The sequence below is a fragment of the Taudactylus pleione genome, unplaced genomic scaffold (genome assembly GCF_031769625.1).
Source record: "Taudactylus pleione unplaced genomic scaffold, aTauple2 ptg000209l, whole genome shotgun sequence".
NCBI classification, from domain to species: Eukaryota; Metazoa; Chordata; class Amphibia; order Anura; family Myobatrachidae; genus Taudactylus; species Taudactylus pleione.
Genome location: NW_028284611.1, coordinates 3,133,328 through 3,204,523, shown reverse-complemented (window position 1 = coordinate 3,204,523; position 71,196 = coordinate 3,133,328). Strand labels below are relative to the sequence as shown.

General features: G+C 42.9%; 1 protein-coding gene across 1 annotated transcript; it reads left to right on the top strand.

Moving 5' to 3' along the window:
* Positions 1–15,044: 15,044 nt before the first annotated feature.
* Positions 15,045–69,428, top strand: LOC148517821 (guanylate-binding protein 3-like). Its single transcript, XM_088478185.1, has 12 exons — positions 15,045–15,185; positions 21,895–22,025; positions 22,105–22,214; positions 23,623–23,822; positions 23,990–24,238; positions 27,337–27,614; positions 32,367–32,579; positions 37,501–37,582; positions 37,701–38,036; positions 38,321–38,444; positions 41,588–41,661; positions 68,950–69,428. Exons 2-12 carry the CDS (start codon positions 21,945–21,947, stop codon positions 69,231–69,233), a joined length of 2,031 nt encoding a protein of 676 aa, XP_088334311.1. The 5' UTR covers positions 15,045–15,185; positions 21,895–21,944; the 3' UTR covers positions 69,234–69,428.
* The last annotated feature ends 1,768 nt before the right edge of the window (positions 69,429–71,196 follow it).

The following is a 71,196-nucleotide window of genomic DNA, read 5'->3' as shown; positions in this document are numbered from 1 at the left end:
GTAAGATATTTGCCTGCTGTTCAGAAAAAAACATCGGTAAACATTTGATACTCTTTGGGAATTGCTGATGGTTTTAATGAGACTGTTTTCCTTACAGGTCGTATCTTAGGAAGACAGGATTTCTGACAGTCAGCTCCCCATGAAAGGATTTGCATTGAGCACCAATCTATCCTCGGATTGTGCTGGCGTAACCAGGGTAGCCCTAAAATGATGTCTTGGGAGGTTTCAGGAATCACTAGGAATCTCAGACACTCAGAATGCAGTGCCCCAATGCGGACCAATACTGGCTGAGTTTCCTTGGTGACAACTCCATTAGTCAGAGGCCGTCCATCTACAGCGGTCAAGGAACTTGAGTGATCGAGGAGAGGCTAGGTTTAATACGAAATCTATACAGGTTGGGGATGGACTCATTACTCCTAACTTGATGTCCCCAGGGTCAGTTAGGAACGGGCATTTCCCGATTTATTGGAACAGGAGGCCACTAGGTGACCAGCGTCTCCACAGTATAGGCAGAGGTTTTTTAATATTCTTCTTTGGCATTCCTCTCTGGAGAGATGGGTATGATTCACCTGCATAGGCTCTTCATCTGTAGAATGAGGTGATGGATGGGTAGTAGAGGGTGGAAAAATGACCTTTGCTGATGAGTTCTATGCTTTTCAGCTTGACATTCTCTGAAGCGTAGATCGATCTTGTTACAGAGAGAAATCATATCGTCCAGATTAGTGGGTAGCTCACGGGTGACTAGATCATCTTTCAGTCGATCAGAAAGCCCATGCCAGAAGGCTGAGGTGAGGGCTTTCGCATTCCACTTGAGTTCTGATGATAAAATCTGAAACTGTACGGCATACTGCCTGACAGGATGGGTTCCTTGTTTAAGTGTCATGATACTGGATGAGGCTGATACGGTACGCCCAGGCTCATCAAAAATCCTCCTGAATGATGACACAAAGTTGGTATAGTTGTCCAGCAAAGAATCTGAATGCTCCCAGAGTGGGGAAGCCCAATTCAAGGCTGAGCCAGACAACAGTGACATAATGTAGGCCACTTTAGTTCATGCAGTGGAAAAATTATCAGGCTGTAAGGAGAAATGTATATCACACTGATTCAGGAACACCCGACACAACTTGGGGTTACCATCAAATTTACTTGCCATAGGAAGGTGTAACCTGGGGGATACCCTGTACCCCGTATTTTCAGACACTGAATCAGGAGTAAATACTGTTACATTAGGGATAGGTAGAGAGGTTTGCAAGTCATCCTGTCGTTTAGTCATATCTTGCAGGAACTGAGCCATTTGGTGCTGCATAGCTTCCAGGGTTTCCAAACGGCCTGCGATGCACTGGAATAAATCTGCTCCAGACTCCTGTCCAGTGGCCGAGTCCATTGGGCCAGTGCAAACTGTGAGGTTCTGGTTTTGTTGTGGACCCGGGGTGGTAATAGGAGCAGACACTGAAGCAGATTTAAAAATAAATATGGAGTTTTTTATGAGTGGCTTAACAGACACGAATGTGGTAAAACAAAAAGTCCGGGTATAGCACTAAAGTGCACTTGGGAACTGTAATGAGGCAATGGGAAAAAGTCCAGGTAGCGATAACGGAAGGCAGTCCAGTATTCCAGGTTTTGTGAGGCTGAAATGAATTGCAGGCTGTAGAAATAAAGTCCAGAGGAAATGCAAGTGGAGGCAAGGTGCAGGGTAACAGCTGACACAGGTACTCAGGCAATGGGAAAGGCAATAGGAGAAGGCAGTGGGAGTCCAGCAGGGTAAGGAGCAGGTTAGGTGAAGAAGGCTTAGGCAGAGATCCAACAGGCAGGCGGACAAGCTCAGGAACTCTCTCTCAGCTTGCTCTGAGAAACACGTTGCACTGACAATGCAAAGGAGCTCTGAACTCCCTTTTATACCCAGCGCCCAGCCGTGAGTGGTCAGAGAGTGAGCATGTGACACACCAGGATTGGGGAACTAGGTCACATGGCTGAAAGCAAGATGGTAGCGCCCATGCCGGAGCGGAACGGAAGCACCGCCAAGCCTAACCAGCACAGAGTGACAATATGCCCATACAGGACTGCGCACAGCCAATGCTCCCTGCCAGGCACCAGCACCATTGCCAGACGCCCCCCGCCATAATGTCCTCACAGGTAACACCAGGTGACCACCATGCCGAGAAACCCTGGTCATGACAGGTGCCCGTTGTAATGTTCCTTATGATGCTTTCTCTAACACATTGTCTAATAAACCATGACACTATCACAGGGGTTATATTATGTGTGCGGACATAGGGCTTATAAATGGTTATGGGTGAATTATTTTGGAATAGGTCTTATAAGAACTTGGCTACCCGATGCAGTGGAAATACAATATGAAGATCTAAAAGAAACATATATGAAAGAATTTATCCTGAAAAAAGTATGAAGGATAATAAAAAAGATACAAATGGTACATGAGAAGTACAAGCACCTTTATTACACTGTCCCAAGGTTACAATATTGGTTTGGGATTTGGGAACTTAATAACATTTGGTACATGGGGTCTACCTGCAAATCAAGGAATGATACAGGAATTGGGAGATTTAATAAATACTATCACGGACATATATAAGACAGTATTTTTAGATTTGTGGTAAGAGAGCTTCCAGTGATAATACCTAAATGATTGCAGCACAGACTACCTTACAGCTGCAACCTCAGGATATTGTGTTACTTTGCAAATGGCAGATGGGTTAAAGTGTTGTACATACATCACAAATTCTTCAGATGCTGAAGAAATAATAAAAGAAAGGTTGAATGTAATTACTTGAGTTAAAAATTAATTTGCTGAATGAAATAGATGTGATGGTGTGATTACCGGCAGCTGGTTCACCTAATTGAACCCTAGTACCTGGTTCGAATGGGTCAGAAATTGGTTGGTCAACATTATGCACACATTGGGAAGTTAATATTTTTTGCCATGATAATGTTGATTTTCTATATTATAGTGAAATGCTTCAAGAATGTTTTCCAATACATTAAGAAGAAATCAAACTATGCAATTTATGAGAGATATGAACTTTCTTCAGAGTTATGAAGAATGTTTAGAGGATGGAACTGATAAAACAGGAATATGTGGACGTACATATTAATTCAGCAATTTAGAAATATATTCATGCTTATGTTACCTTTTCTGTACTGCAATTTAGGGCATATACAACATTTTTGAGAATTTATATATAGCTGTGCTAGTTGCAATAGACCACACCTGTCGAATGGCCTTAGGCCTAGGGAGCATGAGGCCTTCCCTTTCCTCTCTAAAAGTAGGCAGGTGTGTGTCTGATGCAGCAGCCATTTTGTTTTCTATCTTAGCTAAAAGCATGGTAAATGATGTATTAAAAAGTGTGTAGAGATTAGTGTTTTATTTCTCTGCAGGTGTGCTTAACTGCGGAGATATGTATAGGTTGAACTGCTAAATAAATTGTTCTAGCAATAAGAGTAATAGGTTTAAATTGTATACATTTTAGCATGCACAGAACAGCTGACAGTAGCAGGGTCTCAGTTTTTATATAAACAAATTAGATAACTGAGATAGCATGTAACTGCAACAATCAGAAATGAAGGCTAAAAGGCATTCATGTCAGATTTCTACATGGGAACAAAAAGATAACACGCAATTATGTCATTATTATGTCTAAGACATAGAAAACCAATAAAGACAAAGGGGTATATTTACTAAGGTGCAGGTTTTTAGAAGTGGTTTTGTTGCCCATAGCAACCAATCAGATTCTAGCTATTACCTTCTAGAAGGTGCTAGATAAATGTTAAGTAGAATCTGATTGGTTGCTATGGGCAACAAAAACACTTCTAAAAACCCGCACCTTAGTAAATAAACCCCTTAAGGGTGATTTAAGGGTTGATTTTCATCTTGCAAATTTACTAAAGGTAAAGTCGGGTGAGATAGAGAGAGATTTCTCTCTTCTCACTCGTAAAGCTCGGGGGAGATAGCTAACTCGAATCAACTCACCATCGGGAAAAACAGAAGTACTTTTCACCTAAAATATACATCTCTCAAATTTACCAAGAATCAGGATGACAAGCTCGGGCGAGATGACAGCAAACTCTCTGCCCAAATCACTTTTCAAACTCAGTAAGCCTAAAATATACACAAAATTATTGTGATTTGTGTATGTTTCTGCCTTTAATTAGTTAAAAACTGAGAAAATTATTTACAAAAAAATTGACGTGAGGTCCCCCCCCAAAAGCCTAACCCGCCCTGGACTTGTCAGCCTGTATTGGTAATTATTGTGAACAAAATGAATAGGGTTCCACCGTAATTTAGGTACCAGCACTAAGTTGCCGGGCCAGTCCTGGTTTTAAGTATAGGGGGAAAAAATTGCGTAGGACTCCCCCTATATATAAAACCAGCACCAGACCTAAAATGACCGGGGTGTAATGCCACAGCCCAGAGACCATATTACCGGGTCTCCAGGTCCAAAGCACCCCAAGCCACTCAGGGCAAGCCAGGGATCTCAGGAGAGGCGGGGACCAACCAGAAACCCCAGGCCTGGTCTCATGAAACCAGAGGGCCTGGTCTGAAGCCAGGGGCTCTTCCCCACACCCCTGGGCAGTGGGTACAGGGGTAATAAAGTGTAAAATAGATGGAAACTGTTGTATTTTACAGTTGAACTACAGGTGCCAACATGCCTGCCCTTTAGCACTTGTGGAACTAAAAGTGCCAGCAGGGGCCAGCACACATACCCCCACTGTAAAATAAATATTTAAATAAAAACAATACACACACACCGTACTTAGTAGAAGTTTATTACACACATACCTCACTCATACATACTTACCTGCTGCCAGATGATTCTGTCCCCTTGTCCCCATAGAATCCAATGTGAGTACCTGAAAAAAAGATCCTATACTGCTTCACCTTTGGCCAACTCGATTTGCCTCAAATCGCCTGTTGGTTAATTTGAGAGCTAAAAAGTGATTAAATCACCTGAGTTTTGTTGAGTTTCGGCAAGATTAATCTCAGTGAAAATCTTGACCATCTTGAATCTTAGTAAATTTACCCCTTAGTGCGTACAAATATTAATTAGATTAACTGGACTAAATGGATTAATTAGAATTATAAACAAAAAAAGGTATAAATATGAGCAGAGAAAGAGGGAGGGGGAGCAGTCAGAGAACAGGGGAGAGAGCGCAGAATGAGGGTCGGGGTTGCCGTTACAAATGTATGAAGTATTGACTGACTGCTATCCTGTTATTCTGTACTGGGTATCACAATTTCGTTTAGAGGTATTCCCTGCTGCTGTTGGTATAACCTATGTTTTTGTTGTAAGTCTGCATTGGCAAAATATATGTATGATTAAGCTGTCTTTAAGTAAAAGCATTGTCATTTATTTTAGAATCTGTATTTGTGTGGAATTATTTCAGTGCTCTATATTACAAGTAAGGTTTGTAAGTAATCCAGAACTATCAGCGCTATCAGATGTGATTAACAACCTGCTACTATCAGCCTTCTAAGATTAACCAGTTATCCCCTCTCCATTCCAGATAAGATGACTGAACTCTCACAAAGATGCAGACTGACTCACATCCAATCATATCTGCTTCCATCACCATATCACTCCTAAACAATGTCTCATTTGTATCAGAAATAATGCAGGTTATAGGTTACAGTTCATAAACTTACAAGTAATCAGTTCTAGGGCTGGACTTCTCTAGGACAATACAGCTGAAATTCCATGACGTGATAGCAATGCATGACTGTACAGTGGGACACACTGTTGATGTGTGAGAGACACTGGAAAGTCGGGAACAGTCTATAGAATTGACACATTGACGCAGGAGTATTGTATGTGCTTTACACAATAACATATAAAAGCATTCATATTAGATGAAGCTGCACAAAGGCCCTACCAGTTCCTATAGACTGAAGAAGCAGCAATTAGAATTTAATTATTTCACCCTCCACTACTGGTGCTGAAATTCACTGATATAGTATCTCTTCAGATGACCTTTTGGCATCAGATTTTTCTTTCTTGATCAAGTTTGGACTCTACACCAGTTTGGATGGATGGGTGGATGGAGGGAGGCAGGGAGGGATGGGTGGACATAGAGGATGGATGATGGATAGGTTGATGGGTAGATAGGTGAATGGATGAATGGGCAGGCAGTGGATAGATTGGTTGATGGTTGTTTGGGTGGGTGAATGGAAAGATGGATGGATGAATGAGTGGGTGGATGATGGATGGGTGAATAGAAGAATTGGTGGATGGATGATGTATGGGGGATGGAAGGATAGGTGGATAGATGAGTGGATGGATGAGATAGAAGGATGGATAGAGATGTTGATGGATGTATGGGAGGAGAGAAGAATAGATGGGTAGATGGTTGGTTGGATGGGTGAGTAGATGGATGGATTCATGAGTGTATGGATGGATGGGTAGATGGATGGATGAGTGGGTGGATGCAGGATAGGTGTATGGATGAATGGGTGGAAGTGTGAATGCATAGATGGGTGGATGGATAATTGGTTGGATGAATGAATGTGTGGCTGGATGGATGAGATGTATAGATAAATTAATGGGTGGATAGATGATGGACAGGTGAGTAGATGTTGGGATGGATACGATGGAGGAATGGGTGGATGGATGGAAGAATGGACGGATGAATGGATGGATTGAAAGATTGGTTGGTGGATGGATAGATAGGTGATAAATAGATAGATGAGTGGATATATGTATGGATGTATGGATGGAAGTATCAGTGTATGGGTTGGTGAATGGATTTATGGATGGGTGGATGTATGGATAGATATATGATGGATGGATAGATGAGTGGATGGGTAGATGAGATGGATGGGAGACATGAATGGGTGGATGGATGAGGGGATTGATGGATGAATGAATTACATGAATGGGTGGATGGATGATGGATGGATGGATGGATGGGTGGGTGGATTCAAATGTGTGGATGGATAAGTGGATGATGGATGCGTAAATGGGTGGGTGCATGGGTAGATGATTGGATGAATGAGTGGGTAGATGGATAGGTGGATGGGTGGGAGAATGTAGATGGATGATAAATGGGTGGATGAATTTGTGGATGGATAAATGGGTAGATTAGTATGGAAGGGTAGATGTATATATGTATGGTTAGATAAATAGATGGTGGGTGAATGGATAGATTGAAGATATTTGCTGTGATATCACATCCATTGTTTGATTACAACAATATTAGAAAACATTGAGCAATACATAATTAATATATATAAAGGTAACTTCAAAAAGTAATCAGTGTTTTATTATTAGGAATAATAAATAGTTACGATGTAGTGCAAATACTTTTATTTCCTGTTACAGTAGCAACATGGCTAAAAGTGAATAGCACATTTATATCAGTCAACTTTTAGGTTGGCTTAAAATAAATGAGATATAAGATATATATTAGACAAATAAACACAAATACATTATTAATTAATACATAGTTAGTAAAGCAGTCCTAAATTGGTAAAGCAGTCCTAAATTGGTATTGCAGTCTTCTAACCATACTTTCTTAATGACAAACCTTTTTGGTAAAGGGTGGGCAGGAACTTGCTCCATTATCTTGCAAAACCAGCTAGCACAAGCAATATTCACAAAACAGAGGTATTCCAGTGATACATTATCTCTAGTGACATGACTGCAGTGCTCCAGTGATACATTATCTTTAGTGACATGGCTGCAGTGCTTCAGTAATACAATGACTCTAGTCACAGGGAAGTGGTGCACCAATGACACATTATCTCTAGTCATATATCAGCAGTGCTCTAGTGATAGATTATCTCTAGTCACATAGCAGCAGTGCTCTAGTGATAGATTATCTCTAGTCACAGGGCAGTGGTGCACCAATGACACATTATCTCTAGTCACACAGCAGCAGTGCTCCAGTGATAGATTATCTCTAGTCATATAGCAGTAGTGCTGCAGTGATAGATTATCTCTAGTCACATAGCAGCAGTGCTCCAGTGATAGATTATCTCTAGTCACGTAGCAGCAGTGCTCCAGTGTTACATTATCTCTAGTCACATAGCAGCAGTGCTCCAGTGATACATTATCTCTAGTCACATAGCAGCAGTGCTCCAGTGATAGATTATCTCTAGTCACATAGAGGCAGAATTCTGGTGATATATTATCTCTAGTCACAGAGCAGTGGTTCTCCATTGATAGATTATCTCTAGTCACAGGGCAGTGGTGCTTCAATGACACTATCTCTAGTCACAGATCAGCGGTGCTCCATTGATAGATTATCTCTAGTCACACAGCTGCCGTGCTCCAGTGATAGATTATCTCTAGTGACATAGCTGCAGTGCTCCAGTGATACATTATCTCTAGTCACAGAGCAGTGGTGTTCCATTGATAGATTATCTCTAGTCACAGGGCAGTGGTGCACCAATGACACATTATCTCTAGTCACATATCAGCAGTGCTCTAGTGACAGATTATTTCTAATCAAATAGCGGCAGTGCTCCAGTGATAGATTATCTCTAGTCACATAGCAGCAGTGCTCCAGTGATAGATTATCTCTAGTCACATAGCAGCAGTGCTCCAGTGATAGATTATCTCTTGTCACATAGCAGCAGTGCTCCAGTGATAGATTATCTCTAGTCACATAGCAGCAGTGCTCCAGTGATAGATTATCTCTAGTCACATAGCAGCAGTGCTCCAGTGATAGATTATCTCTAGTCACATAGTAGCAGTGCTCCAGTGATAGATTATCTCTAGTCACATAGCAGCAGTGCTCCAGTGATAGATTATCTCTAGTCACATAGCAGCAGTGCTCCAGTGATAGATTATCTCTAATCACACAGCAGCAGTGCTCCAGTGATAGATTATCTCTAGTCACATAGCAGTAGTGCTCCAGTGATAGATTATCTCTAGTCAAGTAGCAGCAGTCCTCCAATGATAGATTATCTCTAGTCACATAGCAGCAGTGCTCCAGTGAAAGATTATCTCTAGTCTCATAGCAGCAGTGCTCCAGTGAGATATTACATCTAGATACAGAGCAGAGGTGTTCCAGTGATAGATTATCTCTAGTCCAAGGGCTGCAGTGTTCCAGTGATATATTATATCTAGTCACATAGCAGCAGTGCTCCAGTGATATATTATATCTAGTCACATAGCAGCAGTGCTCCAGTGATAGATTATCTCTAGTCACATAGAGCCAGTGCTCTGGTGATAGATATTCTCTAGTCACATAGCAGCAGTGCTCCAGTAATATATTATATCTAGTCACAAAGCAGCAGTGCTCCAGTGATATATTATATCTAGTCACATAGCAGCAGTGCTCCAGTGATAGATTTTCTCTAGACACATAGCAGCAGTGCTCCAGTGATAGATTTTCTCTAGTCACATAGCAGCAGTGCTCCAGTGATAGATTATCTCTAGACACTTAGCAGCAGTGCTCTAGTGATAGAATATCTCTAGTCACATAGCAGCAGTATTCCAGTGATAGATTACCTTTAGTCCCAGGGCAGTGGTGCTCCAATTACACTATCTCTAGTCACAGATCAGCGGTGCTCCATTGATAGATTATCTCTAATCACACAGCTGCCGTGCTCCAGTGATAGATTATCTCTAGTGACATAGCTGCAGTGCTCCAGTGATACATTATCTCTAGTCACAGAGCAGCGGTGTTCCATTGATAGATTATCTCTAGTCACAGGGCAGTGGTGCACCAATGACACATTATCTCTAGTCACATTTCAGCAGTGCTCTAGTGACAGATTATTTCTAATCAAATAGCAGCAGTGCTCCAGTGATAGATTATCTCTAGTCACATAGCAGCAGTGCTCCAGTGATAGATTATCTCTAGTCACATAGCAGCAGTGCTCCAGTGATAGATTATCTCTAGTCACATAGCAGCAGTGTTCCAGTGATAGATTATCTCTAGTCACATAGCAGTAGTGCTCCAGTGATAGATTATCTCTAGTCACATAGCAGCAGTGCTCCAGTGATAGATTATCTCTAGTCACATTGCAGCAGTGCTCCAGTGATAGATTATCTCTAGTCACATAGCAGCAGTGCTCCAGTGATAGATTATCTCTAGTCACATAGCAGCAGTGCTCCAGTGATAGATTATCTCTAGTCACATAGCAGTAGTGCTCCATTGATAGATTATCTCTAGTCACATAGCAGCAGTGCTCCAGTGATAGATTATCTCTTGTCACATTGCAGCAGTGCTCCAGTGATAGATTATCTCTAGTCACATAGCAGCAGTGCTCCAGTGATAGATTATCTCTAGTCACATAGCAGCAATGCTCCAGTGATAGATTATCTCTAATCACACAGCAGCAGTGCTCCAGTGATAGATTATCTCTAGTCACATAGCAGTAGTGCTCCAGTGATAGATTATCTCTAGTCAAGTAGCAGCAGTCCTCCAATGATAGATTATCTCTAGTCACATAGCAGCAGTGCTCCAGTGAAAGATTATCTCTAGTCACATAGCAGCAGTGCTCCAGTGATAGATTATCTCTAGTCACAGGGCAGTGGTGCACCAATGACACATTATCTCTAGTCACATATCCGCAGTGCTCTGGTGACAGATTATTTCTAATTACATAGTAGCAGTGCTCCAGTGATAGATTATCTCTTGTCACATAGCAGCAGAGCTCCAGTGATAGATTATCTCTAGTCACATAGCAGCAGTGCTCCATTGATAGATTATCTCTAGTCACATAGCAGCAGTGCTCCAGTGATAGATTATCTCTAGTCACATAGCTGCAGTGCTCCAGTGATAGATTATCTCTAGTCACATAGCAGCAGTGCTCCAGTGATAGATTATCTCTAGTCACATAGCAGCAGTGCTCCAGTGATAGATTATCTCTAGTCACATAGCAGCAGTGCTCCAGTGATAGATTATCTCTAGTCACATAGCAGTAGTGCTCCAGTGATACATTATCTATAGTCACATAGCAGTAGTGCTCCAGTGATAGATTATCTCTAGTCAAGTAGCAGCAGTCCTCCAATGATAGATTATCTCTAGTCACATAGCAGCAGTGCTCCAGTGAAAGATTATCTCTAGTCACATAGCAGCAGTGCTCCAGTGATAGATTATCTCTAGTCACAGGGCAGTGGTGCACCAATGACACATTATCTCTAGTCACATATCAGCAGTGCTCTGGTGACAGATTATCTCTAGTCACATAGCAGCAGTGCTCCAGTGATAGATTATCTCTTGTCACATAGCAGCAGTGCTCCAGTGATAGATTATCTCTAGTCACATAGCAGCAGTGCTCCAGTGATAGATTATCTCTAGTCACATAGTAGCAGTGCTCCAGTGATAGATTATCTCTAGTCACATAGCAGCAGTGCTCCAGTGATAAATTATCTCTAGTCACATAGCAGCAGTGCTCCAGTGATAGATTATCTCTAATCACACAGCAGCAGTGCTCCAGTGATAGATTATCTCCAGTCACATAGCAGTAGTGCTCCAGTGAAAGATTATCTCTAGTCAAGTAGCAGCAGTCCTCCAATGATAGATTATCTCTAGTCACATAGCAGCAGTGCTCCAGTGAAAGATTATCTCTAGTCTCATAGCAGCAGTGCTCCAGTGAGATATTACATCTAGATACAGAGCAGAGGTGTTCCAGTGATAGATTATCTCTAGTCCAAGGGCTGCAGTGTTCCAGTGATATATTATATCTAGTCACATAGCAGCAGTGCTCCAGTGATATATTATATCTAGTCACATAGCAGCAGTGCTCCAGTGATAGATTATCTCTAGTCACATAGCAGCGGTGCTCCAGTGATATATTATATCTAGTCACATAGCAGCAGTGCTCCAGTGATATATTATATCTAGTCACATAGCAGCAGTGCTCCAGTGATATATTATATCTAGTCACATAGCAGCAGTGCTCCAGTGATATATTATATCTAGTCACATAGCAGCAGTGCTCCAGTGATAGATTTTCTCTAGTCACATAGCAGCAGTGCTCCAGTGATAGATTTTCTCTAGTCACATAGCAGCAGTGCTCCAGTGATAGATTATCTCTAGTCACATAGCAGCAGTGCTCTAGTGATAGAATATCTCTAGTCACATAGCAGCAGTATTCCAGTGATAGATTATCTCTAGTCACACAGCAGCAGTGCTCCAGTGATAGATTATCTCTAGTCACATATCAGCAGTGCTCCAGTGATAGATTATCTCTAGTCACATAGCAGCAGTGCTCCAGTGATAGATTATCTCTAGTCACATAGTACAGATCATCATGGCACTGCACCCCACTATACAGTTCTGATATTGCAGGCGTTGTAAAGCAGGGGGCGATGTTATGATGACACATTGGAACATCCACTTTGCTTAGTAAGTGGTTATCTGTGTGGGGCGGTCAACTACAGGGGGTTGTGGGCAGGTGGTGGCTAACTCCAGGAGACTTGCCTACTATTCCTGGTGGAGGTAATTATGTTACATATAGTATATAAAACTTATTACAATCACATATTTGTGAACAGTAATATTTTCATGGAAAGTACTTTTCTCATTTGTAAGTTTGAATTTGTTATAAAGTTATAATCACAAAGAAAAACAATAACACTATAGTACTTCGGCAATCATGTCTAAATCATCATATACAATACAATACCAGGATTACATACCTTATATTTATACATTTATCTATTTAATATTTTGAAATCCATTTATTTTTCCCAACAATATATTTGAATTGTAAATAATGTCATCTAATTTATTTTCCCCGTGATCATAAACTGACGTCTGTGAAGTAATTTTTTATTATCTAAAATATTTAATTATTTGTGAAAGCTTTTATGACTGTAAAGATGTGACACTAATGCACCTTAGACTTACTTTACTTGTACCATTTAATAATTAACTGGGACTGGTACAAGGAGACCTAATTATAAAGACAAGATTGTGTTATTAGTCCTCTGTACTTTTTCCTTTCACTTTCACTTTCCGAGAACTACGCTGCATTCTATGTAACAGGGTGGAAGTGACTGTAAGTCGGTGAGAGGCTGTGACACAGACAGGCGGCATTACAGTAACACTGACAGCAGAGCCTGAGACACAGAGAGCGCTCATAGATCTGACAGGAGACAGGTAAGAACTAACCAGATCATTTCCTTTACTATATAATGCAAAACTGGGCCCCCAGCAGCTGTACAATGTATACAGGTATAATATCCGGCCTGTTTATGCATGAAACCTTATCTTTTCAAAGTTTATCCATACTTGCCTACTTTCTGGCTACCCCCTCCTCTGCACCACCCACCATAACCGGCGCCACCCCCCTTCTGTGCCAAACTGGCTGCCCCCTCCTCTGCACCATCCACCATAACCGCCGCCACCCCCCCTTCTGTGCCAAACTGGCTGCCCCTCCTCTGCACCACCCACCATAACTGCCACCACCCCACCTTCTGTGCCAAACTGGCTGCCCCCTCCTCTGCACCACCCACCATAACCGCCGCCTCCCCCCCTTCTGTGCCAAACTGTCTGCTCCCTCCTCTGCACCACCCACCATAGCCGCCGCCACCCCCCCTTCTGTGCCGAACTGGCTGCCCCCTCCTCTGCACCACCCACCATAACTGCCGCCACCCCCCCTTCTGTGCCGAAGGGGCTGCCCCCTCTGCACCACCCACCATAGCCGCTGCCTCCCCCCCTTCTGTGCTGACCTGGCTGCCCCCTCCTTTGCACCAACCACCAAAGCCACCACCTCCCCCCTTGTGTGCCGACCTGGCTGCTCCCTCCTCTGCACCACCACCATAGCCGCCATCACCCCCCATTCTGTGCCCAACTGGCTGCCCCCTCTGCACCACCCACCATAGCCGCCGCCACCCCCCTTCTACGCCAACCTGGCTGCCCCCCCCTCTGCACCAACCACCAAAGCCGCCGTCATGCCCCCTGCGGAGCCAACCTGGCTGCACCCTCCTCTGCACCAACCACCAAAGCCGCCGCCACGCCCCCTGCTGAGCTAACCTGGCTGCACCCTCCTCTGGGGCCAGCCAGGTCGGCGCAACAAGGGGCATGGCGGCGTCAATGGTGGGTGGTGCATGGGGCATGTCGGTGTGATTGCATCATTGCGGCTCCTTAAGCAAGGCAGAGATTGCTGGCATTGTACACCAGTGTGTGGGGATGCAATTACGTTCTTCAGTGCAAATCGCCTCTTCTCCCTCCCTATCTTGGGCGCGGCCAGGAGTGCCACATTATTTCCGGGAGCCTCACAGACATTCAGGGAGAGTAGGCAAGTATGAGTTTATCTCCAAAAGCTAACGCCATCTTACCATGCTACCAAGACAGAAGAGTTTATTGGTGGAATAACCTATTAGTTAAATTAAGTTAAAAAGAAACACAAATGAGATAATTCAGCAGCTCCTGGGCAGTAGTGCCGCGATAGCAGACGATGTACTTTTGCCCATGAGATATTTCTTTGCTAATTATGGTCACTTTTTATCACTGTGTTAAGGTTAAACTAAAGCCATAAAAATCACTTTTTCACCTTTGCAAAGTAAATAATGATAAATAGGCCCAATGCCGATCCATCCTCCCAGACCCCCTCTATGCGCTGTTTATTTGGGGGGGCAGGAGCATGCTTCATTACTTTTTAGTTGATGACCAAAGCATTATTTACTGCAACTGCCCCATGGAGGGCAGATCAGCATTGCTGTACGTCCCACACCCCAGGGAGCCATGGAGGCCTACACCTTCTACAGTGGCAGTGTCAAAACTCACAGAGCGATAAAGTTATCAATAGCAACCAATTAGAGTCTGTCATTTATCTAGCACTCTCTATAAAATGACAGAAGCTGATTGGTTGATATGGGCAATGTCTCCACTTTATTTCCCTCTAAAGTTTGATACATCTCCCCCAATGTAACAATAACTGGCACTCTCCGAGGCAGCAGGTCCTGTAATAGAGGAATAGTTACAGCATTAATGGGCTGTTCATAGCAAAATTGTATCAGTCTTACTCGCACAACAAAATAACATGTCAACTTAGGATTGCTATAATTATTCTTTAGGTCATCCTGTCCCAAAGATGGCCGCCCCCATCTGTCTAATTGAGAATCCTGTTGGAAAGAAGTTGTATGTGAATCCTGAAGCCTTAAAGATACTGGAGAGGATTTCCCAGCCACTGGTTGTGGTGTCCATCATAGGACCTTATCGCTCTGGAAAGTCTTATCTGATAAACAAGTTATCAGGGCACCCGAGAGGTCAGTATATTATTATTATATAGTTATCATTATTGTTCATACATATAGGACACTAACAGGGTTTCTAGTGCTGTACATCGAGGGGATCTTACTAAAATAACATTCCATAATAGGAAAGAGAAGGTCAATATCAGCTTGCAATTTAATATTTTGGGAAAACAATTGATGCAACAGGTAGTATATTTACTTAAGAAAAAAGGAATCACATTGGAATAGGGTGTACTCAATCCCTCAAGCAAAAATAACAGAATAAAATAATTAAATCTTTATTAGGTATGCTTTAAAAGTTTATGGCCTCTTTAAATCACACTATGAAAGCTAGTTATTGCTTTTTTAATCACTATTGTTATATCATTATAATAAGCCCTTTCATAGGGTCATATAGAGCGAATTATACAATAAATACATATATAAAAACATTTATACAGAGTGATAAAGAATAGATAATGTGAAAGAAATAAAGTTTAAAAAAACAAGACCGTGTGCTGTCCTTATTAATTGGTATATAATATATTATTCTCAAAAGAAAACTTTTTTATTGTCATTCAAAGCGTTGAACATCAAAATTACAATTGTGACTGAACATAGTTATACAAAGTTTGCTGAGAATTATAAACTACACATGGTCAAAAACAAACTTAATCTCTCGGCCTCTCAAAACAGTATACCAATAACTCTAATTATTTAGTATAATATAGACACGATAGGTCATATGATATTTAGTATAATGTAGTCATATTAGGTCAAATGGTGTTAACCATCCAGTAACCAAAAAGTTTAAACAACAAGCCATGCTTCAGAATACAGAAAAACAATGAAAATAAATAAGATTTTTTTGTACAGAACTGTGCATCACATAGCGCATCTTATCTTAATAAAGAGAAAAAGGACGGGCTGTCCCCCGACTCCAAACATTGAAAAGAAATTCCTCAATAAAGAAACAAATCAGGAATCTAATCTGATTGGAGGATCTCCAGCTGCACATTGTAATAAACACCACGAAGAATTCTGCAATGATCTATGAAGCTGTAGACTGAGAGCTCTTGAAAGAGTATCCACATGGCTCTCCCACATACCAAAAAATCGTTGTATCTTGACATCCTTCTCCAACATCACTTCCACCCAGCTCATTCTAAAGAGAAGGTGCAATTTTGTTTGAAAAGAGCTAATGGTGGTGGCTGTGAATCTATCCATGTGTGTAGGATTGTTTTACAGGCTGCCGCACTTATGGCCAGGGGCGTCTTAAGAGAGGAGGGTGCCCATGTGCACTCCCCGTGCGGGGTCCCATCCTCTCTCCCCCGGTGGCTGGCAGCCAACTGACGCGGCTGGCCAGACACTGGAGCAATAGTAGACTCCGGGCACTAGAGTGTGCCCAGAGTCTACTGCGCATGCGCAGAACGCCGGGAAAATGGCAGCAGCGGCCATTTTTCTGGTGTTCTGAGCAGCACTGACACCCGACGTGGGACCATGGACAGGTAAGTTTAACAAAATATGGGTGCAGGGTGTGTGGTGCGAGCCCACCTGGACCCAGGGGCCCGTGTGCCCCGCACACACTGCACCCATTATAGATACGCCTCTGCTTATGGCTAATAATAGACTCTTTCCTCCCGCTGATGTTCGAATATGATCAGGAATATCCCCAAATATAGCCTATTCAGGCGTCAGTGGGACAAAATTATTCAAATGATTAGTAAAATATGTTTGTACCTGCAACCAGAACCCTCGTAATATAGAGCAAGACCACATACAATGAAAGATATCTGCTACAGGAGATCCACATCTATAGCAGTTTGAACTCTGTGACAAGTCTCTTGTGAGGTGAGATATAGGATCTATGCTAAATATTCAGGAACATAGTAGTGTAAGAAGAATTGTCAGGCATAAATACTGGGTGCAAGAGATTATAAAATTGAGAGATAGCTTTGGTGTCTAGCGAGTGTGAGCGTAGAGAATTGTCTAAAGAGTTATCCCAGTCCAAGGCTGAGTAACATCGCACAGTTACCTCAACATAACGTTTTGCTTGCCAAAATGCAAGTGGGTGTCTTGTCAGTATTGGTGCAATTTGCTATATACTTTATACGCAGTGGCTAGTATTCCCTTTGTATTGCTAGATACAGTGGCTAATATTCCAAGAATCCAATGATGCTATAAAAATGCGGATACAATCTACTGAATACTAACACCCAGTGTCTAGTATTCCCTCTGTTAAAACCTTTATATTGGTTTAGAGCAGGGATGGGGAACCTCCTTCCTGGGACCATATAAGGCCCTCAGAATTATTTGGTCTGACCCTCTGAGCTTTTTTCTGCTAGCGTCATCTGGCTATCCGAGGGCCTAGAATGGCACCCTGCGGCGAGAATCTATGCAGCAGCGCTGCCTGAAGCATCCTTAGGACACTTTAGATGGTCACACCGCTGCCCTTACAGCTCCCCAGAGCATCCTCAGGATGCTCCAGGCATTGCTATAATCACCGGCTATTGTTGCCCCACCCCAGCGTGACATCACGCTTAGGGGCGTGGCCTGCACCAGGCCTGTGAATAATGTCATATAAATATCAAAATGGCCCTCGGCAGAAAAAAGGTTCCCCACCAATGGTTTAGAGAGACCATGTGCATACATGAGAATCTGATTCTATAGTAAGAATACAGCGCACTGCCGATGACGGGACCGGTATTCTTACATTGCCGCCTGTCTCTTCTATCTATATTCAATGTGGTCTCCTTCGCTCTGCATGTAGTGTCTTAGTTAGTAGATGGTATGATTACATAGGATAGTATTTCCGTACAATTCCCTGACATAACAAACACACATATATTACATTTCTACATTTATATTACACGGACAGCACGCGGCACACACGCTGATGCGCATTTCGCTTAGTCATCTTTCTCTATTCTTTATCACTCTATATAACTGTTTTTATATATGTATTTATTGTATGTTTCGCTCTATATGACCCTATGCAAGGGATTATTATAATGATATAAAAATAGTCATTAAAAAAGCAATAAATAGCTTTCATATTGTGATTTAATGAGGCCCGAAACTTTTAAAGCATACCTAATAAAGATTTAATTATTTTATTCTGTTATTTTTGCTCGAGGGATTGAGTGCACCCTGGTCCTGATTCAGAGCCGGATGCTCTGACGGAGCGCTCGCTCTGAATCTGGGCGTTTTTTGTTTTTTTTTTGGAGTGGCCTCCTGACCACCCACAGCTATAGCGAGCGGCCATAATGATGGTCGCGATGGTCAAGACCATCGCGACCATCGGGCTTGCGATGAGACCCTTGTGGTAGAGTCTCGTTCATCGCAAGCCCCAGAGAGCTTTCAGGCTCTAACAGAGCTGGAAGCTCTCCACTGACATCACTCGCGATGTCAGTGGGGCCGCCCACAAACGGCAAGCGTTCCTTCAGGAATGCCTTCATTTGGGCAGCCACCCCCCCAGCCCGCCCATCAAAAGGGGCGAGCTGTCACTCAACATCGACAGCTAGCCACCTTTGGTGCTAGACCCATAGCGACGGATTGTCCATCGCTAGCCGGGTCTCGCGCATGCGCACGACGGAGCCGGCTCTGTCGTGCGCATGTGCTGTTGGCCACCATCGACCCGGTTGCGAGCGCTCAGCGCTTGCGACCGGGTCTGAATCAGGCCCCCTGTTCCAATTTGATTCCTTTTTGCTTAAGTTAACATGTATCTTTGATTCAAAGGGTGGCACCTGTTTTGGGATATACTTAGAGATATATTCCTCATATGTGAATGTGATTTACTAGTATCAACCTGGTGGGGGATTTTTACTTTAGATAGTATATTAATAAATATAGGTGTTGAGAATATTATTATCTGTTAGATATCTGCAGAGCTGTAAAGTAGTTAAGTAACACAATTATGCATCAGTAGAAAGGATATCAATGAACACAATAATATAAACAAAGGCCAGATAAAAATCAGGGCCAAATTAACAATGGGGCGGATGGAGCTGCAGCTCCAGGCCCTCACCAAAATTGTCCCATGACGTCTGCTGTAGACAGGCTGCCTGTTATTGGCCATTCAAGGACCTCTTCCCCAACCACAGGCTGTGCGCCCATACACTCAGGACAGAACCCTTTGGTTTGTCAAGGGATGGGGGCAGGCAAACACATAACTGGTATTAAGAAAAAAAGCACTAATAGGCTGCCATCATTCGCACACATCATCTACTGACTTTGTAGCTTCTTCACAGTAGCCTGGCCCCGAGGTCACACTGTCAGCGCAGGTATGATGCGGGAGCATCACTGTTAAATCATGAAGGGATGGAGTCTATATTATCATAGCACTAGCTATATATGGCCTATGGCTGCGTACTATGTGGGCTGCAGAAAAAGCTTCAAAATAAATTAACATCCAGCTGAAGTGCTAACAGCATAGATGGTATGGGAACTTAATTTACTTCCTTTCTGTCCACTTTTACCAGTCTCTGTTCTTCTGCTCAGACACTAGTTCCAAAATAGCTGGGGGCAAAGTACAGCCTGGTGGGATGGGGGAGTATGCTCACGTGGGAGACCTTTGATTTCAATTGTACATAGGTGACAATTAAAGATGTGCTGTTCAGTTCTCCAGAAATTCAAAACCACCCAAATTTTGTGAATTAGGACAGATCCAGGTCATGGTTTTGATCTCCTAGATTGATACGTACAGTTCCAGGTCACGGTTCTGATCTTCCCGTGGTTTGGAATTTGGATATTAAATCCAAATTTCATTTTTTTATTGCAAAAATTACATAATTGTAACTGTTTTTATCAATTAGAAAAAAAAAACAGATCCAAAACCAATACACTTGAGGGTGGTTTGGCAAAAGGAAAAACCAAAACACAAAGATGAATCTTTGCATGAATGAGAGTTTTTGCTTTGTCCTGTGTAAGATATGGGCATATTCTGGATATATTTTTTAGGGGATGTAGTCGGCATCCCGTTGTGCTGGATGGCAATGATCTAAATACCAGCATTGGGATCCTGGCACCAGTATCCCGACCACCGGCATCTCGAAGATAAGTATCGTCAGTTAGTGGAGGGTTAGGGTTAGGCACTTTGAGGAGTTAGTGGAGGTTTAGGGTGCGTGGAGGAAGAGTTTAGGCTTAGGCACTATGGTGGTTTAGGCACCGGGGAGGGTTAGGGTTAATGCTAGCCTACTCACCTATGGGTGCTGGGATTCTGACTGTCGGGATACTGCTATCGGTATTCTGACCAGCGGCATCCCGAACGCCGTCAATCCATACCCAACCCATTATTTATATGTATGTAACAGGATTTGGAAAGTGATTGAATGTTGGTGGTGCTGTCAGCAGCTACAGAGAGGAAGGGAGGTGAGTAAATCCGGCATGGGGGAACACTATGATTTATCAGGGAAAGTGTCACAGTTCGCTGCTGGCAACCTGACTGTCCTTCACTATCTCACAGTTAGTGAACCTCCGACCTCTATTCATTCAGCTTTCAGTGACATGCTGGAGGGGCCACTTCTATCAGAGGAGCTGTACACCCAGTATTGGCCTCCTGTTCACTGCTGGGCTCTAAGGGCCTGATTTAGAGCTGGACACAGTTGCTGATTGTTAGCCATTGTGCATGCGTGAGGATTCACTCACATACGGAGTGACAGGTAGTCAGCATTTGGGGGAGGTAATAGGGGTGGTAAGAGAATCGCAGGCATGTAGGTAGTGTTTAAACACTGTTTTCTACACATGCAGAAATCAGCCACTGCGTCCTTGCTCACAGCAGAAGAACCCTCTGCATGTCTGGAGACCGGCTGTGCCCGCCGTAGCTTAGATTACTCAGAAGGCTGATGGCTGCCTGACACGCGTTCACTGTCTGTTTCCAATGTTTCCGTTTTTGAGCACTGGCGGCGAAAGTGAGATGTTTAGTGGGCTTCTCTAAGCACGGGATGGCGAGTCATTAGCATATTTTCACAATTGCGATCAGTGAGAGATAACAGTTGCGATGGCATTTGCGTGCGGAACTGAAGCAGGCCCTGAGGAAATTAGGGGACATGATTATGACTTCTAGCCAGGCCCGCTGAGAGCCGCGGCGGGCCCGGGTAATAGGGGGCGTGGCCTAATCGCGGGAGGCGTGGCCACGCCACCTTCCCGGAAAAAAGTAAAATAAAATAAAGATTTGCAGCGCCGCTTCGCTGGGGAGGGGGGCGCTCTGGGCCCCCTCAGCCCTGCTCAAAGCCAGGAGGGGCGCGATCAGTGTGATCGCTCCCCCCACAGGCTGTTCAGCAGCCACGAACAGTCTCCACTGCAGCTCAGCACACGCTGTGTGCTGAGGGAGGGGGAGCGGCGCTGGACCCGGGCCCCCGCCAGGCCCCTCAGGAAGCCTGGGCCCTGGTAATCTGTACCTGCCCCCCCCCTCTCGGCGCCCCTGCTTCCAGCTGCCATTTCATTTAAGCTACATAAAACTATATAATAGTACATACTGCATTATTAACTTACCTAACCTCAGACTTTTGTCTAGGTACATAAACCTTTAATGGCTTGAAGATCTCACTGGTAAGACCATAGATTCAACATTTTCCTTTTCTGTATTGTCCATCTTCAGGAGAGACACCAGTCACATATCTCTATGTTATATAGGGTCAGTGTAGCAGCAATATTGTTATATTAGGCTCCGGCCAGGCTTTGCCTGTATGTTCGGAGCTTATGTACATGCTGGGACTGTCTCCTGTACTGGGCTCTTCCATAGGTGGCTTCTCTTTGGGACACACGGTTGAAGCAAAAACAAAAGGCATCTGGATGCGGTCAGTCTCTCATCCCAAACGAAAAGACCACACCCTGTTACTGCTGGACACAGAAGGGCTGGGAGATGTGGAGAAGGTAATTCAGAAGGACCCTACATGAGGGGCAAAGCCTTGGAGCTCTCAGCATTGTCATCATTATCACATGTGTCTTGCAGGGAGACACGCAGAATGACCGTATGATCATGTCTCTGGCTCTGCTCATGAGTAGCGCTGTCATCTATAACAGCAGGGAGGTTATAAACCAGGATGCCGTGGAGAAGCTATAGTATCCTTTATAGGATATGGGCCATTTACTAAATTACATCTTGTGTGATCTGACTTTACTCCTTCAGTTTGTACAGGAACATTGTGATACAATAGCAGTGACTGAAAGATTTGTCTCCTTCTAGAGCAGAGGCGTTGGTTCGACTGCATGATGGGGGTAACTTTTTTTTAAGGCTCAACAGATGGTTTCCACATCAAAATCAAAAAAATTGTTGACCGCTTCATAAAATCATTTTAGTTACAGCAGTAAACAATTAATTAGTTTTGCCCCTTTAATATAAATATTGCTCTCTTAAGAAAATGAAACAGTATTTTGTATCACCTAATATTTCCCCATATGAGATTTATTTGTCTTCTTAAGCATAATATTTCCTCAAAATATTTTGGGAATGGACCTGGCCACACTTCCTGGATTACGCTTGATTATATGTACATTGTGGCGGACTAACACAAAGCTCTGAGGGAGCTGTAAAAAGTAATTCCAGGAGCAGTGTTGGAACCATGTAAATGTACAGTAGCACCAGATGCCGGCAGCGTATGCTTGAGGGATGGATAGAAAGACTGCTCAGTGCTGCCATCTGCAGTCTCCCGCAGGTGTAAAATTGGCAAATTATTTGCTTTTAGTCATCTTTGTGTATTTGTAACGATTTATTATTTTATTTGTTTTTGGGGTTTTTTTGAATGAAGGATTTCTGTCCATACACAGATGATGGTACATTGAACTGGTCTCAAAGACTTGGTGATAGCTTTGTACGTAGTTATTTGAGGATTATTTGAGTATTCACTGGTACAGCCTTTATAAGCTCTTACCAGGGTTCTAAATGAAACATCTCATGGGCTACAAGTTGCCCCAGGTATAATTTGGCTACCATGACTGGCTGGTTCCACAGGCTTCACCATGGAGTTCACCATGATTATATACAATGTACTATTATACTGTGGCATGGAATTTAGGACATCAATTAGCTGAATTCTATGAAAAGCAACTTTCAGAACTATAGAGAAAGTCAGATGCAAATCATTCGGCTTAAGACCTCCCCCAAAAAACGGTGTATGGAGTCCTGGTAGCCACCAGTTGTGATTATCGTTCAGTCTGGAGGATTTAAAGTCTGTTTTTTCGACACCATGAGGTCAGCCCTCATCCAGCCATTCAGTCTATGTTCTCTATTGTTACTTTGGGGATCATTCGTCTTGGAAATCACTGAGAGCAGGATCTGCTGTTGGTACCGAAATCATAATGTCCCTGTACTTCAGGAAGGATCACAGTGGCTGTTCCTGTATATGCAGATACATACAGGGAGTGACCCCAAAGTGTCCATAGACTAAGGGTGGAAGTTCAGTAAAAAGGACATATTTAAGTAATAACTACAGTATAATAAGATCAGTCTCTTTCCTTAATATCCTCCCAGCTCTATTACTGAGCTACATCAGGACATCATGCCGAATGCAAACGTGCAGGAGGAGGAAGCTGTGGGTCAGGAGAATTCAGAGGACAAGTTGGCACCACACTTTGTCTGGGTTGTGCGAGATTTTACTCTGAAACCAGAGCTGGGAGGCCACGTAGTTACAGCTGATGAATACTTGGAAGACTGTCTAAAGGATATATCAGGTAGGTACCAGAAATGAACATGATTATTAAGAATCAGCTATTGTGTGCCCCATCATATTAGTATATGTATTCTTGTATTAAGTGGTGCTTTGTGCTATATTTTGGCTATGCTTGTTTAATGAAATATAAAACTTTTAACATTTTTGTGTTTTTTTTATTTTTTGTAGCTGTTAAAACCCCAAAGACACAAATCAAAAATAATATGCGGAGGACCATCAGATCCTGTTTTCCTAAGCGGAAATGTTTCTTTTTTGAGCTTCCCTCCCCAGACGAAAAAGTCCTGAAGCTCATAGACGAGGTGTCTGATGCACGGCTCCAACCAGGGTTTGTCAAAGAGACAAAGAGCTTCTGCCAATTCATTCTTGAGGAGGTACCTGCAAAAAGATTAAGGCCAGAAGAATCCATCACTGGACCCAGTGAGTCTACAGGCAATCTAGTAGCATCTTGGATGTAAAAGAATTGGTAGAATACTGCCTAATACTAAGACCCAAAATAATGTGATCACCCACACCGATCAACATGAACAATAAACAACGTAGATGGTCTTGTGCTACTTCTGAAGGGTTACAGGGTGAAGTCAAATCAAAGAGAAATCCGATATTCTTGCACATGTGGCCTTGACAAGATAAATGAGAATAGAGAGCACCATTTTTCTTTAGTAATAGTTGGAATATGAGCAATATATATTTCTTGCTCCTACTCGCAAAGTAGCAACCTGTATCACTTCATGTAAGAGGCCTTTAGGGATGTAGAGTTCTTCCCAAGAATATTCAAGCCTCAAATGAAAGTAGAAAATCTCCTCTTAGTGTAGTATTCAATACTTCTCAAAAGTATAGGACAAAAGGAGCCTGAGGTGTCCTGAAAAAACTACTTCAGTAGAAACGCATTGGTATGAGTGGCTTCTAACCTGGCCAGTGTTTGTGATGAGGTGGAGCTGGATTCCCCAAAGCCTTTTCTTGCTTGGAAAAGAAGGTTTATTATAACAACTGTGGATGTAGGTTCCTTTTGTCCTGTACTGTTTGGCATGTATACCAGCCATTGGTGGACTTATAGCTTATTTTAATCTTAATAAATATATACAGTGTATTGCTCATTTTCCAGTTATTAATACACAGAAAATGTGCTCTCTTCTCACTTAACTTGTCAAGATCACATGTGCAAGAATATCAGATTTCTCCTTGATGTGACTTCACCCTGTAGTCCTACAGAAGTAGCAAAAGACCATCTATGTTGTTGTGGAGCATCTTGGATGTGTCCCAGTGTGAGGTGGCTATCTGGGACTAAACAATATGCCCAGCAATTACACTAGAAGTAAATCCTAAACTCTAACAACAAAAAGTCAACATTTATAAAAATAAACTTTTACTTAAAAAAAGTAAAGTCATAAAGTAGTATGCAAGATAAGGGTCACCCCATGCTGGATGTTACTGGCCTTAATGGTTTTAGGAATGTCAAGAAGATGGAAAACTATTTGGCCTGTAAAGATAGCTCAGATATTCCACACTTTCCAAAGTCAGCTCAGGGATGACCATCGAATAATGCTGGTGTTGCCAGAATACCAACATGGCTTGGGATGGCATGTAGTTTTCACAAGATGAATGGTCGATGGTTTAACCCAATGATTATATGTGGTGCATGTGCAGTTGAACCCCAAAATCACCACATGTGCAACGTTGCTGGGATGGTGATGCTGCTTCCTGGTGTTCACAGCTGAAATGAAGTAATTAGCATTGCATGAGGAAAGAAGCCTGTTAAGGATGGCAGCTGTTGCAATCCTGGCATCAAACAGAAACAACATTTCCATTGAGTCGGGAACATTGATAGTTGCTAGCCATCCTCTACAGCTACGCTCATGGGCCCTCTTAGTTCCAAAATGGAAGCTTACATTGAAAGTGGATCATATACTTTGGTTAAGAATGAGAAAAGCAAATATTACACTCAACTTAGCTATAAACAAGCTGTAGAGGAATTATTTCTATATTTTATATTTATACCATGGGTTGCCGATTATTGAAGATGGAGCCTCCAATAATAGTATATTCTTTATTATATTTATAAAGATATTATAAATAGAGATAATGTTCAATTAACATACGTTTTATCATATATTTATATATATACAGTATATATATATATATATATATATATATATATATTTCCAAATAGATGCATACGTATGAATTAATGATATTATGATTCCAGTGAAGTTCAAGCTCTGATTTCTGATATTTATTTACAGGCAAATCAAATTATACAGAGTGAGATATACACAGTAGTGACATATATACTAGGTATATCTATGCTTCCTAAGAAATAAAACTTAATAAACAATTAACAAACTTAGACAATTAATAACAACATAGATTGTATACTTGCAAGTATTATTAGTTACCATACTTCCTCCTGCACAAACTTTATGTTCTTCTGGACTCTGTGTTACATTGTGCTGACCTCTCTCCAGACTGAGCTCCTATATTCACCACACCTGACCTCTTCTTACATCTCCTCTGTCCTCCCCCTGTCCTCCTTCAACTAACTAAGCTGTACTTCCAGTGCTGTCTTTTATCCCAAATCTTTCAAACTCAATTTTGCCATCTCCCACTCTGTCCAATGTGGCAGATAATTATGGGTTTCCCTAAACGTGATTCTGGAGTGTTGTAAAGTGTTGTAAAAGTGTCAGCTCAATTTTACCCCTCAGGTGGGCAGCAGGGAATGTATTTTGGGATCATAAAATTTGGTATTTGTTTATTCATCAAAAGATTTACCTTTGATTATTTGATGTGCAAACAGGTCTGTTTTACCTAAGGTGCTAGCATCAATAGATGTGACCTCTTGATGGTATAGTAGATAAATTGCCCCTGTCGTTAAGCCCTCAGCCTGGACAATGGATGAACTGGTTTTATGATTACACACCAGTGCATACCAGTGCCGATTCCATTATTTATGACATAAGCAGGAAAACTTGTTCAAACTGTCCTAAGAACAGTGCTACATTTGATGTACATCAGACATATAAAATTTATTATTTAAATCATTCCCTACAGTATTTGATACATGTATACATACTCATATAAACTAATGTAACACATCTACTGAACTTCTTGCTACAAAATATATATATACTGTATATACTATTCACTATGGTGTACATCACATTCAATCATTAATGGTATTTTAATTCAGGCAATATCTCTAATCCTCATATTCCTAAAATATTAATAATTACCTAAATATCTAAATGTCAACAACACACAAATGATGTAAATGAGTTTGGTCATTTTTTTTACTTTATTAGGTATAAAAATGAGCACTTATGGTCCTTTAGATGACCATCATGTCTGAGCAAAGCCCAGTGAGATACAGTAAGACAGTAAATCTATTTATGGTGCATAGACAGCATCAGATAATATCATATCTAACTATTAAGCTGTCACTGAAGGGCAAGATATGTACATGCAATATCCATATATTGGGTTTTTAAAATAATAATATTGTATTTCGCTTTTTGTTTCAGCTTTTGCACAGCTGATGCAGTCCTACATTTATGTTGTAACTAGAGTTGATATTTCCTATCTGGAACAATCTATGTCAAAGCTGTCACAGGAGGAGAACACAAAGGCGTTAAAAAAATCTCATGATCTTTATGAAAATAGGATGAGGGCTAAATTTGTTAACACTGAGCAAGAATTCCAGCAGTTACATAAAACGTCAGTAGAGGGAGCTCTTCAGGAGTTTAAGAAGCTGTATGTGAAGCATGAGAAGAGTCTAGCTGCGTATGAAGAGCAACTCAAGGTGAAACGCGTTCTGCATTGCATTTGTTGTGCGTTGTCAGCACATTTATCATGTATTCATTTTGCAATAATCTTTTTGTTTTTAGTTTTTCAAAAATAAGTAGATACAAAAGAAAGAATGAGGTGAACAAAGAGGGGGATACATGTATATGTGTTATACAAGTCATATACCAAAAATTAAAAAAGCCACTAAACAAAATAAAAGAATAGGGTAAGGTAAAGGCCAATAGATGTTGGTGAATGGGAACCTTCAGTGATGAACTCATGCCAACTGAAAAGCCTCATTAAAGGCTAGTTACTGTAGCTGAGGAGGAATATGGACAACTTGAGGTTTCCATAAGGAAACTATAATTAAGATTTGATTTAATGAAATCAGTTGGGGGAGGTGTATTTTGTTTCCACAACTGAGCAATGGCAGCTTTAATGGCAATTAGAGCATGGGATATAAAATATCTATGGTGGACTAATATAAAGTCTGGGAAAATGTGTAAAAGTGCAATAGGAGGGGTTAGGGAAAATTGCATACCAGTAATAAGCTTCTCAGCCAGCACGCATACAGGGTATATAACAGGGCACTTCCAGAAAATATAGAAAATGTCACCAATGTGGCCACAACATAATCTAGATTGTAATGACCAGATCTTATGTAGCCGATCAGAGGTCAGGTAAATATGGTAAAACAGCTTCACATACATTTAGACATGAGAGAAACATTTAGACATTTTAAATATAGAAAAAAATAAATGAGACCAAACCAGAGGCTTCAAACAAATATCCAGTTCTTATTCACATTGTAAATACACTGGGGTTTTATCTGGTAGGCCAAAGGTTACCAGTAGGGAGTAACAAAAAGATATGCCACTTCTGTGATAAGATGAGGAAATTCGGTGAACAATAGGAGGAGGAACTTAACAGGTTGGATCAATCAAAGTTGGGAAAGACTGAATCTAATGAAGAATTTGGAGAAATTAGTAAAAATCATTGGAGGGAAGGGAAAGGAAATATTGCTATTGGGTAAATGATATAAGAATATGCCCTATGAATAAATCATGGAGGGATTTGATTCCCTTATCGCACCTTGAGGACAGGTTCAAATTAGGGATTAGGTGCGGGAGGCCCAGAATTTAGAAGTAAGCTGGAGATGTGCGAAATTTCATTAAGACAGAGACGCTATCCCATCCCATGCCTTAAAGGCAGCCAATGTCACCCGGGAAGTGGATTTAGAGAGATTCCTGGTCCACAGCAGGTCATTAATTTGGGACAATGGGTTTCTGACTAATCACTAATTTGGTTGACCAGGTATGCTAATTGATACATTTCCAAATTAGGGTAAGATAACCCCCTGCTGCTCTAGGCATTAGGTATTTCTTTGTCTGGGTTTCTGGTTATTCTAGATGTACAGTATTTGTGAGAACAGCATGAAACCTTTTTAACCAAGGGAAGGATTCTGGGGAAGAATCTACATAGATATAGAAATGTGGGAAGGAATAACATCCTAATGGCCGCCATTCTACCCATCCAGGAAACTTCATGGTTCATACAGTCCTTAGTAAAGGAAACTAAATGTTTCAGAAATGTGCCTTATATATAGTCAATGAGATTCTCCTCTGTAGCTAAAAGGCAGATACCTAAACATTGCAAAGAGGAGGTTTACCCGTTATAATTGTATTGCGGGAGAGCAGGGAGAGCAAACTATGAGAGGGAACATTCAGCGGCAGGACTTTCATTTTAGTGGTGGTCAGTTAATAATACAAAGCCGCTGCATAGCCCTGAATCAGCTGCTGTATTACCGGGAGAGAGGCTTCCGGATGGGTTACAAATAGCAGGACGTTATCAGCAAACAGACAAATCCTATGGTGGGAGTCATCAATAATAGGACCACCAATAAGAGGTGAGGCACAAATACTGTACGTTCCCCCAAGGGTTTAATTGCAAAAGCAAACAGTAGGGGAGAAAGGGATCAACGTTGTCTAGAACTATCAACAATAGTAACTAGGAAACACCACACCACAAAGCCTGCACCTATTATACTTACTTTAAGCGACTGACCAGTAGGTAAAGATTAATCCAACAGAAGGCAGAGATGGTCTCTGAGGTGGGCTGAGGAGTGTGAATATCACCTTTCAAATCATAGAGAGGGGCAATAATCTTTTAACACTGTAAATCATTTATTGTCATTAACCCTTTTTGGATATCTAAAACCAAAATCTCTAAAAAAAAATTGATTGTACCGAGAACATCTATATAATATGGCATATATTACCAGTTCTCCTGAAAATGCAGAGTATTATTTCATTAGGCCCAATGTGGTACATCTGGCACTAATTATCAGCAATAAACAATATTTGTGAGTATATAATGAAATACACTGCTGCAATTCTATAGCAATATATTTTGTTGAAATGGCTAATATAGAAGATGTGCCAATTAAAGAAGCCGTATTGCTGGATACTACATAGTGCTTCCATATCAGTGGTGCATGGAGCAGTCACACACCACACAACCAGCACCTATTATACTTACCTCTCCGGAGTCTCGCATTGGCGCTGAATTTACTATAAAGAAAATGTAGAGTACATGAGGGTGGCACCATATTCCCAGAGACCTGCCAAAGTCTACTTACCTGCGCCACCCGCGAAAGATATGTTATGAGGAGTTAGATTTTCTTCAAGACTGTTTAACTCCTCATAAGATATTTCCGCGTGTGTAACAGGCCCATAAGCGATAATGAATAGGCTCCTAAGGGTCAGCTCCCAAACATCTTCATCCAGGGCCGTAGCCAGGGCCAGATTAACAATGGGGCGGTTGGAGCTACAGCTCCAGGCCTCCACATAAAAATAGGCCCATTGTCATGACATGATGTTGACTCTCCATCTGCTCTCCACACGGTCAGCCATAAATCATAAGTAGTACAATTGTATTTCTATTTACCTTACAAAATGAAGGATTTTTTCCTTTTACATATTTAGGGAGACATTGGAGCAGAGAGTATAGGGGGTACACGCCCACATGGCACTGCCCACACCCACACAGCACTGGTCACGCCTCCTCTGCTTCTCATAATAGGCCCTTTGGTCATTTTCAGCTCCAGGCCCATGTGGCCCTCAATCCGGTCCTGGCCGTAGCAAGGGTACTGTGGCCGGTGCCATCACACACGGCACCACAGGTCAGTGGGCGCAGTTTGGGCCTTTCAAATTTCTGGTTATTATCATTCTTACTTATAGCTTCCTCTTATTTCATCCCCAGCATCTCTTGGCCTCTCTTATCTCTTCCCTGGCCCTTCCCCATGAAGCCATGGCCCATTTTTGGGTGCATTATGTCCCTTTGAAAAATGAGGGGAGCACCAATGCTCTTTCTGGCACAGGGCACCAAAAAGTCTAGTTACGGCTCTGTCTTCACCAGTACATCAAGTATGTTTGTTACAAAATAAATGCACATAAATGCCAATAACTGACCATTGTACAGAGAATTGTACTCACATTACTCTAGATCTGTACTATGCTTCTCTAAGGATTAAGCCCTTGGGTTAGATTTACTAAGAGTTGGGTTTTCCAAGCAGCTGATAATTTAAAACAGCACTAAAATGATCTGCTAAACACACCTGGTTCTGCATGTAATATCATTTAAATTTTAAGTTTAAAGTCCAATAGATTCTGTTGCTTGCAAAGGCCACCTCCAAGTAAATCTAGCCATTTCCTGGTATCATTACTTTTATATAATATATTTGCATGGTTTCTATACAATCAGGGGTGGATGGCTTAGTCAGCCCTGACATTGTGTCTACTCTCCCCAGCCCTGTGCTGTTGGTTTGGTAACTGATGAAAGGGATATTTCTAGAAGGTTGCAAGAGATGCAGTAAGGAAGCCGACAGTCACAATGCCGACTGCTGGCTTCCCGACTGTCAAATCCTGGCAAGGAACTAATGACACTCATTGAAATCCCGACACCTTTCATTAGACCTACGCCGGGAGCCCGACCAGGGCCGCCGAGAGGGGGATGGGGGCGGGTACAGATTACCGGGGCCCGGGCTTCCTGAGGGGCCTGACAGGGGCCCGGGTCTGGCTCCGCTCTCCCTCCCTCTCAGCGTTTGCTGAGCTGCAGTGGAGACTGCTCATGGCTGCTGAGCAGCAGCCACAGCAGTCTCCTATGCCTGTGGGGGGAGCGATCACACTGATCGTGCCCCCCCTGGCTTTGAGCAGGGCTGAGGGGGCCCAGAGCCCCCCCTCCCCAGCGCGCAGCGCCGCTGCAAATCTTTTTTTGGGGGGGGAAGGGGGTGTGGCCACGCCTCCCACGATTAGGTCACGCCCCCTATTCCCCGGGCCCACCGCGGCTCTCAGCGGGCCTGAGCCCGACACCTGGCATACTGATCGAAGGTAAGGCAGGCACTTGGTGCTGACAGCCGCAGGGGGTAAGGGTTAGGTTAGGGGCTCCTGGGGGGAGCTTAGGGTTAGGCACCCCCCAGGGGACTTAGGTTTAGGCTGCGGGAAAGTGGGGGTAGGTTTAGGCACTAAGGGGGGGTTAGGGTTAGGCACTTGGGGGGAGGTTAGGGTTAGGCACCCCTAAGGGAGGGTTAGGGGGTAGAATAGGGTTAGTTGTATTTACCTTTTTAGGTTCGGGATCTTCACCGCTGCCAGGCTTCCGCTGTCAAGATTTGAACCATGCGTCCGGCGGTATAACATATTAATTCCGGTTGCATTACATGTTTTCTAACTTTCTGGTTTTTTTTATTATACTTTCCTATTTCTGGGAGTAGGATGACTTGATGAAACAAAGACAGAGGATTTGGGAGACCTGTGAAGATTCCTCCAGGAACAAATGTAAAGTTGTTATTGAGAAGCTCATGTCCGGCGTGGACAAGTGCATAAAAGAACAGAAATACCACGTTCCTGGAGGACACAACAGATTTGTCACAGACAAAGACCGAATAATAAAGAAATATAACCAAGAACCCGACAAAGGCGTAAAGGTAGAGATAAGATTGGTTCTTGTTATTAGTGTGATATTGATCTGTACCTTTGGCAATGTCTGATCTGTGTATTACTGCAATGTATATTCTGTGATCCCTCACTCAGCACCTAGTACTCTAACCAGTGCCTCAGTGCCTCAGTGCCTCCAGCTACATATATCATTGTGCTGCAAGGGGAGGAGGATTAGTCTGATCAGTGTGTTACTGTAATGTATATTCTGTGATCCCTCACTCCACACCTAGAACTCTAACCAGTGCCTCAGTGCCTCCAGCTACATATATCATTGTGCTGCAAGGGGAGGAGGATTAGTCTGATCAGTGTATTACTGCAATGTATATTCTATGTTTTCTCATTTTCCACCCGGCTTCTTCACCTAACAGTCTAGTCAGTTCTTTATTGTCTCCAGCTACTGTACCTATGACATTGTGCTGCAAGCGAGGGAGGACAAGTTTCCTGGACTATGCTGGGCTGAGCATTGCTTCCCACACATGTATATTAACACTATGGGGATGATTCAGAGGTGGATGCAGTTGCATCTTTTGGATCTATAAATGGGTGAACTTGAGTATTTAGATTTTGAGGATGTTTCAATATTAGAACAGGAAACGTGAAGATAAGAAGATAAGAAATAACTCTTACCTTTGAAAAATGTATATGAGGATGATAGGGATAAAAAAAATCTATAAAATAAGAGCCTATAGTAACAATTATAAAGACTCATTCAAAATGAAGGGGAAAAGGGAGTCCTACTGTATTATCGAAATGGAATATATGAAATTGATAAACATAGGAATAGTAATAGACAATCCCTGTAGACCATATAGACAATAAGTAACTAATTGTTTTTCCATCCCCTTAAGCAACAGATATGATCCCTTGGAGTACAACATAAGGAAAGATTTTATATATATATATATATATATATATATATTTATTTTTTTCAGAAGGGAGAAGCAACAGCTATCCCTCAAACTATGATTTTTGAGATAGATAAAAAAAACACAAAAAATTTAAAAGACGGAAAAGGAGAGGTGCAATTTAAAAAAAATGTATCAATAAGGAAAAACTTCAAAAAAAGAGACAACAATAAAAAAGAAAGAATAATGTTAAATTCAATATATGGGGGAGAGTAAAATATATAATAATAGTACACATATTTTAACAAGGATGACAAAATGTTTTATGAAAGGGCTTACAATTTGCCCCAAATAATTTTTCCAAACAATTTGATTTCTAAGTAGACTTTCCAAAGTTTGTAAAAAAGTTATCTCTAAAAAAATTCTTCCATAAAGAGAAGGTGGAAGAAGAGAAAAAATATAAACATAAAACAAAATGACTTTTGCAAAAAAATCATTTTTCAAACCCACACATGTGAGGAAATGATTTGTAGAAATGTTTAGCAAACTTGTGTTGGAGGACCTGAAAAAGAAGGATTTTGGTAAAAAAATGAAAAAAAAAACATATACTAAACAAATAACATGACAAAGAAAGAAAGGTGGGGAGTGATACTAATAAATACTGAAGAGCATATTCAGAAACCACAAGAACTACTTATGGATACTGTAACATATATTGCTTTAAGAGAGAACCCAATTGAAATGATAAACAAAAATCTAAACTATATATTTTGTTTAATAAATATCATTAAAAAAGATGTTTTAACAGAGAAAGAAAGTGATTATATTAAAATATTAGATCATGTTAAACCAGTAATATATGGGCTCCCTCAGATCCACAGGGACAAAAAAAATCTTTACTGACTAATTATATCAGGGGTAGGTTCCATTACATCCAATTTGACCCAAATGATAAATTACTATCTTGAACCTATGGTTATGATAGGACAATTGTATCAGACAGATTCAAAAGATGTTATTAATAAATTAACATGGTGGAATAGAAAGAAGCGTACTTGTTCGCAACAGCAGACGTAGGATCTCTGTACCCATTTATTTAACATGAGAAGGGCCTTAAGGCATTAGAACACTTTTAGAACACTTTTACGTACAGGAAGAAATTGATGTGGACTTTAAAAAACTTCATATTACACGGCATCAATTTTATACTTAAAAATTTTTTATTTCCATTTGGAAGAAAATTGCTTCTTCCTGCAGCGGTCTGGCATGGCAATGGGTACGAGAATCACCCACTGTTTCACCAATTTATATATGAGCTTCTGGGAGGAACGTCATATTTGGTGAGAGCTGGGGGTGGAGCCGGTATATACAGTAGATTATTTAATTTTTGTTTGGAGGGGGAGTTTAGAAAAATGTAGTGAGTTCTGAGAAGGCCTAAATATAGATATGTTTATAGATTCAAATTCACCTATCCCATAAGTGAGTTAGAAGTAAATTTTTTAGACCTCATAATATATATATTAAAAAATAAAGGTTTGTACTAAGAAGTTTATAAGCCTACTGATAGCAATTCTTACATACTGTAGATGTTAAAAGTAGTCATTATCTGAATTGGTTAAAAGGTGTTCCAGGGAGTCAGTTTAGGTGCATTAAATAATATTGTTTGGAAAGTATGGTCTATAAAGAAGAAGCCTCACAAATGAGAGAACAATTTTTAAGAAAAGGCTATAACCATATTTTCTTGGATAAATTAATAGAGGATGTGAATCAGATAACTGTATATAGAGAAGAACTTTAGAGATAATAATAAAATAGAAAATAAACTGGGTTACCATAGGAATATCCTTATTAAGGATACAGTCTTAAAAGATCCGATCCCACAACAAGCCAGTAGTGATACACAAGAAGGCTCCTAACATAAAAGATCAGTTAGAAAAAAGCTCCTATATTGCCAAAAAATATGTGTAATAAAATAATTAAATCTAAGGGCTGTTATAGATGTGGCCTATTTATTAGCTGCAGGAACTATAAAAGTACTGAAGGGGGAAAGATTTAGAAATTTGTATCCAATACAACTAAAAAGGAATATTGTATCAAACAGTTCGTAATATGTTACAGCAAAAATATAATATACTGTATTTGGTACAATTTAAATGTTTGAAACAATATATAAGAAAAACAAGTAGATAATTTAAAATAAGAATGGCAGAACAGTTGTGTAATATTAAAGTGTGGAAAACCATTCTATGTCAGCACATTTTAAAGAATACCAATCATGTTCTGTGAATGATATAAATACATTTTACAATCATTGAACAAGTTAGTGGAAATTGGAGAAAGAATAATATAGTGAAAGTTCTAGCACAAGCGGAAATGCGCTGGATTTGTGAGATAGGTACATTAAGTAGAAATGGGCTTAATGCAGATTACGAATTAAAATGGTTTCTGCAAAATATAATTATTACTTTTCTGTATAAATATCTCTTTTTCTGTATGAATGTATATATGAGTGTATATATTTTTGTTCATATTTCATATAATGATGGTAATATGTTTTTTTTTATAAATGAGCATACTGTATTCAAATCATATCATGTTTGATATAGCAATTATATGTTTTAAAGTATTAATAGATTTATATGATAGCAAAATTATATTAATTGATATGCTGATATTACGCTTGCCCACAAAGTTATGGTATAAGTAACTAAGTAATTGGTATAGTAATTGTTTGACATCTTATAGCTTGCCGGAAATCTGGGAGGATAAAAGTGACCTCCTGACCACAGTCACTTATGCCTTGCCAAAATCCCAGTCAGGTTGAATCACATCTGCGTCAGTAAGTGAAGGTGGTCATGTTTAGCAGTGGGATCTATGATTCTTAATCGCTCCAGGAAACCTGCAACTTTAGAATCTTGTTCATTTAGAAAGTGGAGGAGATTCAGAACCAGGCGGCAGTGTTGTAAAGGGGCGCAGAAATAGAACAGAGGTCCCGGGCTTTAATATCATACTGACACCATGTAATATAACTGTGCACTTCCAGTTGTCCACTAAGCTGACTTGCTCCTGTTTGCTGGCAAGAAGAAAGACAAAGATCTTTTACTAACGATAATGAGTTCTTAATTAAAGCAGAGGATGTTACAATATTAATTTATGTGTATTTTTTTTTATAGAACATTTTAAATAGAATTACTTTTGGAGTTTGAGAGGAATATACACTAAGGTGTCTAGCATTTGGGTTTGTGGGACATATTTAAAGAAAGTTTTTTTAAATCTCATATGCAACAAGCACTTTTTAAAAAACACTTAGTTTTATTTTAAGCTAAATATTTATTTCCATCACAAATGTAATAATATTGTCAGAGCTGTGAGCAGTATTTGAGTAAAAGCTGTTAGGAGAAAAATAATACTCTAAGGCTAAGGAACGCTTAAACAATGTTGGTAAATGAATGCATAATTCATTGAGATATACAATCTGACACATGTGTATATATATCCACAAAAAAAAAAAATCTCTATATATATATATATATATAATTATATAAATATATATATATATATATATATATATATATATACACACAAACAATGATATAAATACAAAAAAGAATGGCTGGAATCCAATCTGTCTGAAATCATTAAATATGACCGGTATAATCTCTCTGCTCAATCTCTCTGCTGATGTAGCATGGTGTACTGGATCGAGCAAATGTAAGTAAGGATGGTGCACAGAGATTTATATGCTTCATGCATAACAAATACCTCACTTATACTCCTGATTAGTGGACTAGGAGCCAGTGAAAAACATTGCTCCATTTACATTTGTTGTACTGCGAAATAAATGTGTTACTGTTATCTGCACTAGCTGTTTGTGTAGTTGTATGACGTCTCTGGCTATCCATGATATTCAAGAACTCTTTTGGGAGTTGTTGGTTTCACTAATGATTTACTTAGACCTTTGTGGAAAATAACTGATGCATAAATATTAAGTACAGTTACTAGGGATATACAGTATAGTAACATGTAATACTAATAATAAACAAGTCATGGTTTCTATTTAAAGGCTGAAGACGTTCTTCAGGAATATTTGAAACAATTGGAGGACCTAGAAACTATAATCCGACAGACAGACAAAGCTTTGTCAGGTGGGACAATTTCATATACAGTATTCCACCAACCCATAACAATACAGGAATATGACCTTACAAATAGCTTGTGATAGGAAATACAACCGATTATTTGATTATATATCTCTGCTTCCAGCTAAGAAGCCCAAAATAACTAAAGTGACCAACCCATCGGACTGTAACCAGCTCACTTCATATATTCAGAGCTACCAGCTGCCTACTGAGCGCTTCCACCGGATGCTTATACAACTCTTTGGCTTTGCCGGCCATGGGAAGTCTTCTTTCGTAAACTCCTGCCTGTATGTGGTGGGAAACGACAAATACCAGGACCAAGCAGGAGAAGCCACATCAGACGGAGGGAAAACTATAGACAGAAGAGGGTACGAGCTCACGGATAGTATCACCATCGTGGACAATCGTGGATTCGGCAAGATGGACTCCCCTGAAGCCTGGGAAATTTATGCTCAGCTCTGTAAGTTCTTTCTTCTTGATCATAAGATTTGGGAGACTATAAAGTTGAGCAAAGCCCTTTCTCTGAGGTTTTCTCTGGAGAAAATGGTTTCTTCACCTTCTCTCAGTATATGAAAGGTTAACACTGGAGAAATCAGGAATTTGTCTAGGACTCACTTAATTTTAGTTGCTTCCTACTATATATGTAGATGTCTATGGGAATTATGGCTTAATCCCCATTTAAGAGCTGTTAAAAAGTAGCTGACCATGCATATGTATTCCATAGTTTTCTCTTCTCTCTCCAAGGTAATTTTGTGCCTTTAGATGAGATTGTTTTGTGGAACAAGAGCCTACAAGAAAGGATCAAAGTGTTGACAAAGGAAGGAAATGAGGAAAACCTGGATGTCATAGTGCCCGTTCTTATATACAGGTACATATCTGTAACTGCAATCTGGAACCTTTCTATATAACACCAATGGGAAAATGTACTACTGTAAGCAGCATTTTCAATGTGCCACCTCCAAATCACAGGACTTGTTCTATTATCGATTGTTTTTGGAAGGTGAAAACCCCAAATCACTGCCATTGTTTCACGCCTTGCATCATAGATCATATTGCCAAAGACATTTAGTCCAATCCAAACCAGTTGTAATACATTAAGTTTTACCCTACATTAGCTACAATAATACAAAAAAGGAATGAAACCTGTTCCCGTTCTGTGACAGCCTGTGTTACTCACCATCGGTCTCCCAAACCTAGAGATGCCCAGCTAAATTCTATAATGCCATATAGCATTATTCCCTTCCTTGTACACCTGGGACATGGCTGCCACAATAAATGATACATAGTGCCCATTTATGTCATACTTAACTTTTTAGAAATAAATTCAGAGAGATTATTATGGTAAAGTCAATGTCTGGCACCTACCACATCACAAGGTGGTGCGTCCTGCCTCTGCCCAATGGGTATGGTACCAAATATCAACATTTTTAATTTCGACATATTCTAAATTCATCATTCATAATGACAACACTGACATAATGTCGACATTGTGAATGCTGCAGCCAGCATGTCGATAAGAAATTTTTCTATAGACTTATCAACCCTAAACCCAACAAAAATGCAGCCTAACCTTAAAAATAGGGAAAAATGGCCTTTCGTCATTCTGAACATAAACCGAGCAAAACACATTGGTAAAAAAACATTCAGCCGAATACACTAAAATTATTAGCAAATTATACATAATATATAATTAGTTATATTCTACAGGGACCTGGATAAAGGAGACACCTAGAGTAGTGGTGCTAACAACACAAGATACTTAGTGCCAGCTCTACCCCATTGGTGTACCTAGGCATCTGTGTGCAAGGTGGGTAGGAGACAAGTGGGAAATGACAGTTTATTTCCAATACTGATAGCGGAACAAACCAGTCTTAGGACCTGATTCAGCAAGTATCGCTGATACGATGGCAGCTGCAATTGCGCACGCAGGTCTGGTACAAAAGTAACGCTCTCCCTCTCCTATCAGACTCTTCACCTCTCTACAAATCTCCAAACAAGCTCTCAAGACCCCCTACTTCATCATCATAGCCTTCCAGCCCTCATCCTAACCTATGTCATGCTCTCTCCTCCCTATCTTCCCCTTCTGTGTCACGCCTGTCTGTCTGCCCCTCCCCTTTAGAATGTAAGCTCTCACGAGCAGGGACCTCTTCCCTCATGTTCTTCTCTTTTTTTCTACTCCTTACTCCCTACAAGGGCACCTATCACGTGACTGCCAACTTCCTGCTGCTTATTGTGAGTGTTTTATTTGCTATTGCAGCAATGTATATAAACCATGTCCTTGTCCTGCATTGTAATGTACTAAAAGTTACTTGTTTCTTGTTCCCTTACTAGTTTTATGTACTGTACTACTGTATGTAAGGTGCTGCGGAACACTTGTGGCGCCATATAAATAAAGGATAATAATAATTATGATAATAATAATAATAATAATAATAATAATAATAAGTGCAATTGTAAAGCATTTGCATAAGCTATATGCAGATGCCTACTTCCCCTCTCGCACATCCATAATACCTTGTAATCCAGACAAAACATAGGTAACATTGAAGTACACTTGCATAATTACAGTAGGTTAGACTTCATTTATACTGTAAATTGCTAACTTTCCTGGACACAGAGAGTACTCAGGCTGCGTATGCCGTTGTAGTGGCTAATTTATGCACGCCCCCTGTAACGGCGTTCAAACGCATTGGCACACCTACGTTTCTCCAAACACCTGCCCCGTCACCATCCCCAAATGCTGACATGCTGTCAATCACTCTGCGATTGCTCCACGTGGTCTCTGTGATCTCAATGCGATCGCAGAGCCGCATTCACGCACATGCATACGCATGCACAGTACGCAACAATTGTCCATGATTTCCATGCACAAGCGATTTTAATAGTGATCCTTGCTGAATCAGGCCCTTAGTGTTCAGAAACTGCTTTGTAGTACAGTTCCAAGCGCTGGTATTCAATTGTAGCCCCTAGCAATGTACTGTACATTTATTTTATTTATAGTGTGCCACAAGTGATCCGCCACTCCATACAGAGGGCAAAACAATAAGACAGTACAGGGTAAAACAATACAGTACAATAATGTAGACAAGTAACAAATAACACTACACATACGCACAGCCACTGCTGGGAGAGCTGGTTCAGCTGAACTTGGTTTTCTCAGCAATAAGTAACTTAGATGTGTTGTCCCTCTGTAGTGAAGAAAACAGCTGAACCTTCCCAGTAGGTGATGTAGTCGGACAGAACCCGATATCTCTCTTAATTCCATATTGTTACAGAAGGGTTCTTGTAGGTTACTGCATGAACTGAAATCAGGATCCTGTGTACACTGCGGGTAGACGCTGTCCCTCTTTCCATGCAGGATCACTTAATGTAATTTTGGCTTCTAAGATGGTACTTCATGGCATATGCATATTTATAATAGGTGCAGGGTCTGCAGTGCACATGGGTCCCTGAGTCCAGGTGTCCCTACACCACACACCCTATACCCAGCCAATGTTCCCAGTGATATCTTCAGAAAGATGGCACCATGTGGTGAAAGCATAGACTCTGGCACTGTGCCAGAGACTTTGCATGTGGCATCTTCCTGAATATCACTGGGAAGATGGAGCTGGCCATGGGAGGTAGGGTGGGTGGGGACTGCTGATTGGATGAGAGAGGGCCACTGCAATTAATGCACCCTATAATAGCAGAACTCGACAATTGGCACCAAACTGTCCACCATGTTGTTTATCTTGAGGTTAAAGAATGACATGATCACACCCATGGCAATTTGTCCATGGCTGCACCATCTGAGGGACACAGTCAGAACATTAGTTTGTGGAAGTCACTCTGCAAAAGTTTTGAAACTCAGTTTAGCCCCAGGAACCAGTGTCCTCAAGCTTCTGATCCGCCCTAAAGTGTGACCTCTTCATTAACAATATATTCCACATTGGTGCACTCTTTTGTAGCCCTGAAAGGGGGGTTGTCAATAATCTTTTTTTATTTATTTTCTATTTTGTTTTCTTTTTGCAGTTCGGAACAATCCCTCAGTGATCAGGGATTTGAAAGCATCAGAGGTTTCCTAAAATATGCCCAAAAACTAACTGGTAAATCAATGACAAAATGTTTATAACACGTTGCTTTGATTTTAATCCTTAATAACAGCATATAAGATCTCACATTGTAATTCATGTTTTGAGGATACAGTTAATTACCAGTGATGGGTCCACGTGAGTTCCCAGTAACATCACACCCGGTAAGTGCTGATATCGTTTTCCTAGATGGGAACAAAATTTAGAAACTGCTGAAACGAGAGATAGTTGATAATATGACATAAAAGCCAAAGAAGGGAAAGATGATCAATCAAAATATAAACTACAACTATGAAAGTGTAAACCAGGTCATTACTCAGGTCATTACTCAGGTCATTACTCGGGTCATTACTCGGGTCATTACTCAGGTCATTACTCAGGTCATTACTCGGGTCATTACTCAGGTCATTTGATTTAATAATACGAGATCGCATATTATCCTGCACACAATCGACACCCATATCCAAGGTTATTGATGATTCCAGCTAAAACTAATAATACAGATTTGGGGGGAGATAGGCAACATAAATAAAAGTTACTTACCTGCACTCCCCCGATCATGTGGATCCAATTCTGCCTCAAATGGACCCAAGTAAGAGATCCTTCTTTTGTTAGGTGTTGTATTTTTGGTACTGCCAGCAGAATTGTTATACCTTCCCTATGATCTGCTTATCCAGGCTAAGTTAGACTATCTCACTTAATTCAACCTAAAACTTATTTAAGATTTTGGCATAAATATCCTTTATCTGGGGGCAATTTAACAGCAATATATTTAGTATTCCAACAGTCAGGCTTCTACTGAAATATGAGAAGTACATTGCTATACTAAGCAACAATGACAGAAATCAGGACAGTGATATTCCCGGGTTGTGGGGCAGTGTAAACAGGTCCCGTTTACAGCGTAGGAACAGCCAGCTCATCGGCACTTAGAGATGATGTCATCTCCAAGTGCCAACAAAAATCTTAACACTGCACCCATGTGCAATGTAAATGGCCCGACCCAGGAACAACCCAGGTCAGAGCTGCAATGTGAACGTGGTCTGTCCCGAGTTGGAACCAAGTTCCAAATCCTGGTTTAGACTGGAATTTTGCTGTAAAAGGGGTATTTTATATCAAAGATTAGATTTATCTGCTAGAAACCAGATATACTGTATGCAGAAGGGAATGGGTATGTAATGCCGGCTGTCGGATGCCTCCTGCCAGAATACAGACAGTGGCATCCCGATGGTGGGTATCTCAACAGGGGTAGGGTAAGTATACTTACCCTTCCCCCTCCCCCCCCTAACCCTCCCTTCTTGTAGCCTAACCCTAGCCCCCCCACCCTGCACCCTAGCCCTTTCAGTTAGTGCCTAAACCTAACCTTCCCCCCTTAGTGCCTAAGCCTCCCCTCTAGGGGTGCCTAACCCCAACCTCACCCCCAACCAAATCCCAATCCCGCTATGCTACCTAAACCTAATCCTCCCCCCCCCCGTGGGTAAGGGTGCCCCAGACTTACCACATTTGGGCTGGCATCCTTTGGCAATCCGGTGCCAGGGTTAAGATAGGTATCGGTATTGCGATGCCTATCTTAAGTCCCATGTCGGGCTTCCCCCGTTGGGTCTCATAACTACATCCCATGCAGAAGAATCTTCTATTCCTTGAGGCATGTAAACCAAGATCATGGTTTCCCAACAGGTCAGGTTTTCGGTACAGATGCGCCCAGTTACATTGTTGCTGATTGCGCAAAAAACATGCGCACGCATCCTGCCATGCGACTACCCACACCTTCATATGTTACGCTACGGCATGCACTGCGATCGCACAATGCAATCCTATGGACGCACAGGTGCGATTGCAGTGCACGTATTTGCTTGCAGAAATGTGTAGCTGGGCAAATCTGTATTTCTGTTTATGGAGCTTGGTGGTATAATTACTGACCAAGTCATTGTAGATGTTAATATATTTGAGGAAGAAATACTGAAAACATGATCTGTTGGCAGGTTGTAGTATACCGGAGCTGGGAAAACTGACTTACATAATAGCAATATAGGAGGCATCACACAATCACTTTTTAGGAGGGATAATTTATTAATTTATTGTGAAGTTGGAGAATATCTATGGCTGCATCTAAAGACTGTGAAAAATAATACCTGGAAAAAAAAAAAGTTTCCTTGGCACTAATTAAACAGAATTGTGAATAATATATACATGTGAGAGCTTTTGGTGTATTTAAAAGTATATGTAAAATTACTTAATAGCTGCAGCTAGTTTCAAGGTAATTAGTGAGAAAACCTAATAAACAGAACCAACACAAAGAAGTGAAACTGCGCTAATCAGTACAGAATAGCCGTATGAAAAATCATTGAATGGCGGTATGGCAGAATAAGTAATGGTCAAGACACACCAAGGCAAAGTAAAATGCAGATTTAATTCAAGATACAATTGTGCAATATTTAATAGAACTAAATGTAAAAACAATCATATTGCACTTGATAGTAAAAAATCCAGGTCACATTCTTTATATCCCATAGGAATGCTTGAAAAGAATATACTATGCGCCATGTGTACGGTTATTGCCAATGATTTAAATTAGGGGTGAGCGGGTTCGGATTTCTGAAATCCGAACCCCCCCGAGCCCCCCCGATCCGAGTCCGATCCGAGTCAGGCTCGACTTTTCCCGCCTGACTCGGATCTGACATCGAGGCAAAACGTCATCATCCCGCCTTCCGAGTCTCGCGGGTTTTGGATCCTATATAAGGTACCCGCGTCGGCGCCATTTTCTCACTCGGCTGTGGACAGTGAAGAGGGAGGGTGGGAGTTAGTGCTGTGTAGTGTAGTGTAGTGTAGTGCTGCTGTTGTCCACTACTTCAAAGTCCATAGGGGCTGGCTGTGTTGTGCTGTGCTGCTGTTGTTAATAGGGGCTGTGTCCACTACTTCAAAGTCCATAGGGGCTGGCTGGACTGTGTTGTGCAGTCAGTTCTCCATAGGGGCTGTGTCCACTCCAAAGTCCTGTGCAGTGTCCCAGTCCTAAAGGGGTGCTGTAGTGTTGTCCAGGGGGTGCTCTGTCCATCAGGGGTGCTCCCCCCAAGTGCTAAAAAAATAATATATTTTCTGTGTTTGTGAATTGTGTGCGCAGTAGCCGCACGTGCATCAACAAAGTAGTGCCAAGCGTGCGCCTGTGTCATAAGTAAAGGGCCGGCTGGCTTGACCGTTAAAGGGTGCTGTAACCCCCGAAAGTACACTCCAGTCCAAACCAAAAAAAAATTATTTTCTGTGTTTGTGAATTGTGTGCGCAGTAGCCGCACGTGCATCAACAAAGTAGTGCCAAGCGTGCGCCTGTGTCATAAGTAAAGGGCCGGCTGGCTTGACCGTTAAGGGTGCTGTAACCCCCGAAAGTACACTCCAGTCCAAACCAAAAAAAAAATTATTTTCTGTGTTTGTGAATTGTGTGCGCAGTAGCCGCACGTGCATCAACAAAGTAGTGCCAAGCGTGCGCCTGTGTCATAAGTAAAGGGCCGGCTGGCTTGATCGTTAAGGGTGCTGTAACCCCCGAAAGTACACTCCAGTCCAAACCAAAAAAAAAAATATTTTCTGTGTTTGTGAATTGTGTGCGCAGTAGCCGCACGTGCATCAACAAAGTAGTGCCAAACGTGCGCCTGTGTCATAAGTAAAGGGCCGGCTGGCTTGACCGTTAAGGGTGCTGTAACCCCCGAAAGTACACTCCAGTCCAAACCAAAAAAAAAAATATTTTCTGTGTTTGTGAATTGTGTGCGCAGTAGCCGCACGTGCATCAACAAAGTAGTGCCAAACGTGCGCCTGTGTCATAAGTAAAGGGCCGGCTGGCTTGACCGTTAAGGGTGCTGTAACCCCCGAAAGTACACTCCAGTCCAAACCCCCAAAAAAATTATTTTCTGTGTTTGTGAATTGTGTGCGCAGTAGCCGCACGTGCATCAACAAAGTAGTGGCAAGCGTGCGCCTGTGTCATAAGTAAAGGGCCGGCTGGCTTGACCGTTAAGGGTGCTGTAACCCCCGAAAGTACACTCCAGTCCAAACCAAAAAAAAAATTATTTTCTGTGTTTGTGAATTGTGTGCGCAGTAGCCGCACGTGCATCAACAAAGTAGTGCCAAGCGTGCGCCTGTGTCATAAGTAAAGGGCCGGCTGGCTTGACCGTTAAGGGTGCTGTAACCCCCGAAAGTACACTCCAGTCCAAACCTAAAAAAAAATTATTTTCTGTGTTTGTGAATTGTGTGCGCAGTAGCCGCACGTGCATCAACAAAGTAGTGCCAAGCGTGCGCCTGTGTCATAAGTAAAGGGCCAGCTGGCTTGACCGTTAAAGGGTGCTGTAACCCCCGAAAGTACACTCCAGTCCAAACCAAAAAAAAATTATTTTCTGTGTTTGTGAATTGTGTGCGCAGTAGCCGCACGTGCATCAACAAAGTAGTGCCAAGCGTGCGCCTGTGTCATAAGTAAAGGGCCGGCTGGCTTGACCGTTAAGGGTGCTGTAACCCCTGAAAGTACACTCCAGTCCAAACCTAAAAAAAAATTATTTTCTGTGTTTGTGAATTGTGTGCGCAGTAGCCGCACGTGCATCAACAAAGTAGTGCCAAGCGTGCGCCTGTGTCATAAGTAAAGGGCCGGCTGGCTTGACCGTTAAGGGTGCTGTAACCCCCGAAAGTACACTCCAGTCCAAACCAAAAAAAAAAATATTTTCTGTGTTTGTGAATTGTGTGCGCAGTAGCCGCACGTGCATCAACAAAGTAGTGCCAAGCGTGCGCCTGTGTCATAAGTAAAGGGCCGGCTGGCTTGACCGTTAAGGGTGCTGTAACCCCCGAAAGTACACTCCAGTCCAAACCAAAAAAAAAATTATTTTCTGTGTTTGTGAATTGTGTGCGCAGTAGCCGCACGTGCATCAACAAAGTAGTGCCAAACGTGCGCCTGTGTCATAAGTAAAGGGCCGGCTGGCTTGACCGTTAAGGGTGCTGTAACCCCCGAAAGTACACTCCAGTCCAAACCAAAAAAAAAATTATTTTCTGTGTTTGTGAATTGTGTGCGCAGTAGCCGCACGTGCATCAACAAAGTAGTGCCAAACGTGCGCCTGTGTCATAAGTAAAGGGCCGGCTGGCTTGACCGTTAAGGGTGCTGTAACCCCCGAAAGTACACTCCAGTCCAAACCAAAAAAAAAATTATTTTCTGTGTTTGTGAATTGTGTGCGCAGTAGCCGCACGTGCATCAACAAAGTAGTGCCAAGCGTGCGCCTGTGTCATAAGTAAAGGGCCGGCTGGCTTGACCGTTAAAGGGTGCTGTAACCCCCGAAAGTACACTCCAGTCCAAACCAAAAAAAAATTATTTTCTGTGTTTGTGAATTGTGTGCGCAGTAGCCGCACGTGCATCAACAAAGTAGTGCCAAGCGTGCGCCTGTGTCATAAGTAAAGGGCCGGCTGGCTTGACCGTTAAAGGGTGCTGTAACCCCCAAAGTACACTCCAGTCCAAACCAAAAAAAAATTATTTTCTGTGTTTGTGAATTGTGTGCGCAGTAGCCGCACGTGCATCAACAAAGTAGTGCCAAGAGTGCGCCTGTGTCATAAGTAAAGGGCCGGCTGGCTTGACCGTTAAAGGGTGCTGTAACCCACAAAGTACACTCCAGTCCAAACCAAAAAAAAAATTATTTTCTGTGTTTAGCCGCACGTATATATCAAATCGATATAACATAAATGGAGGACCAAACTTTCTCCGATAAAAATAAAATAGAGAAAGATCAAGAACCACTTCCTCCTAGTGCTGAAGCTGCTGCCACTAGTCATGACATAGACGATAACATGCCATCAACGTCGTCTGCCAAGGCCGATGCCCAATGTCATAGTAGAGGGCACATACAATCCCAAATGGCAAAGTTCAGGAAAATGACCTTGAAAAAGACATTTAAATCAGCTGAAGAGAAACGTAAACTTGCCAATATGCCATTTACGACACGGAGTGGCAAGGAACGGCTAAGGTCGATCCCTAGTATGTTCATGACTAGTGGTTCAGCTTCACATGACGATGGAAGCACTCCTCCCACTAAAAAAATCAAAAGAGTTAAGCTGGCAAAAGCACAGCGAAGAACTGTGCTTTCTAAGAAGATATCACAAATCCCCAAGGAGAGTCCAAGTGTGGTGGTGGTTGCGATGCCTGACCTTCCCAGCACTGGACGGGAAGAGGTGGCTCTTTCCACCATTTGCACGCCCCCTGCAAGTGCTGAAAGGAGCACCCACAGTCCACTTGCTGATATGCAAATTGAAGATGTCACTGTTGAAGTACAACAGGATGAGGATACTGGTGTAGCTGGCGCTGAGGAGGAAGTTGGCGAGGAGGATTCTGATGGTGATGTGGTTTGTTTAAATCAGGCTCCGGGGGAGACAGTTGTTGTCCGTGGGATGAAAAAGCCCATCACGGTCATGCCTGGGCAGAAGACCAAACATTCCACCTCTTTGGTCTGGCAATATTTCTATCCAAATCCGGACAACAACTGTCTTGCCATATGTACCATATGTAAAGGTGAAATAAGTAGGGGTAGGGACGTCAACCACCTAGGAACATCCTCCCTTATACGGCACCTGCAGCGCGTTCATAAAAAGTTACTGTCAAGTTCAGAAACTTTGGCTCAGACCGTAAGCAGTCCAGGGACACCTAAATCCCGTTGTCCTGTTGTATCCAAGCGCCTGCAAACCACACCGTCAACTCCCTCCTCGTCAATTTCCTCCTTAGTCAGGATCGGAAGTAGTCCTGCAGGCCATATCACTGGCATGACTGACTCTCCTATCCGGGATTCCTCCGGAGGATCCTGCATTGCTACGCCTACTGCTGCCGCTGCTGCTGTTGCTGCTGCTGCTGGGAGTCGTTCATCATCCCAGAGAGGAAGTAGGAACACCACTACTTTTACTAAACAATTGACCCTCCAACAGTCCTTAGCGAGGAGGATGAAGTACGACAGCAGTCATCCTGAAGCAAAACGTATAACTGAGGCCTTGACTGCTATGTTGGTGTTAGACGTGCGTCCGGTATCCGCCATTAGTGCAGTGGGATTTAGACAATTGATGGAGGTAGTGTGTCCCCGGTTCCAAATCCCGTCTAGATTCCACTTCACTAGGCAGGCGATACCGAGACTGTACAGAAACGTCAGAAAAAGTGTCCTCAGTGTCCTGAAAAATGCCGTTGTACACAATGTCCACTTAACCACGGACATGTGGACAAGTGGAACAGGGCAGACTAAGGACTATATGACTGTGACAGCCCACTGGGTAGATGTATCACCTTACGCAGCAACAGCAGCAGCGTCACCAGTAGCAGCATCTCAGAAACGCCAGCTCGTTACAAGGCAGGCTACGCTGTGTATCACCGGTTTCAGTAAGAGGCACACCGCCGACAACCTCTTAGAGAAACTGAGGGAAATCATCGCCCAGTGGCTTACCCCACTTAGACTCTCCTGGGGATTTGTGATATCTGACAACGCCACCAATATTGTGCGGGCATTACATCTGGGCAAATTCCAGCACGTCCCATGTTTTGCTCACACAATAAACTTGGTGGTGCAGAATTTTCTGAAAAGCGACAGGGGCGTGCAGGAGACGCTTTGGGTGGCCCGAAAAATTTCTGGCCACTTTCGCCATTCAGCGACTGCGTGCCGAAGACTGGAGCGCCAGCAAACACTCTTGAACCTGCCCCGCCATCACCTGAAGCAAGAGGTTGTGACGCGGTGGAACTCAACCCTCTATATGCCTCAGAGGATGGAGGAGCAGCAAAAGGCCATACAAGCCTATACATCCACCTATGACATAGGCAAAGGAGGGGGTATGCACCTGACTCAAGCGCAGTGGAGAATGATTTCCGTGTTGTGCAAGGTTCTTCAGCCCTTCGAACTTGCCACACGTGAAGTCAGTTCAGACACTGCCAGCTTGAGTCAGGTCATTCCCCTCATCAGGCTTTTGCAGAAGCAGCTGGAGAAAGTGAAGGAGGAGCTAAGACGGAGCGATTCCGCTCGGCATGTGGGACTTGTGGATGAAGCCCTTCATTCGCTTTGCCAGGATTCCAGGGTGGTCAATCTGTTGAAATCAGACCACTACATTTTGGCCACCGTGCTCGATCCTAGGTTTAAAGCCTATGTGGTGTCTCTCTTTCCGGCCGACACAAGCCTGCAGAGGTGCAAAGACCTGCTGGTGAACACACTGTCAGCTGAAGCGGAACGTGACACGTCAACGGCTCCTTCTTCATTTTCTCCCGCAACTGGGGCTGCCAGGAAAAAACTTAGGTATCCTAAGCAACCCGCTGGCGGTGATGCAGGGCAGGCAGGACCAAGTTTGGACATCTGGTCCGGACTGAAGGACCTGGCAACAATTTCTGACATGTCTACTGTCACTGCATATGATACTGTCACCATTGACAGAATGGTGGAGGATTACATCGGTGACAGCATCCAAGTAGGCATGTCAGACAGTCCATACCTGTACTGGCAGGAAAAAGAGGCAATTTGGAGGCCCCTGTACAAACTGGCTCTATTTTACCTGAGTTGCCCCCCCTCCAGTGTGTACTCCGAAAGAGTGTTTAGTGCAGCCGGGAACCTTGTCAGCGAAAGGCGTAGGAGGTTGCTTCCACAGAATGTGGAGAAGATGATGTTCATCAAAATGAATTATCAGCTCTTCCAGGGAGACCAGCCTCCAGAACGTACAGAGGGACCTGTGGTGGTGGATTCAAGTGGGGACGAGTTAATACTTTGTGAGGATGAGGATGTACACACTGAAGAGGGTGAGGAATCGGTGGATGAGGAGGATGAGGATGACATCTTGCCTCCGTAGAGCCAGTTTGTGCAGGGACACATTAATTGCCAGCTTGTTTTGTGGGGGCCCAAACGAACCAATCATTTCAGCCACAGTTGTGTGGCAGACCCTGGTGCTGAAATGATTGATTTGTTAAAGTGTGCATGTCCTGTTTATACAACATAAGGGTGGGTGGGAGGGCCCAAGGACAATTCCATCTTGCACCTCTTTTTTTCTTTGCATTATGTACAGTTTGGGGCCTAGTTTTTCTAACTGCCATCCTGTCTGCCACTGCAGTGTCACTCCTAGATGGGTCACGTGTTTGTGCCGCCCACTCGTGTCGCTTAGCATAGTCATCCAGCTACCTCGGTGCAACCTTTTGGACATAAAAACACTATTGTGAGGTGTGAGGTGTTCAGAATAGACTGGAAATGAGTGGAAATTAAGGTTATTGAGGTTAATAATAGCATAGGAGCAGAAAAACCTACAAATTCTGTGATTTTAGCTGTTTTTATGCTTTTTTTCAAAAAAATACAGATCCAAAACACAAAACCCAGAACCCAAAACACGGAAGGGTGGTTTTGGCAAAACCAATCCAGATCCAAAACACGAAGAAAGATCCAGATCCAAAACCAAAACACAAAACACGAAAAGTGGCCGGTGCACACCCCTAATTTAAATGCATATAATAGAAATGGAAAAAGCCACCAATGACTAGAAGTGTGAACTACAAGTCCCAAGAGTATGTAAACAGACCCAATAAATAAAGGAAGCTGATGATATTACTAGAAGGTCCAGCTAGAGCAATGCGCGCACAGGTCCAACATGCAGCGGGGTTAACCACTGATCTTTTAAGTTGGCGCTCCCACAGAAGCACTCCCAGCCCAGACGGACGAGTGGTGCAGTCAGCGCCACTATACAATGAACTCCAGGCGCGCACAAGGAAAAGTCTTGCAGAATAAAACAAGTGGCTCAGATATCCAATAATAGTGTAGCGCAGGTCCTCTAGTTTTGCCTTAAATAGAAGCTTTTTCGAAGATAAGGGCCCATGCAAACATCTACTGTTTATATAGGGAGTGGAGAACAATTTCCTGTAATCAGTTAAAACACACCTGTGGAACCCATGTAATTTAGCCCAATCAATGTTGTTTGGTTCCAATGAACTAGCACATAAATATGTTTTAGTTAGTTGTGCAATAACATAATCAGGTGTTTCTTGACATCATAAATAATATCACAAAAATAAGATAAATAAGATAAATATATTAAAAATTCAAGCACACATAAAGATATATGTTTAGAGAGAAAAAAGTAAGGAGAAGAAAAAGGAGGAGGAAGAACATGAAGAGAAGTGGGATGAGGAAGAGGGGGAGGAGGAACAGGAAGAGGAGGAGGGAGTGGGAGGAGGAGGAGTAGTTATGGGAAGTTATTATGTTGTTAGGAACTAGTATCATATAGTGAGTAATTGCAAATGATTCAAACTCTTTGGATTGAAACTTCAGACCCTTAGCTGTATAAAGCCAGGCACGTAACCTCCACACTATCTCCCAGCTCAACATAAACATACTTTATCATTGATAGAAATATCATACAGTATGTTCAAATAATTATGTAAAAAATATTTTTGGATATTTTTGGAGAGGAACCCTACACTTTTGATCATCATAATACACCAACACATTAACCACTAGAGTAAACAGTCCTCAACACTTTAGGAAGAGTCCACAGTTTATGAGATAATTTGGGTGAAAATATAAAAAACAATGCAAACTGAAACCTAAATTCTCCTCTTTGGCAGATTAATTTTGAAATAATAGATAAACTTGATGTAGATTAAATAGACATTGTTGGTACAAAATGCAAACCACTGATAATGAAATTAATGAAATAACAAGACCACACTAATCGGTGATCTTATCAGAAAGCCATAGAAATGATTTAGCCTAAACTTGAAGAAAAGGTTAAAGTGGATCCCAATGAAATTAGAGTCCTACTTAAAGGATCGTATTTAATCTAAACATCTGGAAAACTTCCTTCTCACACAGGAGTGAATCTGTCACCCTCCCCTATCAGTTGGTTTCATATGTTGGACACCCACTAATTTGATCCCTACTTGATCTCCATCATGAACTGTATAAAAATGCTAGGAGACTCTATGATATTGGAACTTCCTAAGTATATTGTAATAATGTTCCCTAAATCTACTTTTGAGAGGTCTGATCGTACAATCCATGTACTGTAGGCCACAGGGGCACTGCAATACATAGATACAGTATACAGTATTACTATTAATAACTTGCTTCAATGGGAAGGATTCATTACTAACATTTAACTAGTATGACAGAGTCGTATTTGCTATGAACTGACAGGTAAATCACCGAGTATTACCACACTAGAAGCATAAAGCCACAGTTGAAGTATAACAGGCTGAGGGTCTCATTCAGACCCGCTCACAAGTGCCTATGCGCTCACAAGCAGGTCGATGGTGGGGCATTGCGCACATACCGCGTGTGCACGGCGTGTGCGCAAGCCCTGGGGCAAGAGAGAAATTCTCTCACTCGGGGGCTCACTACAAAAGGAGCAGCTGTCGGTGTTGATCGACAGCTCGCCCAGTTTTGTAGGCATGGTGTGGGGGTCGCGAGACAAATGGAGGCGTTCCTGAAGGAACGCCTGCCGTTTGCAGGTGGGCCTACTGACATCACCAGTGATGTCAGTAGGGTGCTTCCTGCTCTGTTAGAGCAGGAAGCTGCCTGGGGCTTGCGGTAGAGAAGACCCTACTGCAGGGGTCCCCTCGCAAGCCCCCAAACCCACAGCTTAGCGAACGGCCAGGAGGCCGCCTTTCAAAAGAAAAGTGGCCACCCTCATTTAGAGCGAGCGCTCGCATTTTGCAAGTGGCTCTGAATGAGGTCCTGAGTCTCCCATATCCAAATATTGTGAAATATGGAATTTTCCAAAATACAGAATATTTGGAGCTTGACTGTGATAGTGGCACCTTAGCTTACTGATGGTTCAAACGTTGTTTAATGCTAAAATTATTACAAATATTGAATAAAACTAAACTCAGGCTGTGTGTATAAGGTGTATATGAAACATAACTGAATTTCGCATATGTACACAAACTTTGTTTGATGCAGAAAAGTATTATTAATATTGTATAAAATGACCTGCAGGCTGTGTGTATAAGGTGTATACACTGACCTGCAGGCTGTGTGTGTATAAGGTGTATACAATGACCTGCAGGCTGTGTGTGTATAAGTTAGGGGTGTGCACCGGCCACTTTTCGTGTTTTGCGTTTTGGTTTTGGATCTGGATCTTTCTTCGTGTTTTGGATCTGGATTGGTTTTGCCAAAACCACCCTTTCCGTGTTTTGGGTTCTGGGTTTTGTGTTTTGGATCTGTATTTTTTTTTAAAAAAGCATAAAAACAGCTAAAATCACAGAATTTGTAGGTTTTTCTGCTCCTATGCTATTATTAACCTCAATAACCTTAATTTCCACTAATTTCCAGTGTATTCTGAACACCTCACAGTTCACAATAGTGTTTTTATGTCCAAAAGGTTGCACCGAGGTAGCTGGATGACTATGCTAAGCGACACGAGTGGGCGGCACAAACACGTGGCCCATCTAGGAGTGATACTGCAGTGGCAGACAGGATGGCAGTTTGAAAAACTATGCCCCAAACAGTACATAATTCAAAGAAAAAAAAGAGGTGCAAGATGGAATTGTCCTTGGGCCCTCCCACCCACCCTTATGTTGTATAAACAGGACATGCACACTTTAACAAAGCAATCGTTTCAGCGCCAGGGTCTGCCACACAACTGTGGCTGAAATGATTGGTTCATTTGGGCCCCCACAAAACAAGCTGGCAATTAATCTGTCCCTGAACAAACTGGCTCTACGGAGGCAAGATGTCGTCCTCATCCTCCTCATCCACCGATTCCTCACCCTCTTCAGTATTGTATACATCCTCATCCTCACAGAGTATTAACTCGTCCCCACTGGAATCCACCACCACAGGTCACTCTGTACGTTCTGGAGGCTCGTCTCCCTGGAAGAGTTGATAATTCATTTTTATGAACATCATCTCCACATTTTGTGGAAGCAACCTCCTACGCCTTTCGCTGACAAGGTTCCCGGCTGCACTAAACACTCTTTTGGAGTACACACTGGAGGGGGGGCAACTCAGGTAAAATAGAGCCAGTTTGTACAGGGGCCTCCAAATTGCCTCTTTTTCCTGCCAGTACAAGTAAGGACTGTCTGACATGCCTACTTGGGTGCTGTCACTGATGTAATCCTCCACCATTCTGTCAATGGTGACAGTATCATATGTAGTGACAGTAGACATGTCAGAAATTGTTGCCAGGTCCTTCAGTCCGGACCAGGTGTCCAAACTTGGTCCTGCCTGCCCTGCATCACCGCCAGCGAGTTTGCTTAGGATACCTAAGTTTTTTCCAGGCAGCCCCAGTTGCGGGAGAAAATGAAGAAGGAGCTGTTGACGTGTCACGTTCCGCTTCAGCTGACAGTGTGTTCACCAGCAGGTCTTTGCACCTCTGCAGGCTTGTGTCGGCCAGTAAGAGAGACACCACATAGGCTTTAAACCTAGGATCGAGCACGGTGGCCAAAATGTATTGGTCTGATTTCAACAGATTGACCACCCTGGAATCCTGGCAAAGCGAATGAAGGGCTTCATCCACAAGTCCCACATGCCGAGCGGAATCTCTCCATCTTAGCTCCTCCTTCACTTTCTCCAGCTGTTTCTGCAAAAGCCTGATGAGCCACCTCTTCCCGTCCAGTGCTGGGAAGGTCAGGCATCGCAACCACCACCACACTTGGACTCTCCATGGGGATTTGTGATATCTTCTTAGAACGCACAGTTCTTCGCTGTGCTTTTGCCAGCTTAACTCTTTTGATTTTTTTAGTGGGAGGAGGGCTTCCATCGTCATGTGAAGCTGAACCACTAGTCATGAACATAGGGAAAGACCTTAGCCATTCCTTGCAACTCCGTGTCGTAAATGCATATTGGCAAGTTTACGTTTCTCTTCAAATGATTTAAATGTTTTTTTCAAGGTCATTTTCCTGAACTTTGTCATTTGGGAATGTATGTGCCCTCTACTATGACATTGGGCATCGGCCTTGGCAGACGATGTTGATGGCATGTTATCATCTATGTCATGACTAGTGGCAGCAGCTTCAGCACTAGGAGGAAGTGGTTCTTGATCTTTCCCTATTTTATTTTTATCGGAGAAAGTTTGGTCCTCCATTTATGTTATATTGATATAAACGTGCGGCTAAGGCGCACACAAACACAGAAAATAATTTTTTATTTTTGTTGGAGACTAGTACACTTTGTGGGTTACACCACCCTTTAAGAAATGAGCCAGCCGGCCCTTTACTTGTGGGACACAGGCGCACGCTTGGCGCTGCTCCTTTGTTGATGCACGTGCAACCACAGTGCACACAATTCACAAACACAGAAAAAATGTTTTTATTTTGTTTGGAGTGCCCTTTGGGGGTTACAGCACCCTTTAGCGGTCAATCCAGCCGGCCCTTTATTTATGGGACACAGGCGCACGCTTGGCACTACTTTGTTGATGCACGTGCGGCTACTGCGCACACAATTCACAAACACAAAAAAATATATTTTTTTATTTTGTTTGGAGTGCACTTTGGGGGTTACAGCACCCTTTAATGGACAAGCCAGCCGGCCTTTTACTTATGGGACACAGGCGCACGCTTGGCGCTACTTTTTTGATGCACGTGAGGCAACTGCACACACAATTCACAAACACAGAAATTATTTTTTTATTTTGTTTGGAGTGTATTTTGGGGGTTACAGCACCCTTTAATGGTCAAGCCAGCCAGCCCTTTACTTATGACACAGGCGCACGCTTGGCACTACTTTGTTGATGCACATGCGGCTACTGCGCACACAATTCACAAACACAAAAAAATATATTTTTTTATTTTGTTTGGAGTGCCCTTTGGGGGTTACAGCACCCTTTAATGGACAAGCCAGCCAGCCTTTTACTTATGGGACACAGGCGCACGCTTGGCACTGCTTTGTTGATGCACGTGCGGCTATTGCGCACACAATTCACAAACACAAAAAAATATTTTTTTTATTTTGTTATGAGTGCCCTTTGGGGGTTACAGCACCCTCTGGCGGTCAATCCGCCAGGCCCTTTATTTATGGGACTCAGGCGCACGCTTGGCACTACTTTGTTGATGCACGTGCGGTTACTGCGCACACAATTCACAAACACAAAAAAATATATTTTTTTATTTTGTTTGGAGTGCCCTTTAGGGGTTACAGCACCCTTTAATGGACAAGCCAGCCGGCCTTTTACTTATGGGACACAGGTGCACGCTTGGCGCTGCTCCTTCGTTGATGCACGTGCAGCCACAGTGCACGCAATTCACAAACACAGAAAAAATTTCTTTATTTTGTTTGGAGTGCCCTTTGGGGGTTACAGCACCCTTTAGCGGTCAATCCAGCTGGCCCTTTATTTATGGGACACAGGTGCACGCTTCGCACTACTTTGTTGATGCACGTGCGGATACTGCGCACACAATTCACAAACACAAAAAAATATATATTTGTATTTTGTTTGGAGTGCACTTTGGGGGTTACAGCACCCTTTAACGGGCAAGCCAGCCGGCCTTTTACTTATGGGACACAGGCGCACGCTTGGCGCTGCTCCTTCGATGATACACGTGCAGCCACAGTGCACACAATTCACAAACACAGAAAAATTATTTTTATTTTGTTTGGAGTGCCCTTTGGGGGTTACAGCACCTTTTTGCGGTCAATCCAACCGGCCCATTATTTGTGGGATACAGGCGCACGCATCGCACTACTTTGTTGATGCACGTGCGGCTACTGCGCACACAATTCACAAACACAGAAAATATATTTTTTATTTTGTTTGGAGAGTACTTTGGGGGTTACAGCACCCTTTAACAGACAAGCCAGCCGGCCCTTTGCTTTTGACACAGGCGCACGCTTGGCACTACTTTGTTGATGCACATGCGGCTACTGCGCACACAATTCACAAACACAGAAAATATTTTATTATTTTGTTTGGAGTGTACTTTGGGGGTTACAGCACCCTTTAACGGACAAGCCAGCTGGCCCTTTACTTATGACACAGGCGCACGCTTGGCACTAATTTGTTGATGCACGTGCGGCTACTGCATACACAATTCACAAACACAGAAAAAATATTATTATTTTGCTTGGAGTGTAATTTGGGGGTTACAGCACCCTTTAACGGACAAGCCAGCCAGCCTTTTACTTATGGGACACAGGCGCACGCTTGGCACTGCTCCTTCGTTGATGCACGTGCAGCCACAGTGCACACAATTCACAAACACAGAATTTTTTTTTTAATATTGTTTGGAGTGCCCTTTTGGCGGTTGTTACAGCACCCTTTAGCGGTAATTCCAGCTGGCCCTTTATTTATTGGACACAGGCGCACGCTTGGCACTACTTTGTTGATGCACGTGCGGCTACTGCGCACACAATTCACAAACACAAAAAATATATATTTTTAATTTGTTTGGCGTGCCCTTTGGGGGTTACAGCACCCTATAACGGTCAATCCAGCTGGCCCTTTATTTATGGGACACAGGCGCACGCATGGCACTGCTTTGTTGATGCACGTGCGGCTATTGTGCACAGAATTCACAAACACAAAAAAATATATTTTTTTATTTTGTTTGGAGTGCCCTTTTGGGATTACAGCACCCTTTAGTGGTCAATCCAGCCGGCCCTTTATTTATGGGACACAGGCGCACGCTTGGAATTACTTTGTTGATGCACGTGCGGCTACTGCGCACACAATTCACAAACACGAAAAAATATATATTTTTATTTTGTTTGGAGTGCACTTTGGGGGTTACAGCACCCTTTAACGGACAAGACAGCCGGCCTTTTACTTATGGGACACAGGCGCACGCTTGGCACTGCTCCTTCGTTGGTGCACGTGCAGCCACAGTGCACTCAATTCACAAACACAGAAAAATTATTTTTATTTTGGTTGGAGTGCCCTTTGGGGGTTACAGCACTTTTAGCGGTCAATCCAGCCGGCCCTTTATTTGTGGGACACAGGCGCACGCTTGGCACTACTTTGTTGATGCACGTGCGGCTACTGTGCACACAATTCACAAACACAGAAAATATATTGTTTATTTTTTTTGGAGTGTACTTTGGTTGTTACAGCATCCTTTAACGGACAAGCCAGCCGGCCCTTTACTTATGACACAGGCGCACGCTTGGCACTACTTTGTTGATGCACATGCGGCTACTGTGCACACAATTCACAAACAAAGAAAATATTTTTTTATTTTGTTTGGAGTGTACTTTGGGGGTTACAGCACCCTTTAATGGACAAGCCAGCCGGCCCTTTACTTATGACACAGGCGCACGCTTGGCACTACTTTGTTGATGCACGTGCGGCTACTGCGTACACAATTCACAAACACAGAAAATATTTTTTGATTTTGTTTGGTGTGTACTTTGGGGGTTACAGCAGCCTTTAACGGTCAAGCCAGCTGGCCCTTTACTTATGACACAGGCGCATGCTTGGCACTACTTTGTTGATGCACGTGCGGCTACTGCGTACACAATTCACAAACACAAAAAAATATATTTTTTTAATTTGTTTGGAGTGCCCTTTGGGGGTTACAGCACCCTTTAATGGATAAGCCAGCCGGACTTTTACTTATGGGACACAGGCGCACGCTTGGCGCTGCTCCTTCGTTGATGCACGTGCAGCCACAGTGCACACAATTCAGAAACACAGAATTTTTTTTTCTATTTTGTTTGGAGTGCCTTTTGGGGGTTACAGCACCCTTTTGCGGTCAATCCAGCCTGCCCTTTATTTATGGGACACAAGCGCACGCTTGGCACTACTTTGTTGATGCACGTGCGGCTACTGCGCACACAATTCACAAACACAAAAAAAAATATATTTTTATTTTGTTTGGAGTGCCCATTGAGGGCACAGCACCCTTTAACGGACAAGCCAGCCGGCCTTTTACTTATGGGACACAGGCGCACGCTTGGTACTACTTTGTTGATACACGTGCGGCTACTGCGCACACAATTCACAAACAGAAAAAAAAAAAATTATTTTGGTTGGAGTGCCCTTTAGAGGTTACAGCACCCTTTAGTGGACAAGCTAGCCGGCCCTTAATTTATGGGACCCAGGCGCACGCTTGGCACTACTTTGTTGATGCACGTGCAGCTACTGCGTACACAATTCACAAACACAGAAAAAATATTTTTATTTTGTTTGGAGTGTAATTTGGGGGTTACAGCACCCTTTAACGGACAAGCCAGCCGGCCTTTTACTTATGGGACACAGGTGCATGCTTGGCGCTGCTCCTTCGTAGATGCACGTGCAGCCACAGTGCACGCAATTCACAAACACAGAAAAAATGTTTTTATTTTGTTTGCAGTGCCCTTTGGGGGTTACAGCACCCTTTAGCGGTCAATCCAGCCGGCCCTTTATTTATGGGACACAGGCGCACGCTTGGCACTACTTTGTTGATGCACGAGCGGCTACTGCACACACAATTCACATACACAAAAAAAATATATTTTTATTTTGTTTGGAGTGCCCTTTGGGGGTTACAGCACCCTTTAACGGACAAGCCAGCTGGCCTTTTATTATGGGACACAGGCGCACGCTTGGCACTACTTTGTTGATGCACGTGCGGCTACTGCGCACACAATTCTCAAACACAAAAAAATATATTTTTTTATTTTGTTTGGAGTGCCCTTTGGGGGTTACAGCACCTTTTAGCGGTCAATCCAGCCGCCCTTTACTTATGGGACACAGGGGCACACTTGGCACTGCTTTGTTCATGCACGTGCGGCTACTGCGCACACAATTCACAAACATAAACAAATATTTTTTTTTATTTTGTTTGGAGTGCCCTTTGTGGGTTACAGCACCCTTTAACAGACAAGCCAGCTGGCCTTTTACTTATGGAACACAGGCACACACTTGGCGCTGCTCCTTCGTTGATGCAGGTGCAGCCACAGTGCACACAATTCACAAACACAGAAAAAAAAAATTTATTTTGTTTTTAGTGCCCTTTGGGGGTTACAGCACCCTTTAGCGGTCAATCCAGCCGGCCCATTATTTATGGGACACAGGCGCATACTTGGCACTACTTTGTTGATGCACATGCGGCTACTGCGCACACAATTCACAAACACAAAAAAAAGTTTTTTTTTATTTTGTTTGGAGTGCCCTTTGGGGGTTACAGCACCCTTTAGTGGTCAATCCAGCTGGCCCTTTATTTATGGGACACAGGCGCACGCTTGGCACTGCTTTGTTGATGCACGTGCGGCTACTGCGCACACAATTCACAAAAAAACATATTTTTTTATTTTGTTTGGAGTGCCCTTTGTGGGTTACAGCACCCTTTAACGGACAAGCCAGCCGGCCTTTTACTTATGGGACACAGGCGCACGCTTGGCGCTGCTCCTTCGTTGATGCACATGCAGCCACAGTGCACACAATTCAGAAACACAGACATTTTTTTTCTATTTTGTTTGGAGTGCCCTTTGGGGGTTACAGCACCCTTTTGCGGTCAATCCAGCCTGCCCTTTATTTATGGGACACAGGCGCACGCTTGGCACTACTTTGTTGATGTACGTGCGGCTACTGCGCACACAATTCACAAACACAAAAAAATATATATTTTTATTTTGTTTGGAGTGCCCTTTGGGGGCACAGCACCCTTTAACGGACAAGCCAGCTGGCCTTTTACTTATGGGACACAGGCGCACGCTTGGTACTACTTTGTTGATGCACGTGCGGCTACTGTGCACACAATTCACAAACAGAAAAAAAAAATATATATTTTGGTTGGAGTGCCCTTTGGGGGTTACAGCACCCTTTAGCGGACAAGCCAGCTGGCCCTTTATTTATGGGACCCAGGCGCACGCTTGGCACTACTTTGTTGATGCACGTGCGGCTACTGCGTATACAATTCACAAACACAGAAAAAATATTTTTATTTTGTTTGGAGTGTAATTTGGGGGTTACAGCACCCTTTAACGGACAAGCCAGCCTGCCTTTTACTTATGGGACACAGGTGCATGCTTGGCGCTGCTCCTTCGTTGATGCACGTGCAGCCACAGTGCACGCAATTCACAAACACAGAAAAAATGTTTTTATTTTGTTTGCAGTGCCCTTTGGGGGTTACAGCACCCTTTAGCGGTCAATCCAGCCGGCCCTTTATTTATGGGACACAGGCGCACGCTTGGCACTACTTTGTTGATGCACGTGCGGCTACTGCGCACACAATTCACAAACACAAAAAAAATGTTTTTTTTTATTCTGTTTGGAGTGCCCTTTGGGGGTTACAGCACCCTTTAACGGACAAGCCAGCCGGTCTTTTACTTTTGGGACACAGGCGCACGCTTGGCGCTGCTCCTTCGTTGATGCACGTGCAGCCACAGTGCACACAATTCAGAAACACAGAATTTTTTTTTCTATTTTGTTTGGAGTGCCTTTTGGGGGTTACAGCACCCTTTTGCGGTCAATCCAGCCTGCCCTTTATTTATGGGACACAGGCGCACGCTTGGCACTACTTTGTTGATGCACGTGCGGCTACTGCGCACACAATTCACAAACACAAAAAAATATATATTTTTATTTTGTTTGGAGTGCCCATTGGGGGCACAGCACCCTTTAACGGACAAGCCAGCCGGCCTTTTACTTATGGGACACAGGCGCACGCTTGGTACTACTTTGTTGATACACGTGCGGCTACTGCGCACACAATTCACAAACAGAAAAAAAAAAAATATTTTGGTTGGAGTGCCCTTTGGAGGTTACAGCACCCTTTAGTGGACAAGCTAGCCGGCCCTTTATTTATGGGACCCAGGCGCACGCTTGGCACTACTTTGTTGATGCACGTGCAGCTACTGCATACACAATTCACAAACACAGAAAAAATATTTTTATTTTGTTTGGAGTGTAATTTGGGGGTTACAGCACCCTTTAACGGACAAGCCAGCCGGCCTTTTACTTATGGGACACAGGTGCATGCTTGGCGCTGCTCCTTCGTAGATGCACGTGCAGCCACAGTGCACGCAATTCACAAACACAGAAAAAATGTTTTTATTTTGTTTGCAGTGCCCTTTGGGGGTTACAGCACCCTTTAGCGGTCAATCCAGCCGGCCCTTTATTTATGGGACACAGGCGCACGCTTGGCACTACTTTGTTGATGCACGAGCGGCTACTGCACACACAATTCACATACACAAAAAAAATATATTTTTATTTTGTTTGGAGTGCCCTTTGGGGGTTACAGCACCCTTTAACGGACAAGCCAGCCGGCCTTTTACTTATGGGACACAGGCGCACGCTTGGCACTACTTTGTTGATGCACGTGCGGCTACTGCGCACACAATTCTCAAACACAAAAAAATATATTTTTTTATTTTGTTTGGAGTGCCCTTTGGGGGTTACAGCACCTTTTAGCGGTCAATCCAGCCGCCCTTTACTTATGGGACACAGGGGCACACTTGGCACTGCTTTGTTCATGCACGTGCGGCTACTGCGCACACAATTCACAAACATAAACAAATATTTTTTTTTATTTTGTTTGGAGTGCCCTTTGTGGGTTACAGCACCCTTTAACAGACAAGCCAGCTGGCCTTTTACTTATGGAACACAGGCACACACTTGGCGCTGCTCCTTCGTTGATGCAGGTGCAGCCACAGTGCACACAATTCACAAACACAGAAAAAAAATTTTTATTTTGTTTTTAGTGCCCTTTGGGGGTTACAGCACCCTTTAGCGGTCAATCCAGCCGGCCCTTTATTTATGGGACACAGGCGCATACTTGGCACTACTTTGTTGATGCACATGCGGCTACTGCGCACACAATTCACAAACACAAAAAAATTTTTTTTTTTATTTTGTTTGGAGTGCCCTTTGGGGGTTACAGCACCCTTTAGTGGTCAATCCAGCTGGCCCTTTATTTATGGGACACAGGCGCACGCTTGGCACTGCTTTGTTGATGCACGTGCGGCTACTGCGCACACAATTCACAAAAAAACATATTTTTTTATTTTGTTTGGAGTGCCCTTTGTGGGTTACAGCACCCTTTAACGGACAAGCCAGCCGGCCTTTTACTTATGGGACACAGGCGCACGCTTGGCGCTGCTCCTTCGTTGATGCACATGCAGCCACAGTGCACACAATTCAGAAACACAGACATTTTTTTTCTATTTTGTTTGGAGTGCCCTATGGGGGTTACAGCACCCTTTTGCGGTCAATCCAGCCTGCCCTTTATTTATGGGACACAGGCGCACGCTTGGCACTACTTTGTTGATGTACGTGCGGCTACTGCGCACACAATTCACAAACACAAAAAAATATATATTTTTATTTTGTTTGGAGTGCCCTTTGGGGGCACAGCACCCTTTAATGGACAAGCCAGCTGGCCTTTTACTTATGGGACACAGGCGCACGCTTGGTACTACTTTGTTGATGCACGTGCGGCTACTGCGCACACAATTCACAAACAGAAAAAAAAAATATATATTTTGGTTGGAGTGCCCTTTGGGGGTTACAGCACCCTTTAGCGGACAAGCCAGCCGGCCCTTTATTTATGGGACCCAGGCGCACGCTTGGCACTACTTTGTTGATGCACGTGCGGCTACTGCGTATACAATTCACAAACACAGAAAAAATATTTTTATTTTGTTTGGAGTGTAATTTGGGGGTTACAGCACCCTTTAACGGACAAGCCAGCCTGCCTTTTACTTATGGGACACAGGTGCATGCTTGGCGCTGCTCCTTCGTTGATGCACGTGCAGCCACAGTGCACGCAATTCACAAACACAGAAAAAATGTTTTTATTTTGTTTGCAGTGCCCTTTGGGGGTTACAGCACCCTTTAACGGTCAATCCAGCCGGCCCTTTATTTATGGGACACAGGCGCACGCTTGGCACTACTTTGTTGATGCACGTGCGGCTACTGCACACACAATTCACAAACACAAAAAAATGTTTTTTTTTATTCTGTTTGGAGTGCCCTTTGGGGGTTACAGCACCCTTTAACGGACAAGCCAGCCGGTCTTTTACTTTTGGGACACAGGCGCACGCTTGGCGCTGCTCCTTCATTGATGCACGTGCAGCCACAGTGCACACAATTCACAATAGCACTTGGCGGGAGTATCCCTGACGGACAGAGCACCCCCTGGACAACACTACAGCACGCCTTTAGGACTGGGACACTGCACAGGACTTTGGAGTGGACACAGCCCCTTTGGACAACTGACTGCACAACACAGTCCAGCCAGCCCCTATGGACTTTGAAGTAGTGGACACAGCCCCTATGGACAACAGCTGCACAGTGCAGCACAGCACAGCACAGCACAACACTACACTGCACTACACTACACTACACTACAACACTACACTACACAGCCCAGCCAGCCCTAACTCCCACCCTCCCTCTTCACTGTCCACAGCCGAGTGAGAAAATGGCGCCGACGCGGGTACCTTATATAGGCTCCAAAACCCGCGAGACCCGGAAGGCGGGATGATGACGTTTTGCCTCGATTTCAGATCCGAGTCAGGCGGGAAAAGTCGAGCCTGACTCAGATCAGCCTCGGATCGGGGGGGCTCGGGGGGGTTCTGATTTCAGAAATCCGAACCCGCTCACCCCTAGTATAAGGTGTATATAATGACCTGCTGGCTGTGTGTATAAGGTGTATATAATGACCAGCAGGCTGTGTGTGTATAAGGTGTATACAATGACCTGCAGGCTGTGTGTATAAGTTGTATATAATGACCTGCAGGCTGTGTGTATAAGGTGTATATAATGACCTGCTGGCGGTGTGTATAAGGTGTATATAATGACCTGCAGGCTGTGTGTATAAGGTGTATATAATGACCTGCAGGCTGTGTGTATAAGGTGTATAGAAGGACCTGCAGGCTGTGTGTATAAGGTGTGTGTGTGTATATAATGACCTGCAGGCTGTGTGTGTATAAGGTGTATAGAATGAGCTGCAGGCTGTGTGTGTATAAGGTGTATAGAATGAGCTGCAGGCAGTGTGTGTGTAAGGTGTATATAATGACCTGCAGGCTGTGTGTGTATAAGGTGTATATAATGAGCTGCAGGCTGTGTGTGTATAAGGTGTATACAATGGCCTGCAGGCTGTGTGTATAAGGTGTATATAATGACCTGCAGGCTGTGTGTGTATAAGGTGTATACAATGACCTGCAGGCTGTGTGTATAAGTTGTATATAATGACCTGCAGGCTGTGTGTATAAGGTGTATATAATGACCTGCTGGCTGTGTGTATAAGGTGTATATAATGACCTGCAGGCTGTGTGTATAAGGTGTATATAATGACCTGCAGGCTGTGTGTATAAGGTGTATAGAAGGACCTGCAGGCTGTGTGTATAAGGTGTGTGTGTGTATATAATGACCTGCAGGCTGTGTGTGTATAAGGTGTATAGAATGAGCTGCAGGCTGTGTGTGTATAAGGTGTATAGAATGAGCTGCAGGCAGTGTGTGTGTATAAGGTGTATATAATGACCTGCAGGCTGTGTGTGTATAAGGTGTATATAATGAGCTGCAGGCTGTGTGTGTATAAGGTGTATACAATGGCCTGCAGGCTGTGTGGATAAGGTGTATATAATGACCTGCAGGCTGTATGTATAAGGTGTATAGAATGAGCTGCAGGCTGTGTGTATAAGGTGTATAGAATGACCTGCAGGCTGTATGTATAAGGTGTATATAATGACCTGCAGGCTGTGTATAAGGTGTATATAATCACCTGCAGGCTGTGTGTATAAGGTGTATATAATGACCTGCAGGCTGTATGTATAAGGTGTATATAATGACCTGCAGGCTGTGTGTGTAAGGTGTATATAATGACCTGCAGGCTGTGTGTATAAGGTGTATATAATGAGCTGCAGGCTGTGTGTGTGTGTATAAGGTGTATATAATGACCTGCAGGCTGTGTGTGTATAAGGTGTATATAATGACCTGCAGGCTGTGTGTGTGTATAAGGTGTATAGAATGACCTGCAGGCTGTATGTATAAGGTGTATATAATGACCTGCAGGCTGTGTATAAGGTGTATATAATCACCTGCAGGCTGTGTATAAGGTGTATATAATCACCTTCAGGCTGTATGTATAAGGTGTATATAATGACCTGCAGGCTGTGTGTGTAAGGTGTATATAATGACCTGCAGGCTGTGTGTATAAGGTGTATATAATGAGATGCAGGCTGTGTGTGTATAAGGTGTATATAATGACCTGCAGGCTGTGTGTGTGTATACGGTGTATATAATGGCCTGCAGGCTGTGTGTATAAGGTGTATATAATGACCTGCAGGCTGTGTGTGTATAAGGTGTATATAATCACCTGCAGGCTGTGTGTATAAGGTGTATATAATCACCTGCAGGCTGTGTGTATAATATAAGGTGTATAAGAAACATGAATGCATTCTGTGTTGAGACTTGGATCCCATTCCCCATACTGTATATCTCATTATGTATACACATATTCCAAAATACAAAGAAATCTGATATCCAAAATATGTCCCAAGCATTTTGGATATGGGAGACTCCACCTGTAGCAGAAATACCAGACTTGGGTTCTCCTGTCCATTCCTTTATCATCACATTTGGAGCCTGAATAATCATGTGGTTGGCATTATTGCTCTTCAAGACAATTTGGGGTTTAGTTTTAATAACTGTATTCAGGACTTTATTTTCCTGTAAATATGAAAATTGCTATTCAGAGTTTTTTCGGATTACATGGAATTATTTATATATTTCCATGTATACAATATCTGCTTCTCCAACCTCACCATTCTTATCATTCACAGCGCTGCTTCTGTCTAATGTGTTGTTTTTAGGGGCCAAAAGGGTGGAGTGATCTGGGGCTCATTCATCTGAAGCATTCTCCATCGTATTTTCTCACTATCTCCTGACAATATTCCAACTCAGCGCCTGATTCAGAGATGGAGGCAATGCCAATTGTTGCACAGTGAGCGATTATCGGCGATCTAGCGTCTCAGTCACACTGCTCATGCATCAACTTTTATTCCTGTCGGGGGTCACAGTGAGGATTTTCCCGCAGTGTGATTGACAGTCAGGGAGCATTTGGAGGAGGTAATCTGGGAGTGTTGGCTTAAATGCAGGTGGTGTCTCAACCACTTTTGGGGCTTATTGCAGACAGCAAAATGCTTTTCCATACGCAGAAAAATGTTAATGGTGTCTCAAATCAGGCAGCCATTTTGCACAACCATAGGACTACTCAGATGGTCAATTATCATCCGATGAGTGCAATGGATACATCTCCGCACATAAGCCGCAGATTAGTAAAGGTGCCAGTTGGCGACTTCCGATGGCTGCGACATCTGTGTATAAATTCACAGCAGCGGCAGAATTAGCGCCCATCTCTGAATTAGGACCTCAGTTGCTTCATATTGGGTTTATTTAAATCTTACTTATACACTCATAATCTAACAAAATAATGCTCCATTTATGGAAACTACAGCACAATGAGAAGGTGGCAAACTAATCAGATGTTAGCATTTTATAGATCTGTATACAGTATGAAAGATAAGTTAATATCTAATATCTGCATAGATTCTATAATCAATATCTCCTTTATCTTGTGCCCTCATGTCCAAAGCAGCCCCTCCCAATGCTCCCATATTCATAGCACGCCCCTCCCTATGCTCCCATGTCCATAGATGCCCCTCCCTAGGCCCCCATGTCCATAGCAGCCCCTCCCAGTGTTTCCATGTCCGTAGCGGCCCCTCGCAGTGCTCCCATGTCCAAAGCAGCCCCTCCCTGTGCTCCCATGTCTTTCGCTGCCCCTCCTGATTCTCCCATGTCCGTAGTTGCCCCACCTGATGTTCTCTTGTCCATAGCGGCCCCTTCCTATGCTCACAGGTCTGTAGCAGCCCCTCTCAATGCTCCCATGTCTATAGTGGCCCCTCCCATTGCTCCCATGACCGTAGCAGCCCCTCCCTCTACTCCCATGTCTGTAGTGGCCCCACCTGATGCTCCCATGTCTGTAGCAGCCCCTCCCTGTACTCCCATGTATGTAGCAGCCCCTCCCTGTACTCCCATGTCTGTAGTGGCCCCACCTGATGCTCCCATGTCTGTAGCAGCCCCTCCCTGTACTCCCATGTATGTAGTTGCCACAACTGATACTCCCATGTCTGTAGCAGTCCCTCCCTGTACTCCCATGTCTGTAGTGGCCCCACCTGATACTCCCATGTCTGTAGCAGCCCCTCCCTGTACTCCCATGTATGTAGTGGCCCCACCTGATGCTTCCATGTCTGTAGCAGCCCCTCTCTATGCTCCCATGTCCATAGAGCCCCTCTCGATGCTCCCATGTCTGTAGCGGCCCATCTGTTTGCTTTGTGTGTGGCTGAGCAGGTCACTGGGTATCGGTGCATGCCATTGTATATTGCAAGTAATTATCTCCATCATGAAATTATCACTGCAATCTTGTATTATACTCCGCAGGGATTCTGCCCTTCATTATTCTCACCAAGAGCACGAGTGGACCTGCATCTTTTCTGAAGGAAAAGTTTACCCAGATGGGGATGGAAAACATCTACTGTGCAGAAAACTATCTCCTGTCTGATCACTTGGCCATGAGGCGCAAACATCTCACCCTCCTAACCTTTCTCAAAGATGTGCTGGACTGTTTGGATTTCCACCTGCAGACGTCCGCCCACTTTCAGAGTCAGCGCCGTGATTGGATGCATCTCCTTGTGGATATGGCCAGTGAAATGAAGTCTTCCTAGCTGTCAGGGTGTCAGCGTCTAGTCAGAATAATTTCATATTTACATTTCTATTGAATGTAGAAATCTCATATTATTATGTCAGGAGCAACCAGCGTCCAGAGATGTGGTCTATAGAGTACAGTATTAATGGGTTTGTACACTCTGATCAACACGTGTCTGAATCTTACCATAACTTGATATTAAAATAAAAAAAAAACTGATGTACAATTAAAGCAAGTATTCCAAAATATCTTGAATTGTTGGTGTTTATTTTCCCTTCCTAGCTGAGCATTATTTTTTTTTAATTCTCTCTATTCTCTGTCTACTGTATGTGATATTTTCTTCATCATCAATCTTCATCCATCCCTTATGCATCATTAATATTCCAGTAATAGTAAATTGGTGCATACACACGGTCAGATCAGACATCGATAACGATATCATTGTCTGATCGACCTGATGTGCTGGATGATCGATATTGATCATCCAGCACACCATCAAGCCCCAACGACTATAATTACTCGCGATCAATGATCAGGGGTCCCTATAGTAACTTGCTAGATTTCGAGCAAGTTGGCATGCATGTACGGATGATCAGATATTATCGTTCATGCGGGAACACGCATCGTTGGTGGTACACTGCAAAAAATTAATGATATGAACGATATATCGTTAAACTATATTATTATCATTCATATTGTTCATGGATATCGTACCGTGTACACACCTTTATGCCGCGTATCCTCTTGCCGACAATGAAGAAATGCACGATAACGATATTGTTATCGTTCAGTTGTTCATTGTACCGTGCAGTGCCCACACTGAATGATATGTCGTTCAGTGCAGGCACCCTCCCTCATCCCCGAACATGGTCAATCTGATGATATCGTCAGGTTGACCGTCATGTTCGGGCGATGAGCGATGTTGAAAAAACGACCAGCGGGAGCATGCATCGCTGGTCATTTACAACATTTTACTGGACAATTTATGAATGATTAAGAACTGATTGAATGATAATGATGTCGATATCGTTCAATTGCTCATTTTAATCGGCAAGTGGTAGTTATGATCCTCTACTTATCTTCCTCTTTCCACTCTCTGCACGTCACTCACAGGGCCTGATTCAGTACGGATCGCTATTCTGCTAATATGCATGCAACGCAGTTGCTAATATCAGCGGTGATGTGTAAATGTTTGCACTCACATTGCGATCGCAGCCTAACATAAGGACTCCCACTTCCCCTTACTCACATCCGTATACCTTAGCAATATAGCTAAATAATTGGTAACATCGAGTAACATCGGACACTTACACAAGCCCAGCCCTTACTCAGAAATTGCTAACTTCCCTCACCCTGTATATGGTCATGCACTGGATAATTTATGCTCGCCCCTGCAATGCCATTGAAATGCACTGGTATGCCAGAGGTCGCACAGCCACCCCCTGTTACCACCTACAAACAGTACTTACTGTCAATCGCTCTGCGATGGGTCTGCGTAGCCTCTGGGATCGCATTGGCTGGTACGCGCACTGCAATGCATACACTGAACGCAACAATCGACTGATTGCGTGCGTATCAGCAACTGCGTTCCTTGCTCAATCAGGCCTACAGTCCAATAATATATTTCTGAGTATGTGTAGATAAGTAACATCAAGTTTTATTGTATTAACTGTCTGATACTTTATATAAAAAAATGAGGTGATTGAAAACAGAAAATATCCCTAATATCTGACAAACTTCCCATAAGCCAAAATAATGGTTTAATAGATATGAGCTTCATGTATGAGATGAAGGTCTGGCAGCGTATGCTGGATGTGCAGGAGATAATTATGGTCTAATAGATATGAGCTACATGCATGAGATGAAGGGCTGGCTGCCTATGCTGGATGTGCAGGAGATAATTATGGTCTAATAGATATGAGCTACATGCATGAGATGAAGGGCTGGCTGCCTATGCTGGATGTGCAGGAGATAATTATGGT

Excerpts from the sequence above, each read along its gene's own strand:
- LOC148517821 (XM_088478185.1), top strand. The coding sequence starts at position 21,945 with ATGCGGTCAGTCTCTCATCCCAAACGAAAAGACCACACCCTGTTACTG. Across the intron at positions 27,615-32,366 it reads CGTATGAAGAGCAACTCAAG|GATGACTTGATGAAACAAAG; the intron begins GTGAAACGCGTT and ends TTCTGGGAGTAG. Across the intron at positions 32,580-37,500 it reads AACCCGACAAAGGCGTAAAG|GCTGAAGACGTTCTTCAGGA; the intron begins GTAGAGATAAGA and ends TTCTATTTAAAG.